Genomic DNA, 72089 nt, shown 5'->3' on the forward strand with positions numbered 1-72089 from the left:
AAAATAGGTACTGATTAGTAAAGCAAATAGTAAAAGTGTGGTGAAGCTGTATTCACGTGCAACACCCACATTACAGCTCTCGCCTTGAAATTCTGGAAAGTTTCAATAAAGTTTAGTGACAAAAAAGAAAAAAGAAACCTCGCAGAGCATGAAATCACGCGAGAAATAGTTTTTCAGCAGCAAGGCTGAAATCTGTCATAGTTCATGTCCGAAATCTCGCGATATTTCCTGGCAGTGAGCAAGTTTCGCGATATTTTGTGTGAGAAGGCCGCTACCTGTGGGAAAAGGAGTTCTCGCGAGATTTAGACGGGTATCCTGCTGCCTGTGGTAACGCAAGGCGGTCGCCTCTCGCGGGGGAACCGGATTATTTCCCGCTGAAGTTAGTTCCCGGTGACGGAGGAACTTGTGCTTGGCGGAGCTGGTGATAGAAATGAGCTGGCGGAGGTTGTGTTGAGGACGAGTACGGCAGCTTAGGAGTGAGGAAGGAAAGGCCGCCCCGTGCTGACAGGCAGGACTGGAGAGGCCTCAAGTCATACTCTGTGTCAGGGGAGAGTGAGGAAGGGGCATCGTCTTCTGGAGGACATTGGTGGGATGTGGTGGAAAGCCCCAGCCTGAGGGACACTGCCTGGATTCAGCTTCATGTCCATCAGCAGAGCTTGTGGGAGCCTCTTTGCCTTCTCATTGTATGGAGCCAGATATTCACCCTGCTGCACTCTGTGTATGAAGAGACACTTCTCCCCAGCAAGGACAGGGCCTCTTTATTGCCACCAACTCCTTGGCATCCCCTCATCACATTGGCATCGCCACCCAGGAATCTGCACACAAGAATTATATAAGCAGGCCGCACACTGCCTCTCCTAAACTCCTTTATTACATGTTTCCAGACACTTACTAATCATGATCATTTAGACGATGATCTTCATGTTATCCGACATTAATACCCCGCAAAGGTCGATTCTGGAAAGCTGAACGCAAGGCAATAATTAAATGTTTAAGAAGCGTCATTGATTCGTGAGTTTGCAGCGAACCAAACCGGACAACGAAAAATTACGATTTTCTGTTCTGTTTACAAATATATGAATTGGAGCTGAAAAGGTTCTTCATTTTCCGGGGAGATTTATATGGAGGGAGGCTAGTTTAGTTCACGTTGAACCAAGGTGCCACCGCACTCCCTCTAGTTAGGAAGAGCGCAGACTTTTTTTTGTGAATGTCAGAAGAACCAGGGTGAGGAGGGCAACTTTTTTTTTTTTGGCTTATATTTTCTTTACTTTGTAATTTTTGCACAAGTAATCCCCAGATTTTTTAAGTTTGTGGGGAATACCCCTCCCCTCCCCCTTCCCTTTTTTGTTCCCCGCAAAGGAATGCCAAACCAAGTGCGGCATGGGAACAAAAAGGACAGTGGAGGATCAACGTCTATCATGCCGCAGAGCAGTGGCAGTAGCAATAGTAAAGAGCGGCAGAGGCCCAGTTCTAAACACAAGCGGCACAAGGCCAAGCACCTCAGGGACTCGCCTGTTACGTCTGAGCCATTGGCACCTAGCACACTGAAGCTTGTGGAATACGATGATATTAGCTCGGACTCTGATACCTTTTCTGACGATGTTCCAACCAAACCAGAGAAAAGAGAAAACGATGAGCGTAAGGGGTCTGAGAGAAGCGATAAGGCACACAGGTCAAGGCATCGGCATCAGCATAAACGGATCAAGGAAGTGTCTAAAAGTAAGCAGTTGGAAAAGGAGCGCAAACCAGAAAAAAGCCAGGAAGTGGCCATGAGCAAATTGCAAAGCTCCAAGGAGAGGACGTCCAGTGCGACCAAAAGGCCTGCTGAGGAGCAGGAGGATCATAACCGCAGTTCCAGAAGTAGCAACAAAGATGTTCGGGCCGCTAAAGCGCATAGGGAAAAATCACGGCGGGAGAGGGAGCTTAAGTCTGGTCACAAGGACCGCAGCAAGGGCCACCGCAAAAGAGACGCTTCCAAACGTTATAAGACATCCGACAGTCCTAAGAGAAAAGGACGTAGTCCTCGGAGGAAGTATGGGAGCAGCCCGAGACAAGATGATAGTTATTCTGATGCCTCCGGTGGGCTGGACTATGAAGGAAGTCCGCATCGCTCACACGTTCCTTCCAACTACCTTGAGGCATACAAGAAAAATATTGAAAGTCCCTCTAGCTACAAAGAGCCTTCTGGGTACCAGAGCAATGCTCGCTCCCCCAGCCCATACAGCCGGAGACAACGCTCCATTAGTCCATATAGGAGGAGATCCTCAAGCTATGAAAGGGGAAGCGGCTCCTACAGCGGGAGATCTCCAAGCCCTTATGGCCGCAGACGGTCCAGTAGTCCTTTTGTATCCAAGCGTTCAGTGAGCCGCAGTCCAGTGCCCAGGTATATATATGCTTTTAATTTATTAACAAGGTTTACTTTATTTCAGAAATTGTTTACTTTTAAAATACACCTCTATTTTGCCTGTGCAGGAAAATAGTTTTACTTTAATGGAACCCACCCCACTCAGTTCACATTACTGAACTTTGTCTAATACATTTGTCTGTGGGTTGAAGAGAAGACAGATCATTGTAAACTGCAAATCATAACGTGAGCATACATATGCCAGAGAGCTCTCGGTGCCCTAGGTGCTTGCTAGGTGTCTGAGGGGCCAAGCCAAATAATAAAGAGAGAATTGAGACATAATTCCCTTATTCCCAGATATATCACTATGTTTGCAGGCTGAAGGAAAGCTACAAGGGCTTCCATTAAAGAAAAGGTCTGTATCAACAGCCTTTGGGCATGTGCCGTGGCATCAGTTTAAAATGATTCTGGGTTTAGAATATATTGATAGGTGTGTTTAACCTGCTTTTGACCTGCAGCATGTATGTTTTGCATATCTATAGACTTCAAAACTGGTTTGAAGAAGCTAAAACTCTGCGGTAACAGACTCAGTACAGTACAACAGTACAACTTCAAGAACAGCTGGTTTGTTTGCAAAATCTTACTTTTCATTATTTATTTTTAGGTCTGTCAAGAGAAAGTTAAAACAAAAGCAGTCATTTTTTCTCCAGACATGGTGTCAATGGGTTAAAACCTTTGTCAGGTTTTTATTGCTGTTTGTACATTCTAGGGAGATTTTCTTAGGGTGAGAGCAAAGTGTTCTCATGCATTTGTACGCTCTTCCTCCTCTGTGTTATGTCTGTATCTGTCTGTCATTTGCAACCCCTATTTAATGTACAGCGCTGCGTAATATGTTGGCGCTATATAAATCCTGTTTATTAATAATATTAATTTGAAATGTGTCTCCAAGTGTTTGTTTCTCTTTGCTTGTGATTGCATCTCAATGTTTGTGACTTTTCAGGTAGTTTGAACTTAGTTTGTCACATCACAGTTTTTTGCTTCAATGAAATGAGTTTTTTTTCTGATGCTAGGAATGAGAACGGTTACCTCTGCTTTGACTTTTCTTTGCACCTCCGCCATTCTGTGTTATTTATGTATGGAACTGAAAGTGGTAAAAGCCTTTATAGCTCAACAATTTAAAAATCTATATAAATGCATGATGGCTCTATTTCTTTCACTCTTCCAGGGATGTCAGTATCTATTATGTGTTCTGCTGTTGGCATTTACGTTATGTACTTTATTGACTGCTCATATTTTTATGTACTTTTGCTGTAGGTTTGGGGACCTTTTGAAGTGTATGAAAAACCTAATAAGGAACTTTTTTTCTACCCTTTGGTCAGCTAAATGAACCAAAAATTGTGGTATTTTTTCGTTATAGCTGTTTAATTGATGCAAAAAATAACCTTTAAATTTAGCCAGAAATGAACTGCTTTCCTCCTCTTCTTGCTTCCTGTGCACAAGGAGGGGTTATAGAGAAGAGTGGAGGTCTGTGTTCTTTGTAATCAGCATTGGATATTAGGCAGTGCTGACGCCATGTGATTGGGAACTCAAAATTGATAATATAGCGTGCTCCTCCTTTCCTTTTTTCATATAGCTCAATGCTGGCAAATTTTCATATAGCTCTATTTCTGGCAAATCAACAGTTAAATATAGGTTATTTTTTATAGTTGCATCTTTAGGGATCTACTTTTTCCTCTTTTATTTTTATTAGACTTTTAAATGTATTTCTACCACAGTTGACCACAGAAAAGAGCAGCTTTGAGGAGGCCCAAATCACTTATTCACAAAACCTGAGAAGCTGCAGATGCATTTTTTAAAAAAAAAATCACTGCTCTCAATGCTATTGAGAAGATCAAGTTCCTGGCAGCCAATGGGTTAAACAGCCCAACACGGCAGGATCAACAGTAAACAAAGGCTGCATTGTAAAACAAAAGTGCACCTACCATTCTAAGGCTAGGTAAACACGTCTGATAATCGGCTCAGGGCTGATAGCAGCCGAGAATCTTGCGTGTGTACAGTGCTCGTCGTCAATTGTCCAAACGACCGTCCTGGCGGATCCACGGACGGTGGAGGATGAACAATCATAATGCAAGTGAAGGGTAGAGAGTGCAGCAGGGTGCCGCTCCGTCGTTCTCCCCCTCCCGTCTGTTCTCCATAGAGCAGAACGTTGCTGTATGTACAGCAGTCGTTTGTTGTTGGAAAGGATCATGAAAGATTATTGCATGTGTGTAACCAGCCTAACGGTCTGTGGCTTCAGACTTTGCTACTTTTCTGATCCATATCTCTTGCAGGTAATAAACACTTCAGTGTATGTGTAATATTCCTGCTGCCACTACTCCTATGTGATGCACAAACCAGTGGGAGTAGAAGGTACTGGACAGAACCTTCAGTTGTGTGGAATATCTGCAGTAATCAGTTATAAGATGGAGAATGCTGGATGTGGTTTTGCTTATTCTTGGTCCTGTAGTGAGAAGGTCGCTTTAAAAGCAAACCTGTTTTTTCCCTTCTGTGTGCTCATGCCAAAGTAATATTACCCTTCCCTTACTACTGTGTTGGGAAGGGGAGACTTAGGTATGGAGGAACACATGACTGTGGACTTTGTAAAGCTCTGAGTAATGTGTCGGCGCTATATAAATACTGTATAATAATAATGTATGAGCTTCTGCCATGATCAGGAAATACACACAGCAGTACCGCTGTAGGTGCAGGCAGCCTACAACAATGACAATTGTCTGGAATCCTGTCACTGATTTGTCTTTCAAAACTGCTATCTTCGGTACCGACCCAACAGCTGACTTCCAGGTTGCACAGTGATTCTCCTCGGCACTGTATGGTTACTAATGATGTAACTTCTGCACATGTGCCTAATGTCCCTGGTGGGTGCCTGTGTATGGGGTGCCGCTGTATCCAGAGCTGAACTTTACACTGTATGTACTGCACAGCACCGTACAGTATAGGGCTGAAACAAAAAAGCTACCAGGAGCCAGGGCTGTTTTTTGGCAAAACATGGTTTCTTTTATCAATTAGCTCTACCTCCTAGTGACTTTTTGCTTTTTCAGTTTTGGCCCAAGTAAACTGTCTTGGGCCAATCTGTTCCATCACACAGTCTTAAGACTCGTCTAAGTTTACAGAGAACTGGCATCTAAATGGAGCCTCTGGAAAGCATAAAGTAATAAATTGATCTGAGTATGGCTATGTTACGGTTTACATTAAGCCAAACATTTAAAGACAAATGAAAATCTGTCCGGGTACCCAGCACTTTTCTACTCTATTAAAAAAAAATAAATAAATAAATAAATATTTTAATTTCTGGCTGTTTTGCAAAACAGTTGTTCTCTCTTCCTTTCTGGTAACATGTCAGCTAAAGGCTAAATCAACCTAACACAGCCTTAAGTAACTGTAAAAACTTTTTTTTTCATTTTAATTAGTTTGAATTTTATTTATTTTTTTAAACTGAGGTTTAATTTGCTTATTTTGTGTTCCCTGTCTCCTCCCAACATGCAAATATAATAAAAGTTTTCTGTTTTATTGCATTCCTGTATTTTTGACCCAATGCCCCCATCACTAGGTCTCTGTGTTTCTCTGAGTATTACAGGCAGCTCGTGATTGGTAGGAAAAGGCTGAAGGGTGCATTATATAGCTTCCTGAAACAGAAAATGTTGGTAACCCTTTCATGTGACTCTTGAGTATGCATAACTGAAATCCAGTGATGAAAGGGGCAGCTCAGGGACAGTAAAAGCCATTTCAGACCTACAGTGAGCTTCAGTGTGAAACACAGGGCAGTCCAAGAAAGTGACACGTTTTGCTGAAAGTGTGGTCATCTGTTGTGTGGTTTGCTTTTGTTCCCAGGTGTGCAGAAGCAGCTTGCTGTATTCCCGGGTGCAGTCAGTGGTGCAGTTTTGCACAGTAGGCATTTAAAGGACTTAAGGCTGAAATGAAAGGCCTTGATCATGGGTATCGGACTGCTTCCCTCACATATTTTTTAAATGGCAATAATTGTAGTAAGGCATGTATTACAAAGTGTGAGAAAATGGCTTAATTTATATAACAATCCTGTCTTATATGTGGCCCTTGAGGTGTTCAATTGGACACCCCCGGCCTATATTATGCTGGTCATCCTCCAGCCAGGTAGTGATAATAATGCACACTGCTAGGACTGTGCAGTTAAATCAGAGGTAAGCATTTTCAGTACAGGAGAGGAACCTGCGCAGCTTTTCATAACTGATGGTGGGGCTGCATGTTAGCTTTTGGTTACTGCAAACTTCTCATCCATCATTTTGGCAGCGGCAAATTGGTACTATAGTTGTCATTACTTAACCACTTCAAGCCTATGGACTTAATTTTATCGACCAGGACTAGGCACAGCATTGGTTTCAGTAAGAAGCCAGCTAGTATCAATTTAATGGTCGTTGCTGCAGGTCCCTTAAAATCATTGCTTGTGAAGACCATTTTCAAAAATAAATTAACTTTCAGGTAACGCTTTTACATATAGTATTTTATACCTGCCATCATTACCCATTCAACCTTGTAGATGAATATTTTGCAAGTAATCTGTATATGCGGCTAAGACTAAGGGAAACCAACTTACTTTCACTTCCTGTATTTCTACTGTTTCACCTTTGTACCAGTGTATTTTAATAATGTTTTCTGTTTTATATAGGAAATCTGCCAAATCCCGAAGCCGCAGTCCCATCTACTCAAGAAAATCATCCTCGTCTCGTAGTAAGAAGCAAAAGTCTCAGTCCCAAAGTCGCCATTCCAGTATTTCACCTGCCCGCTTACCATTAAACTCTAGCTTGGGTGCTGAACTGAGTCGAAAGAAAAAAGAGCGGGCATTAGCTGCTGCTGCAGCTGGTAGAGACTCCAAAGGAAGTCAGTTGACTAAAAAAGAGATTGGAGATGGAAGAGGACCCCCATCAATGGATGCCAAAAAGGCAAACAAAAATCTTAAAGTTGATAAATCTATTTCAGACACGGAACTGCCAGTGGCAGCAAATGTAGATGCTAAAGTATTATCTAGTTCCAGTAAGTCAGAGGAGAATGAGAGGAAACTTCCTTTACCATTGAAGGATGTAAAATCATCAGGCGTAAAGGACAGTAAACCTGCTACAGTAAAAGAAGAAAGTTTGACACCAAAGGAGGGAGTGACGGACAAAGAGAAAGAAAAGGATATTCCTCCTCCTCTGCCTCCAGTGCATTCTCCTCAACCACCTTTACCTGCTTCCTCTCCACCTCCCCAAATTCCTCCGCTTCCTCCTCTTCCTCCTTCACCAGCTGTATCTGTACAACCTCCACCTCCTCTCCCACCTCCCCCTACATTGACGTCTCTACCTGTTTCTGTCACCCTGGCTGCCACAGTAACATCCTCCATTCATACACGCTCTTCAACTATATCCTCTCAGGCAAATACACAGCCGCCAGCTATCTCTTCCACTAAGTCGGTTTCAGCTGTCAGTCTTGCTATCCCACATATAAAAACTTCAACCCTTCCTAATTTACCCCTGCCACCGCTATTGCTTGGAGAAGATGACATGGAGAGGTGAGTTTGTGGTTTTTATGCTGTTTCTGTTTATTTTTTTTTATTTATTTTTTTTTTTTAGATGCTGTATGTTATTGGTGGAGTCACCTGCTTTAAAGTTCTCCTAGTTTCTAAGTCTGCTTTCAAGTCATATACAACTTGGGCATTCTGAAATGTAAATTTGCTGTTTGTTTTTTCTCTAATTGCAGTAGTTGTAGGTAAAGTCAAGAATGTTTGTACTCCAAAGTTTAAATTGAATTAGTGCTTAGTGGCTATGTGGCAAACATTTGTGCAGCACTCGGATCTTATGTTTGGATCTTGGTCAGGACACTATATGCGTGGAGTTTGTGTCGTCCCCCCCCCCCCCCCCCCCCCCCCCCCCCCCCTAAAAAAATGTCCTTAGACTATGATAGGGACGTTAGATTGTACGCTCCTCAGAGCAGCAGCAGTTAGTGGCATGACAATGGAAATGCTGCTAGTTATGTTCGCGTGATATAAATATATTTGTAATATTAAAGTCATCCTCAAGTTACATACATCACACCTGTTAGACCAAAGAATGCCTAGCTCTCATAAAGTGGTCACATTTGTTAATTAATAAAGCTTTGTGATTGGGTAAATAATACAATCTTTACTGTGACTTTCAGAGTAAAAATGAAAAAGTACTGTTAACACTGTTGTTTCCCCATTTTTGTCTTTCGATCCACTTAGGCGATAGGGTTCTTGGAAAGGAGCCCATGTTTAGCATGGCAACCAAGAATTGCATGTTGAATAAAAACTGTTCCAGGGTCTGGGGCTCTGGATTGAAATGGAAGATTCACTGGGCCATTTCATTCCACTCCAAAACCTGCCTAAGGAGGATGCCTCAGCCAGACAGGACGTGGTGTCTAGGGGTTAACTGTCCTGGCAGGTGGGGCCTTTTATCCCAGGGAGTTCAGGGAGAGATGTCAGGTGTGTGAGAGGTCAGGCATGGTATTGGAGAAACAAATAATTTTGTGACATTGGCATGACATTTTTCTATTCGCAGTCCAATGGAGATTGTCCTCCCCAAACCTGTCAAGAAAAATAAGGAGCAGAGACCTAGACACCTCCTGACTGACCTTCCATTACCTCCTGAGCTCCCTGGAGGAGACCCATCTCCTCCTGAGTCTCCAGAACCCAAAGTAGTAACACCTCCGCAACCACCTGCAAGGAAGAGACCAAAGTAAGTTCTGTTCATTATTTTTTTAAGTAATAATTTAGTGTGGTGGCAGTTTGATTGTTACTACATACCTTCAGATGTTTATTTTTAATGCGTTAGATCTACACACTTTTTTTTTTAATCACACATGAAAAATATCGCCTGAAAGTAAAGTACCAGTAGAATAAAATGGTAGTTATAGTTTTTGTGTTGAAGTAATTTGGTGCAAATGTTTCTCAAAGTAATCCTTACATTGGAAATTAAATGAATATATGCAATATAATTTTAGTTTTTTCGTACAGTGGTAAGACTGTGCTGTGTAAATCAAATGTCAATCTTTAAAACTACAAGTGCTTGCAAAATGGTGAAAAACTGTGATGCTCAGATTTTGTATATAGATAACATTGAAAAAAAAAAACATTACAGCTCATTCTTTTAGAGTTGCCATGTAAATGATATCTCTAAAATTCCTTTGTTATATATGTGCAAATTTGTTGTATCCACACATGCCTTTTGTGCACATGCAATTGGAATATCATTATTTTTTTCAGTGAATCTACCTAGTCTTCTTGAGGCTATTTAAATACTCTTTTTGCACATCACCTAGAGCTTTGCATTGCATGTGACCCCAAAATCTCATTATCCTACCTAACAGTGCATGTATTGCCTATGATACACACCTTTCTTTCAGAATATGCTGCCCTCGGTATGGAGAGAGGAAACAGACAGAGATTGACTGGGGTAAACGCTGCGTTGATAAGTTTGATATCATTGGTATTATTGGTGAAGGTACATATGGACAAGTTTACAAAGCCAAGGACAAGGATACAGGTATGTTTTTTTTTTATATTTGTTATGGTTTAACGCTCAAATATTTTGTGGTGTTAGGTAAAAATTGTAATTATTATTCTTGAACACTGAATTGCAAAGGCTTCTTAAAGTCCAATTAAAAACATCATATTGTTGAAATCGCTAAATAAAACCAATGGACGCTTAAACCTGTTTCTCACAGTGCAAGTTTACCTACTAAATCACAACCTTTTTTTCTCGACTCCTAAAATGCTTTCATTATGACACAGACACACATACTCTTGAACAAATAAATGTAAAATAAAATTCCTGGCAGGTCCTTTATTTCTGAAGGAACATGTGCTTTCTGCAATAAAATAGGCTTGCCTTCCTAATTGTACTTTAAATAAACTTACTTGTCTGCGCTCCATTGCGACACCTTTATCTTCACCCAGTCCTCTTTCAGGTTCTGGATCCTTGACCATCCTAATCTCCCTGGCAGTATGCATTTTAAGTATTTTTAAATGTAAAAGCTGTACATTTAAAAATAGTATATTAAATTTCCCGCCTCCCAGCCGCACTGTCCCACCCCCCTGGTCGGCTGGCCGAACTTTGCCAGGTTACACAGATGCCTGGCTAGCATCGCCAGGGAAGAAGATGCCGGACACCGCAGGCACAGTTTAAACTTTGTCAATTCCACCCCGAGTGTGGCTCGAGTTACTGCTTTTGGTATGGGTAATTCACCACAAGCCACACTCAGGATTACTGCTAGGGAAGTTAATTGGTCAGACTTAAATTATGTAACTCCTGCGCACATGCATTTCCAGCTGCCTGCATTATACACTGAGCTCCAACATGTGCAGACTGCTGATATTTTTATTGGCCCTCCCCAGCTCCTCGACAAGATTTTCCATGCCCATAGAAATGTGAGATAGGATTGACATCAGGAACCCTGCTATATATGCCAAGTTTAAGCTAAGGGTCAGTGGACATTTTTTATTCCCATTAGGCTTAATTGGAAGCCTCCCTTTGCCACTACCAAGAGTATTAGTGGTATCTGTGTAGCAGAAGCATAAAGTTGAAATGCTGATCTTATGGGTGTCAGAAGAGATAAGAGTCTGCACTGTTTTGTATTACAGCAAAAAATAGAAATCGAACACAGCTATTTTATTTTAAATACATTTACGTTTATTTAACTTTCCCTAAAATCCTGTTAAATTTGCTCACAGGGCATGTCTCTTTTCATTTAAATTCAATTGAACATTTTCAACAGTTTCTTCGCACCAGCTGATTGTTTACCATCAAGGCCGGCTTCGTCTGCATCCTCATTCAGCTAAAGCTCTTGGCAGTCTGGACGTGTGATATTGCATGGAAAGGAGTGCAGAAATGCACAACTACCATCCTTCTTAACTGCTCACTGCAGAGATGCATTAATTTTGTCGCTGACAAAGTGCTTATCGGCTTTTTTTTTTAACCTTAATTTAATTTCTGTCCTGTAGAGAAGTGAGGGCTGAGAAACTTGATGTATGTACAGCAGGAATCTAATCTGCATGGAAACAGTTTATTTGACCTTATACTGAAGGCCTGTGCACATATTTGTGATCTGGGTCAATTCATTTGAAAAAGCAATCCAACTGATTGCCAAAATTAGCACAGGTCTAATTTTTTTAAAATTTATTGTTAAGGTGCTTTGGGCATTCGAACAACTAGGCTGCCCTAACACAGCACACAGTAGTAATGTACATCTATGCATGTTCCTACACTCCATGGTGCAGTTCCAACTAATAACATATTTTAATTAGTGTGGTCCTTGATACCTTTGGAGTCATTTTCAACTCTGCTACCTCTACTATTCAGGAATAGAAAAGTGCTTTAACTTTAGCATGTTCAGTTTCTGGATTTGTATTGGACCACTATTCCTTTTACTTAACGTCCTCTGTATTAAGATGGTCAGATATATTTTTTTTTTTGTATTTTTTAAATATAGGTTTAGTTTCTCTGTCAGTTAATGTTTGCCCAAAACATATTTGAAAAGAGTGGGAAAGGGTTAAAACTCTTGGCATTTGTTTCTCTGTGTTCTGTGATAAGTCCTTCATAAAAACAAAACGTAAAGTAAAAAAAATTCCTTAAATATAGACGAGTTCATGTCCTAGATAGCTATTCCCTATTGTCATTGATTGATTTTCTGTTTTGAGGGTGACTGTTTTTGGATTTGCCATTATTTTATGTTTTGTTGATGATGGCTAACAGGATAGATAGGAGGTTGGCTTACAGACTGCAATTTAAAACTTGATGGATTTTAACCCTTCCCTTAAAAGAAGGTTGTGACTATACGTTACTGTAAAAATGCTGAACCAATTGGAAATATTAATGCAGAAAGTTAGTCCAACAAGCAGGTTACCTGTCACAAAACAAAGTATATAATGGCAGTATTTGAGAGTTTAATGGTACACTGCTTTAACACAGCAGACTTTATAATGACGTTTTATTTTCCTCTGCTATCATGGAATGTAACATGCATTCTATACACATACATGCCTACATGAAATTGAATAAAAAGAAACATAATTGATACAATTTTAAAAAATCTAATTCTGTCTTTAATGATAATCTTCCAGGAGAACTTGTGGCCTTAAAGAAAGTGCGTCTAGATAATGAGAAAGAGGGCTTTCCTATTACTGCTATTCGGGAGATAAAAATCCTTCGCCAACTCATTCATCGCAGTGTTGTGAATATGAAGGAGATTGTCACTGACAAGCAGGACGCCCTGGACTTTAAGAAAGACAAAGGTGACCACACTTTTAGCATTGGTAGCCTATTGCGGCAAATCGTTATCTTGTCAGGATTTCTTATGTAATACTGACTGATTGTTTCTGTTAGGTGCCTTTTATTTGGTGTTTGAATATATGGACCATGACCTGATGGGGCTTTTGGAGTCTGGGTTGGTGCAGTTTTCAGAAGACCACATCAAATCATTTATGAAACAGCTTATGGAAGGACTAGATTACTGTCACAAAAAGAATTTCCTGCACAGAGACATCAAGTGTTCCAATATCCTGCTGAATAACAGGTGACCGCTAGTTTTTGAGGATTTTCCTCACATGTCATCGCTGTGTAAAGGCCTAAATAAAACTCACTTTGTATTATTTTTACAGTGGGCAGATCAAGCTGGCGGATTTTGGACTGGCAAGATTATACAACTCAGAGGAAAGGTAATTATAGTGTTACCATATTTTTGTTGACATGTCTTAAGCTATGTGGGAATAATATAGATATATTTAAATCAATATGCATTGCAATTCAAAGCAAACCAAACAAACCTTCTGAACTGCCATGTTGACTGCAAATGGAAGTCAGTGGAGTTTCACATTAAATGTATGTCAATACCAGTTGCACTTTAAAACTAAAGACTCTAAATATTAAATATCCAAAATACATTAGAAAATGCTCCAGGGATCTGCTTTAGGTTTTTTAGCCACACTACTTGATTTTACAACTTCACAAATTCAGTGTGGTATATCATTCCCTGGGATCGATTTTCTGCTATAGTCTAGGCTCCAGTGCTATAACTACCACCATGTCGGTAATAAACCAAGAATGTTGCCTTCAAAATGTCATTGAAAATGACATCTTGGTTTATACTCAGGTCACATGTCCTGGAGCAGCTGCACTCTAGGTTTTGACAGGTCAGAGCCATCTAAAGCGCTTTTACACGCTTTACATGGCCAACAACCATGCGCATCTGCTTCCCCTGGCCTCACGTTCACACGCCGGCCAGTCATCACCAGGGGAAGCAGATGCTACTGGACGTGGGAACCGGATAGGACTTTTAATCTCCCTAGAAATTCCACCCCGAGTGTGGCTTGGGGTTACCGCTTTTGGTATGAAAAGCCAGACTCGGGAATACCGCTAGGTAGGTATTAAAGTACAAAGTCCTCAAAATTTCAAAGTTTTGAATGTCCCATTTTGTAATTTTTTTTTTGCAGTCGCCCGTACACAAATAAGGTGATTACACTGTGGTATCGACCTCCAGAGCTGCTACTAGGGGAAGAAAGGTACACACCCGCTATAGATGTGTGGAGTTGTGGGTAAGTAAATGTAACCTTTTCTCTATGTTCTCCAAATACCTTTAGTTTTGCCATTTCTTTGCTTAGAAGTTTTTTTTTTCTCGATCTCCACCGAGGCAAGAAAATTAATAAATTATATTCTTACCTATTTAACAGTTTCAAATATTTTTTTTTATTCTTTATTTAGTCTTACTTGTATTTGTTATTCAGAAGTTACGGTACAACAAGAAGTGATAGGAAATATCTGCAATGTAAGGAATTTGCTTCCTAAATATCTTCCTTTAGTGAAAGCTAGGCCCTGCTGTGGCTGTGTACAGCCAAATTTTATTTGTTTTTTAAAATGAATATAACTGCAGTCTAAAACCACTCAGTACCATATCTTCAATTTTTGCTTCCCTGCACAAATATTGACACACATAAACTAAAAGATCCTCCTCCCAAGAGAAGCTTTAGACCGGCAACTGCTCATCACTATGATCCAGTGGATGCTTGGTGCAAGCTAAATGGTTTTTCTAGAAACTACACCTACTATTTGGTAGCCCGCTGATATGTTGCATCTACAGACCAATTTAAAATCCTCAATCAGTGATTTTGTTTTTTTAAAAAAAAAAATTGAATTGACCTGTAAATTTTAAAACAACATGTTTCATGTTACCCCATCTAATTACGTATTGATGATGTAGGTTTTGTCCCCGGACATTGGAGGCAGTGTCCTCACAGTACTAATGAAGCCAGTATGACTTGTTTCTGTGAGGACGCCTGGAATGTTTTTAATCTTTAGCTACTTCTGATCACTCAACACTTGTGTATGTGACCAGGTTATGCAAAGTCTTTAGCTCTTGGTGAGTGTACATCTGAATGGGTAAAAGAAGGAGCACATATAGGTATTATGTTTGATTTGTAAGAGCTACAATAGGCCGTAATGATTAAAATGTATATACATATTTTTTTTTTTTTTTTTTTTTTGTATGGCGTTTGAGAATTTAAACACTCCTTTTGTTTCTGTGTGTATTACAGCTGATGTGCTGATGTGATTGGTTTGTTCACTACATATATTTTAATATTTTCCTTCTGTTCAGTCTGTGGTCTATTTTCTTCTTGCTGCAAAGTCTAAAGAGAAAGACTATGGCCCTATTGATTAAGGGGTTAGTGCTTATAAAAACTTTAATGGAGACTTTTTTGTTCCTGTGACCCAGATTGCCAGTATTGTCAGTTACCTTCTTACGTTCCATATCCATTGGCTTTATTTTTAGATGTATTAAACTTCTTGAGCTTCAGCTTTGAAATTTTCAGTATTTGAATCCAGACTGGGCAAATAATGAATGCCTATAATATTTTTCTTTCTTTTCAGGTGCATTCTTGGAGAACTTTTCACAAAGAAACCAATATTCCAGGCTAATCAAGAGCTGGCTCAGCTAGAATTGATTAGGTATTTATTTTAAACTGTTTACTTTTGTGGTTGCATGTATCAAGTTAAGTGAAAATACATTTCAGTGAACTCATGCATGCTTAATATATTCACGAATAGACCAAGGTCCTGTTTATTTTACCCATCTTGTGTGTTCATTTATATAATGGGTACATCCTAGTTTTCCTAGTGCAGTGATGGAAAAATTGGCCCATTGGGCTTTGTGGTGATGGTAAAGTTCACTGGAATCTTGGAGCCACCTATTTTTTTCGGTAGCGACTTCCAGTTTGTTACAATAGAAGTAAAAAACAAAACAAAAAAATCTGCTTTTGCGCTTTGTATACAATGAGCATATGTATAAGTTTTTTTTTTTTTACTTACAGCCGTCTCTGTGGAAGCCCTTGTCCAGCTGTTTGGCCAGATGTTATCAAATTACCATATTTCAATAGTATGAAGCCGAAGAAGCAGTATAGACGACGGTTACGGGAGGAATTCTCCTAGTGAGTTGGTTAAAAGCTTTTAGCTTGAATGTATGTAAAGATTTTGTGTCTTGTGCAGAAGTTTGCCTCTATAAATAAGTTAGAAATTGCAGATATTCAGGGAAAATGCAGCAGAGAGATCCTTAAAGTTGTGATCTCTCGGTATTGCTTCATTTTTAGCAAACGAGGTAGCACAGTAGGAACATTTCCAGATCACGTGGGACTAGCAATCTAATGGCAACAGTATTTTTCCACAAAGGTTTATTATAGAATATAGTAAATATTTCAGGGTGCTGTCAAGGCAACCATCAGGTTTTCAGTTCAGATCCACCTACACTAATGATCTTTTATACTACAAAATTAGCTGTTTTTATGAAATAGAATATGTGTAAAGCCGGTCAGGAGGGAGGGTTACTGTAGGTCTAAAGCTATGAAATCTAACTTTAAAAGTATCTCATTGAAACAAGGCCCTTAGGAATGTATTTTATTAAGAAGTTTTTGACATATATTCTTTTGTTTTCCTCTATTTTAAGCATTCCAACTCCTGCTTTGGATCTTCTAGACCACATGCTAACCCTGGATCCCAACAAGCGTTGCACTGCAGAACAGGCTCTTCTGAGTGATTTCCTAAAGGATGTAGATATCAGTAAGATGCCTCCTCCAGAGTAAGTATAGCCCATTATCAATGTCTTTAATTTTGCTATAACCCGTAATTATATTATTAAGAATACCTTCTGGTTTGCTATTAAGAGAGGAAGATTTACTTAGCAGACTGTTGATATCAAACTATATTAAAAACTATTTCTTGCTGGCATCTCGAGAGGTTTTTTTTTTTACCGTATATTGTACAAATGACATTTTCTTGCAGCTTGAGTTGTAAATGGGGAAGTGGTAAAATACACCATTGTTTAGTTGCTGAAACTGGAATTTCTTGTGGATATTACACATTACTTTAGTCACTGAGAGATGTAAATTTTATCTTAGATGGCAAGTTACGCACCATTTCAATATTAAAGTAAAGTGGAGTTAGACTAAAAACTTAAAATAATTGCAAGCAGGCAGTCTATTCATTGTGCAAGCGACACACACACCTGGCTGTTCACAATGTTCTGTAAAATGTACACTGAGCTGTGTATACAGTGACTGAAGAATGAACTCCTGTGTGCATGCATGGGTGTGGTATGTCATTTTGGCTTAGCCAATCTAGATGGACAAAGATCCTGGAAAATGACCAGAGAGGAGAGTTAACCCACATTTGAATTACTGACTTTTGAGAAGTTTGGGTAAGCTTTGACTTATGTTAATGTTAAACCATATACAAGGGGGACTGAGAAGTTCCTGGCTTTGCCCAGAAGGAAGAGAGCCAGAGTTATGAAAAAACACATTTATTCAACATATTCCCCCCTGGGACTGATGCACTTAGTACAGCGTAGTTGCAGCTTTTATAGACCATTCAAATAAAAGTCCTTTGGTTGGGCCGCAAACCAGTTCTCAGTAGCATCTTTGACGTCAGAAATGTCCTCAAAACGTTGCCTCTTCAGGTGTTTCTTCGGGAACAGATAATAGTCCGAAGGGGCCAGTTCAGGTGAGTAGGGGGGATGGTGGACCAATTGGAAACCCAGGGTGTTCAATTTGTCAGCCACAACGTTATATGTGTGCAGGTGCATTGTCCTTCAATAAAAGGGTCCCTTTGGTCAACTTTCCACAGCGTTTCGTCTTAATTGATTCCTTTAGCTGGTCCAGGAGGTTAGCATAATACTGTTGGGTGATACTAGAGCCCTGAGGTAGGTAGTCCACCAACAGAAGACCGTCTTTTTGGCTGATTTCTGGGTACGGAACTTTTTCGGCTGTGGGGACATGCTGTGGCGCCATTCGTTTGACTGTTCCTTGGTTTCAGCATCATGGATGTGGAGCCAGTTTTCATCCTCAGTCACTAACGTAGCCAAAAAGTCCCGTGCAGCTTCAAAATGGGCCAAAACGGCTTTGGATGCTTCACCCAACACGCTTATGTGAGATGTCAAGTACCTGGGCTATCTTTTTTGCGGATATTTGTCGGTCCTCAAAAATCAACTCATGGACAGATCGCAGGTTGCAGGGTCAGTTGAGGTTGGGGGGGGGGCTCCCACTGCGGGGCTCCTCTTCAATGGTGAAATGCCCAGTCTTGAAATGAGATATTCAGGTTTTGACAGTGCTGTAGGAAGGACACTTCTACCCCAGTGAATGTCCCCTGCTGACTTTCCCTGGAGAAACAAAAACTTCATGACAGCCCGTAACTCCAACAACGTGAAACTTGCTTGTGCCTCTGTCATCAGCTTCTCACTAAAAGAAAAAACACTTTTAAGAATCGTAAAGACCTGATATTTGCACAGTTACATACTAAGATATTAGGCTGTCATATGTCCCCACACTCATTTTTCTATTTCATCAAGGGGGCAAAGCCAGGAATCTCTCAGCACCCCCTCGTAAACTAGACAATTGTAATATGTTTTAATAAGTAATTTCTCTCATAGCTTGCCCCACTGGCAAGACTGCCATGAGTTATGGAGCAAGAAGCGCAGGAGGCAGCGACAGAGCGGAATCAATCTGGATGAGCCACCTGCTATCAAGGCTCCAAGAAAAGAAAGCATAGCAACAGCTGGCACAGAAATGGTCAAAAACAACAGCCCAGCTCCTCCCCAGCCAGTCAAAACAGAACCTATTACAGCGGACTTAAGTAAGTAGTCATACCCTTTACCGATCAAATTTGTTGTTATTTGCAAGAAATTGGATATGTCCAGCATTTTGGTAGAAGGAAATATTTTTCTTTACACTCAGAAGTGAGGCGATTTAGTTTGCCTTTTTTCTCAGGTACTTTGATCTTCCTTTGTTTTGCTCAAGGGGTAACATCAAACTTCTCTGTCCCATAAAGTTGCTTCTATGTTCACATTGAGGAGGTAACGCACCTCAGAAAATTGTTTTCTAAAATCAAGCAACACAATTATGCCAGTCTGCTTCCTGTTTCTAGATTCAGCTGAAGAGATTGTAAGGTCTTTCGGGGAGCATCCTTTCCTCCTCCTGTGTCATTGTTTGTATCGGTCTGTCATTTGCTGCAAAATTGCTTTGCAGTAAATAATTACTGTTTAATGATGATAATATTGAGAGGTAATTGGAGCAGTGCATAAATTGGTAATGTGCTGTCATAATTAGATTAATTTTGCCCTAGAAAGAATATTCAGTGAATATAACACACTGACCACTAGGTTTGTATGGGATTGCAAAATAAAGGGATGCAAGGTTTTCAAGCTTTGTGAACACCTGAGCAATGGTGACATAAAAATACCAAAACTGGCCCCATATTATGGTGCTACCGCTCAATCAAACCAGATATTTTTGAACTATTGTGTTTAACCCCCCCACCCCCACCCCAGCGGTAATCCCAAGTGTGATTTTGGGTGGATTTTCCATGCAAAAAGCGGTAATCCCGAGACACACTCGGGGTTGCTAAAGAGATTTAAAAAACCCACTTAACTTGTTTGGTTGTCGGCGTCCTGCTGGTCCCCGCAGGTCCTGGGGACACGTCTTTCCCCTCTGATCTCCAGCCCGCGAATGCAGAGACATTCTCTGGGGTTTTCCGGTGACGTCGGCGGGAGGAGCCATGGGAAATTCAAATAATTTTGTATTGGATTCAATACAAAATAGCTGTATTTTTGAAATACTGGACATTTTTCGGTGAGTTATGTCTAAGAATTCTAGGCCTGTAATGTAAAATAAATTTCCATGCAAAAAAATGTAATGCTTTTTGCATGGAAATACAGACAGAATTAGAACGCTGTGGGGTGATTTCCTTTATCATTCATACAAAAAAAAAAAAACAAATTGCTTCGGAAACCTTGACATTGACAGATTTATTCATTTGAACGTTGTGTGTTGAACTATATTTTCGTTTACTTGGAGACCTTAGAAATCTCATTGCAACACATCTGAAAAAGCATGTCAGTGTATATTAAATCGTATAGGCTGGAATATACCCTCTTAACTCTGCAAACTATGTAAAATCCACTGCACAGTTCACATGTCGCACCCCTCAGCTGTGGTAGACACACAAATTCTCAGCAGGATCCAGCATACACAAACCCCAAACTGCTAGGTATTTATTGGTTACATTACTGGGAATATAAAGGCCCAGGTAAAGACCACATTATAAGATGTTGGTGTTCTTTTAATTTTTGCATGTATGCTAATTTGCTATTTGCTTTGGTTTATTTTCCAGCTGCCTTAGGGGATATTACACAGCAGCTTAATCAAAGTGAGCTCGCTATCCTGCTAAATCTTCTTCAAAGTCAGACAGATCTAAGTGTCACCCAGATATCTCAGCTTTTGAATGTTCAGGGCAACCCGGACATACAACATCAACTGGAAGCCCTTAACCAATCTATCACTGCATTAGCCACTTCTACAGCTGTGACATCAGAAGTGGAGGCCCCTAAAGAAATGCCAGCCCTTGAACAAGCAGAATCCGAGGGCCTTGGAACTCAGGGAGATATGCAGAGCGTTCTGGCTGTCCTATTGAGCCAGCTCCTCAAACCACAAGAAGCAACGGAGACCATAGTTGAAAGCAATGGAGAGCAGATTGTAAATCCCCCTGTACAGCTGAAACCTAATGAAGAGGAGGAAGAAGAAAGTGCAGTGTTGGCAGAGGATGACGCAGGTAATTTGTGGTCACCTTCAGTCACCCCATCTCTACCTCACTGCATGTAAGGCAGCCAAGCCATGGCAGAGCTTTGTACACATCCAGGGGCTAACATTCTGCTGTAAGATTTCTCTGTGCTGAAAAGGTGTTCCTGAATCCCCTCAGCACCTCAAGTAGGGAAATTGCAAATGCACTACACACCTGTATTTTGGTTTATTAAAAAAAACTGTACAATTAAATGTTGTTAATCATGTTGAACCATTTACTCGCATATGTTATCATCTCATTAAATTCTTAGTGCGTAGTGTAGATTCATTGAGGAGTTGTGAAAGCATGCATGCTTCTTCACTTTTATTTTTCACTGTTTTTGTTTCTTTGCTATTTTTCCCACTCTTAGTTTTACATTGAAATTGTGATTCTGGTTTCACTGGCATGTCTTTTTGCTTTATCGTTTTATTTGTTTCATTTCCTGTAGTATCCCATTATCTTTCACTTGTCTATTCATGTGCTTGTTTTGTCATCGTTATCACTGTTACCTTTTGCATAAACTCACAATGTATCTCCAAAAGTGGCCACATGCTGTTTAATCTGTGTTCTTTCAAGGCCCTTACAACAAATGGGTAGCTTTGGAACAAATAGTTCAGTTTTTTTTTTTTTTTTTTTTTACTTCTAGACAGTTGTAGGCAAGCAGCAGCTCTTTTCAGGTGCTACATGCAAATGTTCAAGGTCATGACTTGAACTGGTGCTGCTTGTCACAGATATGGAAGTGTTTTTAAGCATTTTTTTCATTCAGTTTCAATTGGGGGAAAAAAAATAAAACAGCAACCTGAAAAGGCTTAGAAAGTTACCACCTGTTACCATTATCGGGACCTAGCTTTTTCCAGTAGGCACTGGAGCAGTAAATGGCACTTTTGTTTTTGTTTTTTACATGTGAACCAAGCCTACATTTTTCCACTACAATTATTACCCTATTAAAGGTGATTACACTCGCACAAACATGTGACACGAGGAAACTGGTTCTCAATAAAAGAGCACTAGACAATTGGCTTGCAATACAAAGACGATGAAGAAAAACATGGTGCATACTAATCTGGCAGGCATTACAAAACTGGAACAAAAGAGTAGTAAAAAAACAAAAAAAAAAAAAAAACTGACATTATTCGGGTTACTGGACACCTACAACACAAACAACTAGAAACACTAAATTATTGTGTTGCCACATCTACAGCTGGGGAGAACACAGCACCTGTAGATCTTCACCAGTCCAAGGGCCTACCTACAAAATCTATTTAATTTATATCCTGTAAAATAAGACCTAGCACTATGTAATTGGACTAAACTTAATTAAAGAAGATTGTACAGTTTATTTGAAATGCATGGCAGGCTTTAGCATGGTGATCTAAAGCATTTAGCTTTGCTTGTGGTTTTCTTTTCTCTGCTTGGTGCTTTGCAAAGCACTTTTTCAGAGCGCTAAAGAATCTTTGCACACTGTAATGGAAATTTGTAATAAAACATCTCCAGCCCAGATTTTTTTTTTTCCTATTCCATTACTAATCATTATGATCCCCGGTCACCAGGACCGGAATTGTCAAAAAGTTTAGGTACTAAACCCTGAGAAAGCTGCAAACTCCCAGCAAGAATATCCAAAACAGAAGTTTTAGTTGGCGTTGGGCAGTAATAGTTATCCAAAGCCTTGTTTTAAATCATTTTTTAATACAACTAATCCCCTTTATAATTACATAATCGCTCATCGTTTTCCATATTATAGCAGAGGCTAAACATTAAGAAATCGATGCTCCTGCAAGTATGTATTTTTTTCCTTTTGGTTAAAGATAGGTGATATCGTATCAGATGATTACTACCATTCTACCAATACATCATATCCCGTCTACATTCTGGGATTTCTAATCTAGAAATATTGTTTCTGCAGTTAGCTGAAAATGTTTCAGAATAATAAAGTAAATTGTTTACTGTGCATTTGCAAATGATCTATGCACAATTGTACAGTTTATTTAAAGCAGACCATAACTCAAAATGTTTACATTGCATGAAAGGGTAGAAAACCCTTTTATATGAAGTAAAAACCTATTGATATTTTTAAGTGCAAAACCCCTTTCTGTCTTGATAGCTGCGGCAAGACATTCAAGACAGAATGGGAGCGCAGAGCCTCCAGGGATACCTACGTCATGAATTCCGGGAGGCTCTGGTTGCTCCTTCTGCGTATGCCCGATTTTGGGCATGCACAGGAGGAGCCTTTTCATTAATGGGAGGAAAAAAATGCCGATCCCACGCATGCACAGTAAGATCGGCACTTTTACCATCATCTACGTCACCTGATCTACGCAGTGCAAAATCGGGAGAAGTGCAAAGAAGAGGACTGAGGAAGATGGCGGCACTTTCTCTGCACTGGGCTGAAGAAAGAAGATATTGGGATGACGCGGGACTACTTTGAAGAAACCTCAGACAGAACTTCGGGATTAAAGGTAAGTGTGATGGGATTTTTTTTTTAATATAAACTTCCGCTTTAACAGATACTTATGATAAATATTTGTATACTGAAACCAGATTTCTGAAAGCAATGTGCATGCTTGAACAAAATTCCAATATCCCATACCAGAGAAAACCATTGTACAGAAATCTAGAACACAGAATTGTTTGTAAAGCCAAGTTTCTGCTGTACATGCAGCCTTCCACATTTCAAGCATTTTTGCCAACCAACTTTTTTTCTTCTTTCAATTAATAGTTTTTTTCGCTATAAAAAAACATGTTTTGTTTTAAGCCTTTTGAATCATTTTAACAATGTGAGATTCATCTGTAAATGTATTTTGTCTTTTTTTTTTTCCTCTCTATCTTCAATTTTGTAAAGATGCAGTCAAAGGAAGTAACCTTTCTCCTGCTTGTCAACCTTGTATCCTGCCACCAGAAAAGAGACCACCAGAGCCTCCTGGGCCACCTCCTCCACCATCTCTTTCCAAGGTCCATGTTCCTGACACAAATCCAGTTGTGACACCCTCCCTTATACAACTTTACACTCAGTCGGAAGTAGAGCCTGCTACCATCAAGGGTAGTAGAGAGAACCAAGGTTTGAGCTCAGACTTTACCCAAAATCTGCCCTCCAGGACTTACAGCTCAGAGGGGCCAGAAGACAGAGACTCAGGGCAGTTGCTTGGGGAACATTCTCCTCAACCTATAGGGAAAAGCCGAACATTTCCAGTACAGTTGGGAGAAACAAGTGGTTACCAGGGAACAGGATCCCTGCAATTCCCGGGGGATCAAGACCTCAGGTTTACAAGGGTCCCTTTGGGTATGCACTCTGGTACAGTGCCCACACATGGACAACTCGAGGTGACCAGTAACAGCTCACATCTTTACCAAGAGGCCAAAATACCTAACTACAGTGATTTGGGGTCAGGAACTGCTCCAACAGCTAACCAAGCTTGGGTTGCCCCACCTCAGGCATTCAACAAGACATACAGAGCACCTACACGTGCCCATCCAAGGGGAGGTCAGGGGAGGGGAGTTCCTTACTAAGTTCCATTGATACCGTTCTATAACTTCCCTCCTTGATTCTCTGCAGTATAGTGAAGGACAAAATGTGGCTAGCTTTGGCAGCTGCAGCGGTGAGAACCTTGGAAAATGAATTTTTTTTTTTTTTTTAAGAAGGGAAGTATGATTTAATGGGGACTGGCTTTAAATAGTCAAATGCTGCTTAATGAATGTGTTTGGGACACTTGTAACCTGTGATCTAGAGTTTGCCTCCTCCTTCATTATTCTTTTTCCAAGTTTTAGTCACTTGGGCAAGTGACGGTTCTCCAGAGATGGCAAACACCATCATTCTAAGATGGTTGAAAATTTGGCTGCATTATACAAAGTTAAGTGTTTAAAATTTCCCCATTTGCGCTACCAAAGGGCTCACAATGCTATATGTATTGTAGGTCTGTTTGGAAATGTATCTAGTTATGTGGTACCCCTCAGGAAACTAACAAGGAGACCCACATGAATGCAAATGCAGCTGGCTGTGTACAGTTTTTTTAAGGAGATTTTTTTTCTCTCGTGTCATTAACTGCTGGAATATACATGACATTTCTCACTGTTTTCCCCTCAATCACTTTTGTTTTTGTTTTACTTCCCACATATTGGAGCACCTCTTACTCTTAGAGGTAAATCCAAGGAAAAGACCATGTTGGTGAACAAATATTGTATTATGCCCTATTAAGTTTATATAAATATATACTTTTTTAAGTTGTATTTTTAGGGCAAATTTAGGCCGCTATTACACAAACTCCTGTCTTTTTTTTTTTTTTTTCCTCTTCCCCTGTTGTGTTCGCTGACTCTGTGAAAGAAATAATTTTTTTTAAAGTTGTTGAAGGGCCTAGACAAATAAACAAGAATTACAAGGACTACTGCTGTGTTAAGATTTGTGTCAGATTTTCTCTTGTTACTGAAGCAGTGTTTGATTTTTGTGATATATTGTTAAACGGGCTATAGACACACAGATGAGATCCACCCAGCTAGGCAGAGCTCTAGTCATTTAGTAGATAGCCAGGGACTGCTGTCAAGGTATCATGAAATGTCTGCAAAAAATGCTTGCACAAGCAAACAAATAGGACAAAACTGGCTATTATAGTTCTGTTCCAACAGGCTTACTTGTGAAAGTCAAGTCTTAAATGGGCATTTGTAAGAATCCTAATGACAGCAGTTGCCAACTGGTGGTCCGTGAGAAAATTTTGGTGGTCCACAGCTCTGGCTGATGCGCCCCCCCAGCGGCGTCAGAAGAAGGACCCCACCGGGGTTCATGTCCCTAGTAAGGATTGTAGGCTCAGGGTGGTAGGCTGGTCGTGTCTCTGGACACAACCTGGCCTGCTTTCCCTTTGCAGGTCTGAGAGTGGGCGGGTTCTGGCATTATGACGTTACGCTGGGGGAAGTTTCTTCCCCTTTGAGTGACACACGGCTCCCCGCTCATGTGCGGTCAGGAGTCTGTGCATTTAGTGGTCTGTAGGCCTGAAAAGGTTGGTGATCACTGCTCTGACATTTAATTTTTTTGTAATGCACCTTAGTGCTGGTGATCTTTGAAAGCATCATTACTGCCACTTCCTGCATTCTTTACCGCACTGTAAAGTGAATGTCATGTGATTGCACAGGGTGGGCTTACAAATGTGGCAACTGCTAAACTTTTCACACCTTGCACAATGTGTGTTTTGAATGCAACTTGAGAGCATGACAACTAGGTACAATTTATCAGGAGGTACTCAAATAGGTAGGTATTCAATTGCTGCAGTCTAATGACATATCCTTCCTGAAATGATCAAATGCAAGCTTTATATTCACGCTAAAGGTCACTTTCATGTGGTGGTTGGTGTCAGAATCCTGAAACCAAGACCTCTAGTACATTTGTCTATTCTATAAAATGCTTCCAGCACATGCATCACTTCCGAGCATCTATTGCAGAAATTAGGTAGTTGGGTGTTCTGAAGGTATTATCTTTCCCATCCACTGCATTGTATACAAAAAGCACTGGAAACTGCACCAATTCAGCTTTATTTTCTCACTGAGTCTACTGCCATCACCCTGCCTGCTCTTCATGAATGTGTTAATTCACGTTTCATTTTTTTATTTTTTTATTTTTTTACTGAAACACACCTCTCATAAGTACTTGAAGTTTCCTACACAAAGATTTGTAGCATTACAAAGCAAATAGAGCATGGATACACAGTCACACAATTACTGGATAGGTAGTCCTATATATATATATATATATATATATATATATATATATATATATATATATAACCAAAACTCTAGTGCAACAGTTACTAGCTAGTTAACAGTTATTGAGTAGCCCCTGACTTCCTGATTCGATTAAAATTTGATGATGCACTAATATTACCCACTTGGTGTGTGCACAATATGGAAGTCCTCCTGTTCTCTATACATTTTTTTTTCCCTAACGTTTTTCTATTATTCCCCTCTCAGCATTACTACTCTGTTTATTCTAATAAATCTCCCCTACTCTTTGGGACAGTGATTCCCACAAATTTTTTTTTTTTTAGTACAGACTCTTCCAGATCCTTTCCTCTAGACCCAAGATGATGAAATTTTCTTTATCTACAGCTCTGGGCACTCAACAAATTCCGTCTATAGGACCGATTTTCATTGACTGCTTACCCCCTTTTAAACACATTTGTTCACCAGGTGTATCATGTTAGCTATACGCACAATTATTGGCTGTAGATGCAGTTTGGCAGTTGTAATAGCTCTTCATGTGTCCAGCTATCAAACCTTACTGAGAATGAATACCATTCCTCATCAGGAAACTAGAAAGCACCTCAAATATTACCCTGTTGTCCATTATGCCTGAAACTGCTTTCAAAGGACATGGTCATACTAACACTGGAAGCCTGCTGTAACACGATCCATTGAGGCAGGTGCGTAAGAGTTGCAATTACACAATAGACATGACCAAATAAACACTGGATATACACTTTTAAAATCTATCCCCACTTACATATACCTCTTTTTTTTATTTTTTTTCTCCATCTCTTTGTTTTATTGATAACACTTGCAGTCAATATCCACCAGGACATCATGTAGTGGACCTTCCTATTATCATTTAGGTGGACATTTTTTTAAAGAAAGCAAATATTCTGTATAGGGCTTTTTTGATGTCTTGACATAGAGGATCTCTAGGGAAGAGAGATAGTGTTTGCTTTTGTTTTTCTATAAAGTTTGATACAATGTATTTAGTAAAAATCCTATTACTTTTAACTAATTTCATATAATTTTGCTATTTAGAATTTAAAGAAATTGATACCAATGAGTGTATTTGAAAATGATTCCCCTGTCAATTCGACCAAGAATCAGCAACCTATTCATTAGAAGAAAAAGCAATTACTAGTTTGACCTTTGTGCTCAATTGATAATGGTCTATTAGGTGGCTGAGTAAGCCTTGGTTTTATTTTCAGGGGTGCAATGCATAGATCAACCATTCTCAAGGAACCCTTGAGATACCATTGAGGAACCCTTGAGATACCTTTCAGGTCTCAGTGAACCCCTGCCAATATTTATGATATGCTCGGTTAATGGTACAGTAGCCAGGTGGTCATTGAGATGAATGCCCCTTACATTGTTGGCTAGTGTAAGGATAGCTACTGTTAGAACAATATGTTTAGGATTTCCTTGTGTTTCCAAGCATCTAATTGCCAGCCCCAAATTGATTTGATTGGTATGAAAGGATAAAAGATAAATATATAACGAATTTTTACCTCCATAGATAAAGGTACATGTTATTCTACATGAATGTGTTGGGCTAGAATGACACCAGACAAAGTGTTGCTATTGTAGAAGATTGGATTATAATAAAAATAAAAAAATCACGTCGTTTGAATTCCTGATACCTTTAGCTGTTGTAGGTTTCTTTAAGAAATGTGGAGACGTGTACAGAAGATTAGATCACAAAATAATACTAATTAGTACAATATGACATATGATTAAAACAAAAACTTGAAACCAACAACTCAAAAAAAGGCAAAAAAAAAATGATCATATTCTTAACAAGGTTTCCGCATGTTCATAACAAAGGATCAATAATATAAATCAGCTTTATATTGATAATAAAACAACAGTAATGAGGGTTTTTTGCAGTATTGTTTTTTTTTTTTTTTTTTTTTTTACATCAGCTTATATACAAAAAGAAATGGTGTATGTGTAAATATAAAGGGGGGGGGGGGGGGGGGGGGAGAAGACTTGCATGTCTGTCCATCTTTGATATAGAAAAGGTCTCCCATAAAAGTGAGAAATGGGTAATGGGAGTTGTAAAGTAAGGTCAATGGTATATTGGTTAACATTATTTATTAAATATGCGTAGTAAAGTGTAGGACTCGCCTGAAAATGGGTATGCAAGAACTGGGCCAAAAGTTGCAGGTAGGAGGTCCCAGATGAGAGTCTGTTAGTGAAGATTGTGCTGTGTCAGGAGGCAAATGTGTTAATGTCTTACGAATGGAACTGTGCATGTGTTGATGGTATTAGCAGTGTGTTTTTTCCCTTACAGCCACTCCTCACAGATTCACCATCTTGGTTCTCCCTTACAGAGCCTTTGTGCACATTGCAGCAGCGTCGGGGAGAACTGTGGATTCAGAGGAACCACTGCATCCATAAGAAAGGCCAAACTTCTAAGCTATTACAGCCTGCACCCCCCTTACTAAAGCGCTGGCACAACAGTACCGGCACTGCGTGCCACTCAAGTCGGTGGGTGGGTGAAAAAAAAAGAGCACAGGAATGGAAGGAAAAGGGGCATTACATTTACACATACACCATTTCTATTTGAATATAGGCATATACCATAGAAATTATAGATATATTATGAAATCAACAATCCTGCTATAAACCTTCATTACTGATTGCTTTATTATCAACATGCAACTGATTTTTATCATTATTGATGCTATTTTATCATTTTTGTTTTTCTGAGTTGGTATTGAATTGTTTTTTTTAATATGTCATATTATACTGATGAGAATCATTTTGTGATCTAATATACTGTACATGTCTCCAGATATCCTGAAGAAGCCTAGAATGACAAAAAGTGTCAGGATTTCAGACAACTGCATTCTTTTTTTAAACTTTAATATAATCCAGTCTTCTACAATAACAATATCATGTCTAGCATCCTTTGGGCCCAACACACTAATGTAAAATTATATATTCTTTTATCTATGGAAATAAACTTTGTTATATATGCCTTTAAAAGCCCCCTTTCTTTTCTTTTATTTTCTGATACCAATCTAGTCAATTTGTGGCTGGTATTTAGATGCTTGGATACACAAGAACAAAGGGAAATCTTAGATATTTTCTTCTGTAACAGTAGCAACCTTTGCACTAGCCAACAATGTAAGGCGCATTCATCTCATTGACCACCAGGTTAATGTACCATGAACTGGGCATATCATAAATACTGGCAGGGGTTCTCTGAGATCTAAAAGTTGATATCAATACTGTTATAGATAGTCAGTGTCAGTGGTAAGTGATTTGAGAACACAAATTGCTAAAGGAACCCTTTGCAACTTTTGGAGGAACCCTTTTTTGGAAATACGGGCAGAGAAGCTGTGAATGATCCAACTGCCAAATTGAAGGGCAAAACATTTATAAAAATTTCCATAAAGATTTGCTTTTGTAATGTATAAAATAAAAAAAAAAATGGTTACATGACTTGGCATTATGCCACTGCAAGAATCCAGAATCACTTTTGTATGTTCCATCATGTTAAGAAAACTTTAGAGTATGTTATGGGAGAAAAAGAAGCACATACAATAACCATAAATAGTCCTTTACCAAAAACTTGGGGCTTACAGGTTCATCTCCAGAAGCAAAATGTTTGCAGCTAGACAAAACAGAAGCTGGATTTCAAGCCACTTTGTTTTTCTTTTTGTTTGTTTTTGCTCTGGTAATCCTCACCTGTGTATCTTGTATACATTATCATAGTAACTTTAACAAGTCTCTTGTACTTTTTTTTATATTTCAGTTACATGGAATTGGAATTTACTTTTTTATTGTAATTTTGTGGATTAAATTTCTTTTTTGATTAGATATTCCAGAATTTTTCTACATTTATTCAGAAAATAATTTTAGATTTTTAGGAGAGTATTTTTATTGACTTCTATGTTTTTATTTACATTAGATTGTAGTTTGAGAGTTTGTGTAGAATTGGGAATTTAATCTTAAAGCTAATTTTATTTTTATTCTTTTATTATCATTGATTGCAGCAGGTTGGGTATATCACAGGCTGACCACGTTTCTGCAGTATTTTGAGATGGCGGATAGCATTGCTGCCCTGAAAAAAAACTAAGAGGATCAGCAGGTACTGCTTACCTTTTTACTCCCATCATTGAAAAAAATTTACAAGACAAGAAAGGAATTATTTATACAAATTCAGTATTTCGGTTCACATATACTTTGGTAAGAAAAATTAGATAATAGATCTTACCTTTCTACAGATACTTTCTGTTGGCAGACATTGTGAAAATCATTGTGAACAAATCCTTATCAGGCCTTTATTGAATAATCCAGAACAGGCAAGACTGGCAATGTCACATACAAATTTTAGCAGGCAGTTTATGCAAAAAAAGTGTTGAAGGTAGGATGGGATGGGGTGCAATACGTAAAAATGTGGAAAGTATGTCAGCAAGCAGTGTGTTCAGGAGAGGAATGTGAATGATATAATTGAGGGCAATATTTTAAGTAGAGTGTGGGGGACATAAAAAGAACCCTGCATGAGCAAGAAGGAGAATGTGCAATATATGACAGTGGGGGTATGGGAGGGGAAAACCATTAACCGTTTCACCAACACCTTTGGGCTACTGATTTGTGTATAATTTGCAACCATTTCAATTCAAGTGAATGAAAGAGTTAGGTAAGTTCATCCTATTAAAAACAGTAGCATAGTGATATTCTTTTCTCACACAATGTCATATAGAAGAGCAATAGAGGTTAAAATCAGTGGACACAGCCTAGTACATTGATTCTTTTTATTGCAGGACAGTAAAGGTGGATGAGAGTACAACAAAGTACTGCAGACTGTGTAGATGTGTCTATAGAATTGTGGACAATGGACTGTTATAAGGTCCAGAAACAGTAGAGAGCCTTGCTGGGCATATATTAGGGATGGGGCACAAGTTTATCAGGCATTGTTAAAGTTGGAAATGGGGCAGTGGAGCTGAGATTACTACTGGACTAAGCTCAGTGTGACTGATTCACTCATTTTTGCCACAGGCAGATGTATTATTTTTATTTTTTCTCCATAAATGCATGACCAAATACAATAAGTTTTGTTTAGTTAGGTTTTCTTCATTTTCTTTTAGACTAGTTTGAAAATCAGATAATGTTTTAGGTCACATTCATTAAAAAAAAAACATTTTTAAATGGTTTACAATCTTTCAAGCACCACTGGGTCTTCCAGAGGACTTCCTAGTGGACTCCCTAGTGGACTCAGCCAACAATGTATGTACTAAGGCTTGTTAATGAGAAATACAGTTGTCTTTTCCAGGAATCGGTTTGAAGAAATGTCATAACCCATAACCCTTCCTAAGAAAAAATCCAGTAGAACAAAATAACTTTATTTTTGGATCTGTAAATCTTCAAAGATGAAAATAAAATTGTACTGCAAACCTATACCAAGGAACTCCATGGTAATAGTCATTATCTTTCTTTAATAATACATATGGTAGCTTTAAAAAATAAAACAAAATAAAAAAAAAGATTTGGAGGAAAAAGCAGTCTAATTATAAAATACAAAGCTAAGGGTTAATTAGGTAAAAAAATCTAGCATATATATACTAAGTGAGCACTGGTATGTTCTGTATTAAGATGTCAGCGAAATATATCAGTCAACTAATGTTGGCAATTATGTGAAGCAAGTGTTTTTTTTAGTAAATCTGTACTGACCTGGGAAGGATTGTGAGTATACACTCATTACTGCTGTTTTCTTGAAATAGGCTCAATTGCATGCTTCATTCGGGAACAAGAAGGTCTAAAATTCCCAACTCATTGCCCTTTTTCTTCATGTATGCATTTGTCAAGTGCCTTTTATGCACACCTGTGGGGGTATTTTTACTTATTTTATCACAAGGGGACTGAACAGCCACTTCAGACCCTGCCAGTGGTAATCAACTGACATCAGTCGCTGTTGGTTGATAGCCCTTATCCTGCTATAGGCGTGTAAGCAAACACCCAGTTGCTATAATGGTGTCAAAATTATGGCGACTTAAAATTTTGAAAAAAATTTACGACCTGAACTGATGCAGATATGCCTTGTATCCTGAAGACAAATCGATAGGACTTCCCAGACTCTGCTCTCCATAGTTCAGTGTAATTATGGCTGAATAAGTAGCCATATCAAAGCAGTGTTACCATCCTAGGAGGACTATACGCATTTGGCTGTATGATCTACAATCAATTTTATATCGCCAAGAAAAGTAATCCTGAGCAAGTGAATCCGTGTCTGCAGATCAGCATGCTTTTAGTGTAAGAGTCAGATCTAGATCATCCACAGGCAACCTTTAGCAGGTGGACAGTAGGAAGTGGATATTAACAGATGGTTGACCAATGTTTAAACACCATTATGCTCAGAGTAAATTTATCAAAAAACAAAAAAAAAATCTGTTGCTATTGTGCTGTACCCACGATTAGAGAAACTTCATTCACAAGAAATTCTCAGATTAGTGGACCTCACCTTTTTAACTGAATACTTACAATGCATGCAAAGCAGTGGCTTCCAAAAAAATCACCAATTTCTTTTGATGATGTTTACGTTTTGTTGCTGTATTTTGCTTTGTTTTTTTGTTTTTAGATTTGAGTCCAAGAAGGTAAAATAAAAGATTTTTATGGTATTGTTTCCTGCATCAATAAGGTTACTACTGGTTATGATTTTTATATTCCGTCACGATATGCTAGAACTTCAAATTCAGGATACATGCTAATATAGAGAGTGTGGGTACGCTGAGAAGAACTGCTTAACAATATATATTAACTCTCTAAGCAGTAGTCTGTTATATCTCAAGAATCTACATGAGATGTTTGGACCCAGTTGTAAAACCTTGTAAATCATCAGATGAATGTATTCCTTATTTTGCATACAGACCCAGAAACTGCAAAAAAACAAAAAAACAAAAAAAAAAAAACAATCTACATGTACAAGTTTAAAATTTTTTGACCTTTGTCTTGAAAAACTACTAGCCAGCACATTACAGCTTTATGACAGTGATCCAGGCTACCTCCGTCTGTGTAAATCAGCCATGGGGATATGCAGATTCTGAGGTCCAACAATGTCAACGGTCCATCAACTTGTTCCAGGTTGCATTTGTAAAACAACAAAATCTTCAACTGTTATGTTCTTTGCTTTTCCATGACTGTATGCCCACTTGTTGTGCAGGTATACTTCTGTTACCTTTAATGAAAGTTATGTTTGTTGTTTCCTTTATAAGGCGTTTTATCTAGATAAACCCTTCACAAAGGTGCTTTTGATACAGCATTAAATCCATGAGGTATCCTGTCAGAATTTTGTGGTGTTGATTTAGCATTTTTGAACTAAATCAACCAAACGCAGTTGGTTTAAGTGTAAAAATGTGTTACAAAATAGTCATACAACAATATCTTAGAATCATGCATCAAGAGGTAGGCGTCTGTATTCTATAGTGTCTAAAACTTCTTGCCAGTAAAACCATGTAACAGAGAATTTTTTGCCCGTGCCCTTTAGGTCAGCTGTTAGATCTTCCATGCGCATAATCACATTCACTCCACAAACCACATACCAATAGTCAGTGGGGAGGTCTGCCTCTATAGAGTGGGAATTCCGGCTCTAGCCCCATTTAATAAATGTATCAACACTGATTTGCAGTACGTTTTCATGGAGATGGCTTTATGGTGGAGTAGAAAGAAGGCCGGACCGTTTGCTACATGAATATCCGTGAACGTCTGGGCAATCTCCCTCACTCCCCTCCAAAAATCCCACAATACTGGACAGCTCCTGAAAATGTGTAGCATGGTACCTGTGTCCCGCATCTAGACAAGATCTTGTACAATGTTACTTGATAGCTACTGGAGAGAGTTCTTATCTGCCAGTTGAATCATCTGCAGTTTTTGTGAGTGTGAGAACGAAGCTCCCAATTTGTTCTCCCAAGTACTCAGGAAGGACCCAAGGGAGTTTCAGGGAGAAATGGCCAGCAACCCATAAAGGGCAGGCAGGGTGTGTCTAAAAATACCTTTGTTAGCGCACATAATTTCAAATTCTGTCAGTTGTCTGGTGAAGCCACTGCTTGTTAGTAATCAACGCAGAAAATGTTTATTTGGAAGGTTGGGTGCTGTGAGGTCAGAAGCTGACACCCATTAATTTTGATTTAAGAAGTGTATTTCTCTGTATAAATCGAAAGTAGACCATTACTACTACTACTATACAGTATTTATATAGCCCCATCATATTACGCAGCGCTGTACAAAGTCCATAGTCATGTCACTACCTGTCCCTCAAAGGGGCTCACCACAGTCCTATGTCTTTATTACAGTCTGAGGTCAATTTTGGGGGGAAGCCAAGTAACCTAACTGCATGTTTTTTGAATGTGGGAGGAAACCAGAGTACCTGGAGAAAACCCACGAAAACACGGGGAGAACCTGCAAACTGCATACAGATAGTGTCCTGGCTGAGATTCGAACCTGGGACCTAGTGCTGCAAAGGCCAGAGCACTTGTGTAGCCATCCTCGGGCCTAATGTTGGGTTGCCCAGAATTGGGTATAAAGGTGAAGGGGCTGGTGACCTATCCCTGCGGGGGAAATATCTTCGGCAGGTAGGCAAGTAGGACAGATGGTAGGATGATGTTTGATACTGTTGGCATTCAGAGTCTGCAGCCATGGGAGTACATATAAGGGGGTTATTGTTTAAGATCAGCTCGTCTACACCAGTCCAGTACCTGTACCAGCAGAGCTGCTGACTTGTAAAACATCAGATTGGGGATGCCCAGTCCCCCCCACCCCCTTCCATTGAAAAAACATAGACCTGCCAGTTTTGGGCGTTCAGTTTCCCCATATAATTTTTAAATATAAGTGAGTTTGCGGATTGAAAGTATAGAATATTGTGGACATTACCATAAACGTTGGCTATTATAAGTTCCAATTTCTTTAACGTTTACCTAGTGCTAGAATTCCTAGTCCAGTCTGTTATAACAACTTTAATGGGTATACAGTCAATCATTTTTATTCTTTCAGCAGCTGCTTGTTTAACTACAGTTCTCTCCCAATATTTTATTTAGCATTATGTATTTAGGTAATATAATGTGAACCAATAAAAAGGCAGATTTTTTGGTTAAAGAGGTAAAATGTATATATGGTTTAATAGTAAGTGTTTTTTCTAATTAATTCACTAGGGGACGCTGTGTTTGTTTTTATTCTCAATGAAGTATAAATTACTGTGAATGAGAATTAACACAGCACCACCTTCAGGATGAACTGGAAATTCTTTCTAAATATACTCCTTAATGTTAAATTTCAAAAATCTCTAATAAATAAAATGCCTTTATTCATATGTGTGGGATATGCATATAGTCACTGGATATATGAAATCAAGTAAATTATGTTCAGGTAATGTTTACAATATTTTACAGTTACTCAAAGTTACAGCAATCTAAAGAGAGCCAAGGCTCATGATAGGTTGATGGTATTTATTGTACATAGATTTATACCTAGGGGCACAAAATAGGTGTCATTATTGTTCTGTAAGACATAACATTTTGTAAGCCCAACATTTGCTTTAATAAGGAGTTGAAATTGGAATAACTAACTTTGTAAATATGGTAAATGTTTTTAGAGTTTCTATAAACTTTGCTGTGACCAACAGGAAGGGTTGCAATTTTAATAGCAGTACCTACTAGTACTAAAAGTAAATTATCTTTGGGGGGGCTAGATGTTTGCTGTGAAATCCCACCAAAATGCCAATCAGTAATAAGGTGTATGGCAATTGTCATCCTCTGCAGATAACAATGGCAGTTGACAATGCTTCAACATGATTTACATTGAAATGTATTTTATCATTAACCAGCTCCAATATCAGGGCGTTTTTGCAGAGCACAGAGCTGTATATTCATATAAAAGTGTGTATGTATACTAGGGATGAGCAAGCTAGATTTGTTAATTTGATCTCGCAGTGAATCGGGCCTTTCTCGCTTGGCGAACATGTAAGTGTGAACGGCCTTGTGAATTTGGCCGTCGAATTTAAATTTTACGAGACCTGCAAGAGCAATCGGGAGCAGAGCTGACAGCTCCTACCAGAACTGTAGTATGTGTTCTTGGATAGAGATTCTCTATGCAAGAGCACAGGAGTCCCGTGGCTGTGCTCATGAATGAATGCAGCCGTGGGAATCATCCTGTGATGATTCCCACCGCTGCATTTATTCATGAGCACAGCCAAGGGACTCGCACTGACAGGAGGAGTCCGGTGGCTGTGCTCATGAATGAATGCAGCCGTGGGAATGGTCCTGTAATCATTCTCACGGCTGCAATCATTTATGAGCACAGCCGCGGGAATCCTCCTGTAAGTGTGCAATCCCCGGGCACTAGAGGTTAAATGAGGACAAGGCTCCCCATTCATCACCTCTGGTGCTCTCTGATTGGCTGAGGAAAGGTAAACCCTGATGACGCTTGAGCTGAGGAAAGGTAAACCCTGATGGCACTTGAGCACAGCCGCGGTACTCCTCCTGTCAGTGTGAGTCCCGCGGCTGTGCTCAATAATGAATGCAGCCATGGGAATCATCCTGTAATTTCCTCGAAGTTCCGATGGTTCTGCAACGTTTCGGCAAGCCGATTTTGGGGACCCATCAGAAGTTCGAGGAAATTTTCGCAAGACTGGCAGAGGCCTTCTCGCTCATCCCTAATGTATACATCAAAACCTATTTTAAAGACAGATCTTACACTGACCACTGTCTTTTATCTATAGCTTCTCTAAGATCCCAAGAAAATGTGTTCCTGTACAAGAATTACAAATTAAACTAGGCTATGACTTTTATACAACACAGAAGCTACATGTCCTAGTATAGATTAAAATAGATATAGTGACAAACTATCAAGACTCAAGCTGTTACCTACCTGAAGTGTGTCCACTATATACAGTATATTCTGTATAGCCATATCGCAGAATTATCCAGGTCAAATATAGTGGGTTTGGTTTGAATGACAAAGTTTGTAAAAAAAAAAAATTCTGTTTCTATGTACTTTTCAATTTTAGGTAAGACAGGCTATGTATCAGTGCAAAACTCCCGCTATAATAATAGGTCCAGAAGTAAGGACCCCAAATATCAACTCCTTTCAGAGATACAATTCACCAAAAGTCTGGTGTCCGCCACAGGCCTGGTGCATCAAGAATAGAACACTCCCTAAGGGTAAAGGAAACCCATACTATACCTATACTTACTAGTGTAATCCCAATGCTTACCGGGGTTTACCAAGACAATGGAATCCAAACAGATGGGAGTCAGACCTCTATCAATGCCGTGGTTGGTGCTCAAGTCCAAGAACACCCCACTTTTCTACTTTTCGGAAAAGTCCGCACCATGCAGCAGTGTACAGTAAGAAGGAGCATGAAAGGACACAGGTAAGATTATATGTTGTTGTGTTATGTTATTGTTAAATGTTGTGCTTACAGAAAAGGTATCATATAGGTATGAATTATGAAATACTGTAAAATACCTGAACCTAGCTTACTTGATTTGATATATCTCTAGTGGCTATATGCATATCACACACATCAATACAACCATTCCTTTTATGGAATAAATTATAGATGATTGTCATTTAACACTAGGAGGTATATTTATAAACAATTTCCAACTCATCCAGAAGGTGGTGCTGTGTTAGGTTTCATTTAAAGTAAATTGTTTTCTTTCACAATGAAGTGTAAACATAGCATCCTCTAGTGCCTGAATAAGGAATAGCACCTACTAGTAAAACAATGCCCCTGATTCATCAATAAAATCCGCGCTCGCTGGAAGCGCGAAAGTACGCGCGGCCATCGATCGCGGTTTACCGCAGTCCGGACTCGAGTGTGCGCGTACACTCGCCTCACTGCCAGCCGGATTCCTGCCTTCACAATAATAAGCAATTATGGGTAATGTGTGTGCCATTAGAAAGAATGATTTTTTAGGGGAACAGTGACTTTTAATGCAAGCTCGCCAGTGTAAAGCTGACGGAGATGTGCTGCTCCGGCCGCGAGCTTTTTCTGTTGCGAATGCGCGAGCGATAATCCGATTCTGCTTGATGAATCAGGGGCAATGTATCTATATATATATATTGTACTTTCTCTTTGGAGAAGGGGGTAGCACATTTTGGGTTAAAGATGGAGAACGTTGTACCATTATATTTTTCTGTAGTGGTAAAAAGTTTTTATTTTTCTGAGATGTTGGGAGCTCAGTTGCTATTTATTTAGGAACATTCCTCAGAACTACATTGCTGAAGAGCCCCTTTGCTATTTACAGTGTTTGGTAAGGCTCCATGGAGTCCAGACAACAGCTTTGTTTTGTGAGTACAGCAATCTATGTATGTATTTGGGATGCCGATATGTTGTGGAATGCTTAGTTTTGAGCTGATATTGAGCCATTACTCCAAACAGAAAGCTGGGGTGTAATAGATTTTGGAAGATCAAGTATCATTCTGTATGTTTATAAAGGTATAAAAGATGATGGAATATGAAGGCTGTCGTTGTTGGGCTTCTGAATTATTTGCATGCTTTTTCAAGTCAGTTACCCAAAGTATTGAGGACAATATACTTGCATGGCAGAGAAGGAAGAAGGAGAGATTAGCTTTGGTAGTCTTTATATTTCTCTCAGGGCAGGTTTCTTTAAAAAAAAAAAAAAAAAAGTTTACGGGATAACTGCAAAACATTGCTACCAGTTCTCTCTGATTTCTATGGGTTTGAAGGTTTGACCCTGAAATATTTGTGTCCTGTTTTAATACCGCCTGCTATACCATAAAATTATTTATTGGTTTACATTACATTACCTAAATTCATAATGGTAAATAAAATATTTGGATATACCTGTAATACCTGTACACATTTACAGCTGTAGAACTAGAAAGAAGTAAAATGATTGACTGTAAAGAAATGATAAAGTGGGTATAGTAAATTGTGGGAAAATAAGCTCAAAGTGAACATTAAATATATTGGATTTTACCATAAACTTTGGCAATTATATTATCCACAATATTGCTTGAAAGTCTAATGCTGTACTTGTTTATTTCAGGTTTTTATCAAATAGAAGAGAACATATCAGTCATTACTATAACCCATCTATGTTGGAGGACCCCTGGGCAGAACAGCAAGCCGAAGACACTAAATCTGCTGGGATATAAATCCTGTTTATTAATAATAATAATAATAATAATAATAATAATAATACCTCACAGATTTAATGCTAGATCACAAGCACCTTTAGAAAGGATTTATGATGATACAAAACCTTGTAAGAAAATTAGATAAGTGACATTTAGGGAAACAACAAAAATAACTTCTATTAAAAGTAACACAAGTATGGATGCACCCCACAAAGGGACATATAGTCAATTTCACTCTAATATGGAGCTTAGTGGTAGAAAAAAAGCAAAACGTATAGTAAGTATAGTACTTACGTACAGTAAGTGTTGAGGATTTTGGTGATTTATAAATGCAATTTGAGTTTCCCAAGGCAATGGTCAAATGTTTCTTTTTTATGATTGAACCTGTACATGGTATTGGTGTTTTTGTGCTGTTTCTTAATCCAATACAATGCAGGACAGGGTCCTCTCCTCCTCCTGTGTCATTGTATATGTCTGTCATTTGCACTCCCTATTTATTGTACAGCTCTGTATAATATGTTGGCACAGTTTATCATTAATAATAATAATAATAATAATAATAATAATAATAATATTGTCTGCCCACCAACACTATGTGAATGAGTACAAGAAGTAAAGAGCAGTGATTTTTTTCCTTTTCACTATGTCTGTTTAGGCATTTACAAAGCCTGGCTTGGTGCCTGTGTTGGTGAATGTGGTTTGATACCAGAGAACAAAATGCAATGCAAACATACTGTAAGAAGATAACATCGAATAAGTGAAGCGTACGATCCGCTATCTCATAGGATTCACCAACACATCACCCACGGTAAACTCATAGTGTATTAAAAATACTACATACATATCACACAACCACTTGTACACTTTGGCCACAAGATCTTTCATGCCACAGACACCTCTACACAAGTTTAGATTCCCCCTGCATCCACAGGGACTTGTGGGGGACCAACAATACGCTACACAACAATATTCTGGTTAAGATCCTTTTACATTCTCCCATATATTTCCTTTAGCTTGTTCATAAGTTAAAAATACTTTGACCATAAAAGACTAATTTGACTATCAATCCTTTTAGGTCCTGGAATATTACCAAACATTGTCATGTATTTTCAACTTTCCAAAATAATATTGTATGACTCCATCTATAACCGTGCCTAATTGGTTTTAATCTGATTTATGTACTTTAAAACTACATCTTGAAGGTATGTATAGATATACACCTAAAATTACCATACTAGCATTACCATATATTTTTACCTTTACTACCATTACCCTTTTTTCATCACTATCAGTACTCCTCCATTGCTGCATATACTACATCTACTAAGGTGACTTCTGTGATTAACAGTACTGGTCACCCAAATGTAAGTAAGCCAATTTGGCATATCATTTTACCTGTTTTTCAGATTACTAATACCTTTTTAATTTTTCATACTCTGAAATATTTTTATCAGCAACGTATTCAAAGTTATTTTGGATTTATTACCTTGGATATAGAGAAATAATATCTCTTACATGCCACCCAAACACCTAACACACCATATACACTAATAAATACATCTCATATAAAATATTGATGTTTCACTAGTACCTAGCATTTAGAAAATCATGTTATTTATTGGATGCAATTAATATGTATTGTTTACGGCTTTGGGCCTAACTTTAGGTCAAAAAAACTGTGGTATCTGTAGATAGCTTTTGTTACGTGTAACATAACCAAAGTTGTCATATTTGGTACTTTATTATGTTTTTCTTTAAACTCGCACACAGACTGAACAGTCCATATGCTATTACTCCCTTGAAGAAGCCTATCGTGGCAAAACGCGGCGGGAACACCTAAAGACAAATACGGTTTCATAACCTATATGGTTAGAATTTATATGTCTGGTTTATACATCCCAGTCTTGTGATTATACAACCAGACTGGGTGTATTTCCAACAATGTATGTATTGTAATTATGTATGACTCAAAAATGTATCAATACATAATTAACAATAAAAACATCTTTTGAGCACAAACCTCTTGCTTTCGTCTTTTCAACAAATTTACTAGTTGACACATGCAGAAATCCTATTGCAAGATACAAATATTGCTTGATTGCAATATTTACCTCTAAAGGCTGTGCAACAAATTAGGTTAAGGGTTTCATAATTTTGCCAATGCCTTTTTTATTTGTGTTGTTATTTAAAATATTCTGTTAAATCAAATCTCTATGAAAAAATAAAATGAACAATGATGGGTGCTTTAAAGAAGATGGGCTCCTTCCAGCCCAACCCCCTTTCCATGACTCCCCAGCTCTTTTTATGTTCCCCTTCTTGCTGCCAATTTTCCCCCAGCTAAAGTGTCAGCCTGACTTTAATTCTTGCATAGGATCTCTAATTATATGGATCGGCCTCACACCTTCCTGGCTGAACTCTTGGTGGGATGCAGACAGAAATCCTAGCGGACGCCTCCAGCAACCAGATCACTTCTGCCATCTTTCCGGGGTAAAATCACATATAAGAAAGCGAAACTTGCTGCTTTGGAACAGCTTGTGGATGCCCCTACTATCCTCTCTCAAGAACCCAATTTATAGTCTATGACTTCCAGCTTCCCCCTATCCAGCCTTTCTTTTTGTCTGTGTATCTAAAACACTACAATAAACTCACTGACTATTGGGCCCTTGTGATAGGTCTTTGCCCCTGATTCATCATTTTTTAGGGGAACAGTGACTTTTAATGCATGATCGCCAGTAAAAAGCTGTCGGATAAGCGCGGCTCCGTGCGCGAGCTTTTCCGGTTGTTGAATAGCGTGATCGCGCACGATTCCGGATCGCTAATACGAATGCGCGACCGATAATCTGATTTTGCTTGATGAATCAGGGGCTTTGTGTTCTCTCTCCTTAGTCCTAGTTTGTTATAGGCTCCAATTACTTTTGTGATAGGGAAAGAATAAAGTAATAAATATGAAAAATCAAAGTTGCAAAAATATAGTAAATGTAATGATAACTTTTGTTTACCAAGTACTATCTTTTAAACTACCTTTGTCATTTTATCTTGTAATGATATTCAACAGCCTTAGTTTTTAAGATGCAAAAACTTTTTTTTTTCTATTTTTGGGAAAATGACATATCTGGCGGATGCCCAAGATGATGAGGGTAGCCTCTTTTGCCTTTTCAGCCCAGGTGATTCTGAAGATGGCAAATTTTGAGCACCACTTTCTGAGGAATCACTGCAAAACGTCTTATTGTCTTATGAGGCTGCATGTGCTGCTACAGTAAGCGTGTCTCCGCTCCAATCTATCCCACTGGAACTGGTAGAACAGTGGCTGAACATTACATGGGTGTATAAAAAGTTCTAGGCACTTGTTTTTTTATTTCTTTGTATGGAAGAATATAGAGAGTTCCAACCACTCTGCCTTGGAGTTGATTTCATGTATGGAACTCCATTACAGTTCAAGTCCCCAGGTCCCTGTAGTCACAGGGGAGCTATTCATCTTCAAAATTTTGGTAAGGATTTCTTGAATTATTTCTGTTTTCATTGGCATACCCTGATTTGTGATGCATGGTGTATTCAGACTGTACCTAATTCCTTGTCATGGGACAGCTTTATTGAACAACAAATCGGCAGTGAATTATCCCTAACTGTTCAGAAGAGGATGAATTTAAATTCATTTCAACACAGAAAATTAAGGTAAAGTAAAACAGCATTCCCCTAGGGGTAGCAATTCCATAATTTTGTCAGGGTTCTGAGTCCTTATTAGCCTTTTCATTGTGGAATTTATTGGCTTTAAATAAAACTATTACAGCAAATACCCCCTGTAGCGTAACTTGGTCTTTTATTGCCCACTCTATCAGTTTGCTTTTTTTTTATTGTATATTTAACCATTTCATGATTTTTTTTATGACATTCTTTATTTTTCAAAATTTTTCAACCAATACATACCATTAGCATAACATAAAAAAGCAGGAATATTTAGGGCATACAAAAATAGTATGTTGTGCATCTCACATCGTTTAAGCAAAGTCTGTGGCTAAAAGAAAAAAGAAGGGACAAGTAAAAATACTATACATCATCAGATCAATAGTACGGCTTAACATCGTTAGGGACATTAGGCCAAAAGGCTATCCACCTGTGTGTAGACACATATCATGACAGAATCACATATTGACAATAATTCTTAAGCAGAAAGAGTTGGATCCAGGTAGAGCCTAAACTCCAGTGGTCCCCTGTATTAACTTTGTGAATTTAATTTAAATAGGTCTCAAGTACAACAATTGATTGAACGAGTGGTTGATTTTTGATGCCACCCATGCTTATTTTCTTTGTTAAAACATTAATTCAGTAAAAATATAGTTCTTGATTTACAAACTTCAAAAGAATAAACTATGCATTGATTGCAGTGCGGTTGTATAATCAATTGATTTTTAATTGATCAACATTTATACTGAACAAGTCTTTCAAATTGGTAACTAGATCAATAAATGTAGATTCATGTATAGCTAGTGTTACAATAAATCTTGTGTTAGTTTTTATTTACTGTTTAGGAACAAAATGCTTCTGCTTGACTGGCATGGTCAAACCTATAAGTTTCCTTTATCCCTGCTTTTCAAATTCAAACTTCCACTGTATTACAGGCAAGTCATTCTCTTTTATAACCACAGGAGGGCGGTGTAAGCCATGGTTTGCTGTATTTTGAGTTTTAAAGTGGTCATACCATTTTGGAATGTAATTTATTTGTAAAGCTATTATTTCGGATGTGTCTGACTTCTTTCAGGACATATTTTTATTACTGCCTCTAATATTGTGGTACAATTCAAGAATACTAATGTGCTTTTTCTGTATTGGCTAAATATTCTTTTTTTAATAATATATATAAATTCTGCTAAATGCATGTTGGCTCCAAAATGTTTTTTTCAAGTCTGAAGTACATGAAATATGTTTGGATCCTACATTTCACTCCTGCAGGAACACATGCAAAAAATATACTCACATTATTATAATTAATGGATTATTAAAGTATGCCAGAAAACATGCTACACCACATGGTCTCATTTAACAAAACAGTCCAAGGGGAATATTTAGAAAAAGCTCAACGGCATGCTCCCAATAGGCATTCTTTTAATTTTATTTTTAAACTATAATGAATTAAAATCCCAGCCTGGAAAATTTGTTCTGTAAAAAGTGTTTGGGAATGGTCTGGTGAGTGAGTGTGCAGGTAATGTAATAATTAGATGTTATGAACTGGTGCCATAGTTTTCTTTTGGAAAAAATTCACTGATGGTGTGTTTTTTTTCCTTTTTTTTCTTACCAGTAAATTTAGTAGCGAAAAAAAACAACTTGATTGAGGGTTTATTGTCATTGAAGGGGTTTATTATTTCTTGTAAATTCTGGCCATATTTATGGCTAATAGTCAAGACATGGTAAGCTGGGCACTGCCAGGGGCTATTTTTTTTAGTAGGTAGAGCATCCCTATCATGCAACTGTGACATGGAAATACAATTCCTTGGAATTACATCCTTAGGTACTGTCTTAAACAGAGCTAAAGTCTAAAAGTAAATTAACACAGTGACTTTCTGTATGGTGGAATTAAAAAAGAACTCCAGAATTCTTTTTCTGACAACACTTCATTGTTTTACCTAAATAACCTGGTGCCACAGATTGCATCCTTGGGATGCATTGTTGGCATTCCGTTGGAAATGTGGTTTCCTCTATGGTGGGTATTTGCCTGGTTGACACACAAAACGGCAAACACATTTAAAGGGTGTTGGAAATTTATTACGCTTGTCCAAGAGGGATGATAAAATGTTGTTCAAAAAGAACTTTCTGGGCTTCTGGGAAATGCTGGATCAACACCATCCACCCCAATAGGGGGGGGCTATTAACCTAACTGCATGTTTTGGGAGGAAACCTGAGTACCAAGAGGAAACCCACGCAGACACGGGGAGAACCTGCAAGCTCTATGCTGACTATTACATATTTGATCTTATATTTCAGTATCAAGCTTTGCTTTACTTTAAAGCTGAATGTGATGTTACAGAACATAAAGATTTTTATATTTTTATGGACATTCACAGCAACAATGTACTGTGGTAGCACGGATTTTGCCGTAAAATATATACATTTTTTTCTTTGTTTATATAGCACCCCTATGTGGTTCGCTCTAATTAAAAAAATCTTTTTTTCAGGTAGTCTTCCTAACTATCATGTTTGTTCTGTAAGGATTACTAGATCTGCGTTGGCCCCTTATGGTTACTGCTTCATTATGCCCATAGTCAAGGAGCTGCATGTAGTATCTCACCCACGGCCACCCATAGGGAATTAAAGGGGGAGGTAGGGATGGTGGAGGAGACAGTCATTGCCAAATGTTGCCAAATGCTTTTCATTAGGAATGCATATATTGGTTGGTCTGCTGAGCAGCTGGCCAGGTGCCAGTCACTGCGTGCTGCCTGGGAATGGAATCCTTGTTCCTACTACCACTGTGGACAGGCCTCAAGAATTACAAGACCAAGGAAGATACAGCAGTGTAGTTACCAGTGTAGTTATCCCTTATCTCATTTGGTCTGTGCCAAAGTAGACCTCCTCATTTATTACTGTGAATTGTTCTGTGTCTGACTAAAAAGCCTGGTATTTTGGTACATTGGACTTTTAACACTCACAGGTGTATTAACAGAACAACTAAATCAGAGGTTTGCATGGGGACATGGGTCACCACTCATTCCCATCTGCCACCATTAATTCCTGTTCATTTCACCCAAGGAGATGGATTCAAAATAATCATGGATGAGGGATGAGATTCTGTACCCATGCACACATTATTATGAATGTGATTGTATAATGGTATTACATGCATCTGGAACACTTTAATTCATTGTGTCATGTTGTCGACCTTGTAAAGAGGAAAAAAGATACGGTATTCTTTCTGTAGATTTGAAAATGTAAATAAAATATGTCAGTGCTCAACAAATTCTACTGACTGAAGTCCAAATTGTCTGAATAACAAACTAATTATTTTTAAGGATGTAGTGTTGATGTATTGAGTGTCTTGAATGTGCGTTTGCCAGTATCAGTGTCTGAATTGTCTGTGTTTCTGTCTGTGCATTGGGTTTCAGCCCTAATGCATATCTAAACTCAAAAAAATGTAGAATATTAGTGCTTATCAGCCATGAGATGTAGAGGATGCTTTTATTTTATTCCTTGCAATTATTTATTAACCCTTTTTTTCTGTGAATAATACAATTCTTGACTCTTCTTGACTACATTCACTTTTCAGTGATAACTATAAAAGGAGCCATGGTTTTCACACAGGTTGAATTTTAAACATGCATGTCTTTATTTCCATAACCTTTTAGATTAATTGGAAAAGGCTGCAACACAGGAAAGATGAGGATATTTGTGCTGTCACTCAAAGGAAGTGACAAGCATATTGCATTTCTGGTAAGATGGGTGAATAAATGAGAACTGTATATGAATCACTAGCTTGTACCCCACTGTGTTCCCCTCCGTAGGAGTGAACGACGGCCATTACTGATTGGTTGTTCATAAATCCTCTGTAATCCCTGTCCATAACTTGGCCTACAAATATGTAATGTGTCTTTGTTGGTCAAGCAGAGTAAACAGATTTATTACTTGTAAAGACTATGTTCTTCATAAAAGAAAATAATATTTTCTGACACTATCTTTAAGCTGTCATTCAGTAGTCTTTGAATACTTCTTCATTGTTCTGCATTGTTTTCAGTCTCATCAGAGATATTGTATAGTTTTATTCCACAAATTACGTAGAAATTATATATCTACACATAGAAATTATCAGCCATTTCTGCTTTGCTTGCTGTAAACCTCTGTAGTGCAAATCAGCATTATCTAGGGAGAAAAGAGTTAGTGGTTTACTGTGTATTTGATGTGACTCTATTTCTAGTGAATGCACAGCGCCTTGCTGAGATATTCTGCTGCAAATGTGACAAGCATAGTGCAAATACAGAGAATCTGGTGTCTGTGCAGAGTAACTCCAGCAGCGGGGAACATTTCAGGAATTCACTGTCCTTCCAGTATTACCAAGCAATGTTCAGCACATATACACTAAAACATGTGGCCAGTTTTTTATGGCTATACAGAAATTTTAATTGATAGCCGAGTCATTGGGCCTGATTTATTAAAGCTCTCCAGAGCTGGAGAGGATACACTTTCCACAGTGAGGCTGGGTGATCCTGCAAACTTGGAATAGATTTCTTAATTATAATTTGCTATTTGTTAGCAAATGTTTTCAATCCTGGACCAGATTCATTATAGGTTTGCTGGATCAGCCAGCTTCACTGTGGAAAGTGTATCCTCTCCAGCCAATTAGAGCTTTATTAAATCAGGCCCATTGACTTTGCGTTATAAATACAATCTGTATTATGTTACTGAGCAGGATACTGAGCAAAATGCCCTATACTTTTGCAACTTTAAAACTTAAAAGGAGGGAAAATGATGCAGAATGCATGCAAAATGCATAGCAACAGAAAACTTAATGTGGCTACATTATGCTGAATACTAAAATTGGTTTACAGAAGCATGGTTAAAAAGCCTAGTTGATGTAGACACTACACACATAGGCTGCAGGACCACAATAAACTAAAAAAAAAAACAAAAAAAAATACTGTGCCGAAAGGCTGGGTTTACATAGAGATTTCTGCAAGTAAATTTGAGCTATTTTCCTGCTTAAAACAACTCTTGGTAAAAGTTTAACATTGGAACAAAGGGTTTTGTTTATTTTTTTATTTTTTTTATTTCAGGTGCCTAATGGCAGCAGCATTGCCATTTGTTTTGTGAGCCGTTACATGGGGCAGTTTGCCACAGCCACCTCTACGGACTTGAATTGGAACCCCTTGTCTTTGCTCATGCCATTGTTTCTAATTGTTTGCAAGTATATTATTGTATATTATACAAAATTTAACAACTTTCCGCTAAAGCTGAGTTGCAAATTACTTGTACTTGCAGATTCATACCTCATAAATCCAGCATAGTAATATTAGTTTAAAAATTCTAATTCTGCAATGGCCGCCTATTGATATCCAATGGAAACCCATTCCATTTTGATCTCGATGGTATATATTTAAGGTCTGCAAAAAATCCTTGTCATATTGAGGGGTTCTACCTATGTGTATGTGTACAAACAGCAAAAAATATTTAGTAATTGTTCAGTAAGGTATTTGTAATAATGTAACTTTCTAGAGATATATCAAATATAAAATCCTGCCAGTAATAGCCATTCCTTATGTAGGCTGACAAAGCCAAGCCATGCCTTCTCAATTAGCAACTGCTAATGCGGGCTCCTTCATTTGGTCATTGGGCTTCCAATCTGATTGCTGCTAAATAAGAGGCAATGACTTAAGCTATATACACACACACTAGATGATTATCGTTCAAAACCAATTATAGTAATTGGCTAGGGTGAAAATCTAGCATGTATATAGTTGTCCTCCATTGTCGTTTAGCAATCCACGGCAGTGAATCACCAAATGACTGAGCAGGGGCGACCACTATAATTTCCTTTTAGGGTGGAAGCAGCGGGGTTCCTCACACTCTTCCCCCCCCAGTTTGGAGTGAACTATAAACACAAGTCATCAGAATTCCATTGATTTTCATTAAACAGTGCACACGGCAGTTCAGAGACTGTGTCTGGCTGGCTTCTTTTTTTTTTTTAATCGTATGCTATGTATTTTTTTCAAATGTCATGATTTCCAATCAGTGCACAGGGTACTTACAATTTATATTCACCAACACACTGACATATACAAGTGACTGGAACCCGAAAAAAAAGGTCTCCTATGATCAGTCCCCTGCTGAATTTTCTTCACATTCGAATGCCTATTCACCTACAGTATTAGGGCTCATTCACCAGTCCATGCAGAGCACATGGGTTGGTAAACTGCCTTTGCATTCATTGTTACTGACACCCCATATGCACCAAACACCAATGTTATAGTCCATACAGGTAAAATAATTCTTAATATTTTGTAGAGTATTTAATGAATATTCATTTATTTTTAAATGAGCTTCAAAAGTATTCCAAACTTCACCTGTGCAACACATTGATGCTTTACCGAGCCTTGCCTTAGGATGCCATTTAAGATGGTGCATGGTGTGAAAGTGACTACATTTCAAAGATGTGGTCCTGGCCTTAATCACATTGTAAGATTAATGATATATAGCTGAATCTGAATTGTAGTTATATAAATATTCATTATTAAAGCAAATTTCATTTGTCTCTGAGAATCAGAACAGATGTACATATCAGCCTAGTAGACGTATGCAGTCCACTACCTGATGAACATATAGCTTTCAACTTGTGGCAATAAGGGACAAAGTCAGAGGCAGAGGCGCTCTTTGCGCCTTAATTGTGGGTGTGTTCCTGCGAAGCGGCAAAATTTGCACAGTTGGGAGCCATGCAAATACATTTTCTTAATAATAATTTTCTTTCAGTTCTTTTAAAACCCTTTGTTAACATTCATTCAGATGATTCCTACATTTTGAGCCCCCATAACACAACAAAATATTCATGTAGAAGGTTAGTGCACTTGTACACCTACGGTACTCTCCTCTATGCCCTATTCAGGGCTTTTCCTTGCAATCCCTTTAAATTCTCCCTTTTGCAGAGGGCTAGTGGGCCCTAAATAGACTTAGTTAGTTTTTTTGAATAATAGTCCTTTACAGACTTGAATTTTGAGGCATATGTATTGTTACATATAGGACTAGTTCAGGGCCTTTTTTAAGTGGTATTGCTATGGTTTACCGAGCTTAACTGATCTTCAACCACTCCAAAGCCCTGGTTATCATTGAAATGAATGGGGGTGATTGAAATCCTTTTTTGTACTGGAGTTTGCCTGCAGTGCAGCACATTTTTTAAACACTGTCTCAGGGCAGTCTAAACAATTCCTTTTAACTTCTCTACAATATGCCAGAAGGTGCGGTTATCCACATGTGGCAGCACAGTGGCGCAGTCTTTGTAGCACTAGGTTCCAGATTCAAATCTCAGCCAGGGCACTATCTCCATGGAGTTTGCAGGTTCTCTCTGTGTTTGTGTGGGTTTCCTCCGCATACTCTGGTTTGCTCTCACATTCCAAAAACATGCAGTTAGGTTAATTGGCTCCCCCCCAAATTGACCTTACACTGTAATAAATACATTTGACTATATTAGGGTAAATTGTGTAGGTAGTAAATTGTGAGCCCCTTTGAGGGACAGCTAGTGACATGACTATGGGATTTGTTTAACGCTGCATAATATGTCAGCACTATATAAATACTGTGTAATAATGTATCACTGCAAAGTAAAACCGCTCCTGTTTTAGTCTTCTTTAGTTGTGTTAAATTGGTATTCATTTTCTAACTTTCACCCTTATTGGTATGCTCACTGAAATTCTTCATCCGCTGTATTCATAAAGTAGTCCCAACCTAAATATCAGTTGATCTTTATTTAATGCAGGATCACAGCAAAGCAGAATACCAGTGAAAGCAATAAGGCAAAAGTGCAAATATGATTCTGATGTACTGAAACTAATAACTTACAGACTTTTGCAAATAACTTTTTTCCTCTTTTTTTTTCCTTATTGCCAATTCAATAATGCCACATTTATGAAAGAGGAATCAGTATTGTTTATGATGGCAATCAATGTCCTTATTTAAGCTAAATTGGTGATCAGAATTTGTATGTTCTTTAATTTAATTCTGATCTTCACATTGGATGTAGTATCTGTAAATAGCCACTAAGTGCCACTAGAGTAACATGTAAGTGTATGGCCACAGTGTAAAGTTTGGTGGCCATATACCTACATATATTCGTAGAGGCCACATACCACTACTATATCAAAATGGCAATCTGGGTTTTTTTTTGTTTGCTTAAATACCCCAGTATCCATTGTAGCCTAAGGCAACATAAATAAATACTAACTGATGATCACAATCAGCCTGATTGGCAGATTTCTACAGTAAAAATATTATTTGACAGCTTTGGTGCAGATGTGAAAAAGAGGAATGATTCTGAAGTGTATGTATAAGCCAAACCTAAACCACTAGAAGTTTACATTTGCCCCCTGTTTACCATTGGGAAAAATACTCTCACTTCTAGACACCGGAAGTAAGGGAAAATCTCCAGAAATTATCTCCTGAACAGTTGTTCAATTGGAAGATTGATTTCTATACACCGTTTGTAGGGAAAACTCCAAAGTTCAATTTCTTCTTAGCTGAAGGTTTTTATTACAAATAGATGGGTGAATTTGTTTAAAACGTTTTATAATGTTTCATGTTGATGAGTGGAAAGGAAGGAAGGCAAAATATTAGCAGAATAAACTTCAGAAAGATATTTTAAAATTTTGATCACATACCGGTACTAGTGCATCTTTAGTATTTATTACTACAAATGCAAAAGGTCAAATTTATCATAAGAATAGGGTTTATTTCATTTATTTAAAAAAAAAATATTATATTTATTACAAAATATCTTTTAGGTAGACACAATTCATCTTTAATTTTTAACTCTGATCCTGTCTTTTCAATTATTTTTGCAGGTCCTATTTTGCTGCTTCAGGAAGGTTGAGATGGGGATATTATATCATAACTATACCAATGGCAATAATCAATTAGTACAATTAGTACAACATTTAAATTCGCCAACAAAAGATATTCATTTTAACAGTTTTTTATACTTATCTATCTGCTAATAATTTCATAAAGACATCCAATATCATGTACACCTGACCTTTCATCTAATAGTAAGCTCCAAGTGGGGCTGGGAGAACAGCCATGACACCAGTGAGTCAGGTAATTAATAGATTTTCTGCTGTAAGATTCTGTCCAGCACCAGTACTCACCAGACGCCAGTCCCTCAATTTGACTCCACAGTCTTTGCTTATAGCAAGGCTCCACTCAGCCTCAGGACCCTAGATGCAATGTCCCATCACATGGTTGCTTCCAGGACTTAGTGTCATGGGATGGTGTCTGGGGTAGGACTGACAGAGGACCAGGAGCCCACAGATTATGCAGTAACAAAGATTTCAGCAGAGACAAGCTCAGAATTCGGAACCAGACGTCATACACGGGTATTAAGACCACCAGACCACTCCAACGATAAACAAAAAAAAGCAGAATCAAGGTCACAGGCAAAAGGTCAGACCTAGCAGTATACAATTAAAGGGTCAGAAACAGGCTGGGTAATCTAACAAATAACACACAAACAGCAGGTAAGCCCAGTTTGAAAACTACAACAGGCAACTGGGATTGCAAGTAAAAAGGCTATAAAGTCCTAGCAGCCTAAGACAGGGCGGAACCAAGTCAGGGACTAATCTGCTCCTAAAATCCCCTTTAGCTTTGCACAGCCTCAGAGTATGTGGGGGATGCCAAGATGGTACATCTAAGGCTGCAAGGCTAAAGGGAAGCAGGAGATGCTGCTATTTCCTTGTTCACATTGCTGCTGTAAAAGACACCAATGAACAGAATAAACAGTGTGTGATACTGTGGTAGCACACAACACGAAAAAGGCATCTCCTAACAGCTGCAATTTATTACCCATAGCCATGAAATAGCCCCTCAACATTGATTATAATCCCAAAGTATCCTCACTGAGCAAAACCTTCTGTTCTCCAACAAACTCTCCAAAAGTTAAATGAATTTAGGTTTAAATATATTAAGGGTCCCTCTGGGGTAAAGGTTTGAGAAAAGCTCATCCAGACTGTGGGTATGGGATGGGTTAATTTTTTTTACCAGGGTTGATTTTATAGACTGCATTTAGAGAGTGGTTATTATTAATTTATGCTCTAAACACTCTTTGGTTGTAATTGATGTAATATTAGTCTTGACACCCTTTGAAACTAATTGTTTAATCAGTTTATATAGGATATAAGGTTTGGGATTAAAAGAAGACACAAAACTATTTAACAGAATACTGCATAAAGTGGTAAATAAGGTTTAGTGTTATACACTTAGGGGCTAAAATCATAAAGGCATCATATTAAATATGACTGGGGCAAATCAATGTTGGAGAAGGAATTGAATGTTCTGCTAGATCATTGACTTAATAACATGGAATGAAATAATAGCTAGGAATGCCAAGCTGCAGAGTCCAGAATGAGCAAAATACTTTCTTTCATTACAAGTGGTCTAGACAAGGAAATGTTTTTCCCTTGTACAAAGCATCACAAGACCTAATCTATAATACACAGAAACCAGTTAATGAAAAGAATGTTGCTTTCTGAGATAACTAGATTAATGTTGACTAAAAAATTTGGCTACGCAGAAGGAGTAACTGAATTTCTTCTTACGTAAGAAGCAATAAAAGCTGAACTTTAGTCAGCACTTTAAAATGACTCTTGAAACCTCCCTGTCATCCCTATTTGTAGTGACCCTTGGTACTTTCAATTCCATGACTGTTTTCACTGTACTCACAGGCAGATTGTAGATCCTCTGTGTTGCTAACCAACTTGGCAGGAACATGGACAGCAAGTAGAGTCTATGGCACCAACCTTCCAACCAACCAGCTTCACCAACACACCCTGCAATGGGTTATTAACTTTGGGGGATGATTCCCAGGTTGAGGTCCCTGTTCACACAGGAGCTGGAAACAATCGACTAATCAGACCCAATGTGAAGTACAAGAACATGAATCTGAAGCGGTCAGACAAGCTGAGGTCAGGACAAGTGGCAATCTGGAAAAGTTTGGATAAAGCCAGGATCTGTAACCAGAGGGCAAGGCAAAGTATTAAACTGAGAGGCTAATATCAGATTCTGGAGAGTCCTAAATCAAAGACCTTGTTCAGGGAACAATCATATGACTTAGCAGAGACCCTGTGTTAGGAAACGCTCTTCTGGAAACAATACCTGGCAATGTTCCGCCGCAGTGAAGCGTGCCTGGCCCCTTACCTCTGGCAGCAGTGTTTACAGCAGCAGAGGAGTTCTAGGAATTAGTGCTCTGCAGCTTGCAGCATCCTTGTTTCCCTTTAGCTGGGTTTTATCTCGCGGCATCCACTGCTTTATTACTGCACAGCTGAAGGGGATTTGGAGCTGTGCTGCAACTGATAAGCAGAATAGTTCCTGCTCAATTCCGTGCTGCCATTGGCTGCTGGGTCCTTCTTCTCTCAAATGCCAATGCCTGTTGTAGCATTTAGCTAGGCTAATCTGTGCTGGAGTGTGTCTTGTTTTACTTACTGTTGCTGACCATTGCCTGTTCCTGAACTATCGATTGTACGCACCCTGGACCGACCTCTGCCTGTGACCCCAACTTTGCTTATGCCTACTCCCTCTGTAGTCTATACACGGCCTTAGGCTTCCATCTTTTTTCTCGATGAAAAAGAAGCCAGCCACAGCAGGGCATGTAGAAGGGCAGATGAAGCCTTTTCCAAATTTTCTTTAATATAGGCTTTCATGGCCTCAAGTTTCAGGGTCTGTGAGATTGTAGAGATGCCTTCGGAGTGGCATTGTACCTAGGAGCAAATCTATTAAGCAGTTATAAGGCCGTTGAGGTGGGAGGACATAAGGAGAATACATTACAAAAAGCTCAATTTAGAGTTAGCAACTTCTCTGGAGATGTACCAGCAACACAGAGAGGCGGTCCATCAAACATTTTTCAACACTATTATCTACCCATTTAATAATCTATCCAGATTCCCAGTCAACTACAGGGTTATTTCTGCGCAACCATGGTAGTCCCAAAATTACAGGTGAGGAATATTTAACAGAAAAAATTACCTTTTTGGAGTGGGTGTCACTTACTTTCACTAAAATCTCTAAAAAGGGGGGTTAATATTCCCTGTAATGTCCCTGCAAACGATTGATCCTTGGGAGCCAGTAGGAGGAATCCACAGTCTCTGTAAGTCTCTTTGACAAGTAACAAATCAAAGGTACTGAATACAGGGACAATCTCTGTCATGGCTTAGCACATTCACCCTGTCATACATGATTCCTCTTCTCTAAAGGCATGCTATGCTTTCTCTTTGGAAAACTCATAGTGCTCAGGAAATCCTTTGTTTTATATGTTTGTAAAACAAAGATTGCATACATAAATAAAAACAGATTTGAAAACTTTTGCATTTGAAAGCCTTTATATTTTTTGCTTTCTCAATTTTTTTTTACTAATTCCTTTTGTTATTTCTGTATTTCTGTAAGAAGCAGTGGATTACATTTGGCCTATTGTACCTCCACAGGAATGACTTCTAAGCATAGTGTTTTTCTCTGCTACCTGCTGTTTAAATTTGCTTTGCCATGCTGTGCTGGAGAGGTGGCACTCTGCGTTATTACTGTTTATTGACAGCCAACCAGCAGGATTAGGGGGGTCTGGCAATGCATGCTGGTACTGTAGAAACTTTCAAATATTTAGCAATCTTTTTCCTCATGGGCTTCAGCCCTGTGAGGATGTCAATGTAAAATATTTTTCACTCTCCCCAGACCATGGGGATTGGAGGTTAGAAGGAAGTAGACATCTTACCTCCAGAAAAGGAGGCCGGTGGAGGCTAGAGAGTGCTGGCCTAAAGGAAAGAGCCAGGACTGTTCTCCACAAGAGTCATTGGCTGGACCAGTAGTCTACATAGAAACCATCTCAACCATCATACCTTAAAATTTCAGGATTAAGATACTACACGAGCCCTAATTCTTTACAAGCCCCAAAACCTTTGGGTATCCATCCAGCATAGTGTGTCTTCAGAAGATAGTCTGGTGTTTGAAACCATCCAGGTACGTTGGATGGCCTGATTTATCCTCCTTCCCATATTGCACGCTGCACCAAACATGTTCATATTGTGAATTAAGAGACTGGAACCCATTCTTTTATACCCTAAGTAAAGAACCACCCCTGACATTGAACATGCTTGATCTCATTGTCATATAAAAATGCTTAGGACATTTGAAATGCAGTCATTGGTTTTCTGAATTTCAATATAATATATTGTATTATTTAGGACTAAATAAATGTAGAGACCAGCAGTAGATTGTCCATAAACCGTTCCTTTTAGATCTGTCCCTTACTATTTGCAAAGCATTTTTAAATGTTTCTGGCTACTTTAGACTTGATTTTTTTTACTCATTTTAGTGTTGGAAAGTTGAAGAAAATGACAATCTATTTTTGTTTGAAAAAGTCTGAATTGAATTTCTTGAAAATTTACGAAGCAATTTCTATGTAACAAACAAACACGTTTTGCAACTCTTGTACTGCTAAAATGGTAAGCAAACAGGAATCTACCCTGAAATAAATTTTAGATAAGCACTTTTTTTTAAAACCTAGGTCACAAGGGGCTCAGTTTAGGGATCAATAGGATTAGTTCTGATGTATGTTATATGTCTAAAACCTTTACTAAACAGGGAATACCAAAAGAAAATTGAATTCAAAGATGACTTGACCAAGATGAATCTGTAGTGTGCTGACCTATTGTCATTTATTAACTCCTTCCAGGAGATAATGAAGAATTAAATAGACAACAGAGAATGCTTAACAGAATTAAGTTGTCCCAAGAGGATTTCCCAAGCTTTTTTAAGCTCTCTTAGTGCACAAAAGAATATTATTAACTTCTCAAGTCTTTTAGAGTTGTGTTTCAAGTTGCCTAAAACATTAGAGAAGGACAATAGTATATGATGATATTCAAATTTTAAGTCAATAGACAGCACCCAGTGCTTATAAAAAACTGTATGCAAAATGATCTTCAGTGACACCAACTTGCATTAGTATTTGTTGAGTCTCCTGAGATTGAATGGCCTCCAGTGTTTGGTTTTTATCTGCACCAGGAAGGTTTGTCTGCAGTAGCCACCCACCTGTAAAGTATTCCACCCAGCCCTATTGATAACCTAACACTTGAGCTCCTAGTGTGGCTGTATGGGTACACCCTCAAAAAAGACTTGTGTTCATATTGCATTAATCCTGAGAGAAGGAAGAATAAGATCTATTCCAGGTTCTCTGAATAATCTACCTAGTCTGCATACTTCTGCTTCTTTTTGGGCATTTAGGAAATATCCAGTGTGCTTGGAAGTTTATCTGCTTGGGGAGTTTATGACCAGGTATGTGTCCTGACTTCCCAACGGTTGCTTTGGTCTCCTTTGCCTCCAAACAGTGACAGGCCTTTGCATGGAATTTGTCAATTCCCTTTGTTGACCACTCAGAATACAAACCACAGAGTCATTTCACTGTGTCTGAATGCAGCAAGAATCTAGCTAAGATTCAGAAAACAATTTTAGCCAGAAGGGAGCTTCAGTTATCCGCATGCCAATATTATGTGCTTCTAGTCTTGGTCAGATTGCACCTTAGCTTTCATGTTCTGCACCCACACATTGAGGGTTTTTTCTGTCCTGACTATCAAAGCCAGTGGCAGATGTAACCAAAGTGGGCCCCTGTGCAGAACTGATCTGAGGCCCCTGACTTGGCCCTTACTCATGGGCCCCCTGTTGGCCAAGGAGTGCAGTGGCACACTTTGCGCCTCCCTATTTCTGCCCTGGTCAATGTAACTGTTGGTTGGCAGGTTTCACCTGAATTTAGATTTTCCCTAAATTCATGTCCATGTGCATGTCTAGTACCCCCTGCAAGGTTTCTGGCTACATTTTAGTCTGTAACACAGTTTTTGTCTGAGGATGCTGGTGCAGAGGACTCCCTAAAAGTTTCTTGTAAGCTCTCAGGCAGTCTCAGCCACATACTACCATAGACTGCTCATGCGAAGAAGCAGAGGGGCATGTATTGTGCCTAGAAGAATTGTGTGGCCTTCTGCAGTGATGTTGGTGATTCTGTCTTATATACAAGCTAGAGCATTGTGAGCTGTGGTTACATGAATACAAAATGGCTTAATGAACAAAATAACAATAAATCACTTGTGTTGCCTCAATGTAGTAAATCTTGTGATCTGTTGCTATCACACTCTACAGGATCAGTGAAGGTCAATGGCATCTGAAACAAGGGAGATTCCTCATATCTACTTACTTTCTTTGCCCCTGCCAGAACTTAGTATCTGCCAACTCACCTAATCACTAAACTCAGTGGCACGGATATATACCTTGCAATCCACAGTATAACCCTGTTATCTAAATATGACTTTTGCTTGACTGTCCTTTAGCAGTGTCGACTCCTAAAGATTCCCCTATGTGGAATAAAATGCCTGAGGCTATTTCTCACACAAGGACTTCCATGCATGAATCAAGAACCTGACAGATGGTGTCTGAAGCACACAGTATGTGTTCTAGAACCTGTTACAGAGGACTCAGGGGACTGTAGTGGCCCAAGAACCAGCGGTCCCAAGGAGGAGCAGGATTAAAGGCTTTGATCCTAGCAAACCATGAGCAAACAACTTGGCATACACAGTGAAAGGATGAATCCAAATATTAGTAAAGCATACCTGACATTCTGCCACGTTAGATACCAATGTATGGGAAAACAAGAAGAGATTTAGCCAACACAACCTACACTGGACCCAAAGCAATTTCTCAAGAAACCTGTATTAGAGGTTCTTTACACGGTCTACATCAATCACACTGACTGCCATCCAGTCTTTGTGGTCAGCATGTTGGTTGACTTACAGGAAGATCTCTTCCCCTCATATTATATAACCAAGTCTGTTAACTATTTATCTTTTATTACATTTAATATATAATATCACTTTTTATGAGCTGCAATGAAGCCTGGAAGTATGTTTCAAAAAAATTGCTTCTGACTTGGATCCTCACAACTTAAATCCTGATCAGTTATCGGTTATTATTTATTGAAGCATGATCATATTGTTCACATCACTCATTTAATTAAGCGAGTATACATCTTTCAGAAAAAGTCCAATACCTTTAATTTATAATGGCTGAAAATTATCAAAAGTACAGAGAAAACAGAAGGTCATTGTCTCTAAACTAGGGCAATGGAATGTGAAGGCATTGCCTATAGCAACCCGTCAAGTTCCATCTGTCATTGTTTTAGTATAAGCTAAAGAATGAAAATTAAGACCTTATTTTTCTTTTGCAGCAAGTTTATTATAGTCAGCCTCCCAAAATGCTAAACTTATAACTAAACAATACATTGTTATTTTGCAGAATACAAACTTGAATAGTATAAATGTAACACAATGTTTATTAAACAGTAATTAGTATTACATATTTTTTCAGTTCTGGCCTTGAAAAGTCACTGGGACCCTGCTGTCTTTTTGATAGCCAGGCTATGCCCCCTTGGCACGACAGGACTCTGGTATGGGGTTGGGGTTAGATATTCTAATAGCAGTAGGACCCAGCTGAGGAGATGTAATAATTCCAGAATGCAGCCGTGGGGCGTGGGCACTAGGGCAGATTGGCACACTGTGTGTTTGGCACTTGCATCTCTCTCTTTTTTTTTTTCTTACTTTGAGAGCAGCTGAGCCAGGGAAGGGGAGGGGGTGGCACGTTTTCACCTGCCTTTTAATTGGATGTATTTTTAATTAATGGGGCTCCTGAGACCTACATGAGACCAATTTGATCCCTGAAAAGGGGTTGGGGAGGAATTGGGAGAGGTACGAGGATTGGACTACTGGGTGCGCTTAAATGCAAGCTCTGTCATCAATCACATGGCACTTTCAATGCTTGCCAGTGTGCCAGGGATGTGCAGCAGACAGTTCCCATCTTGGAACAGCGTAACGTCCCAAAGCTCTGTGTGCCAACCCCAACATATATGACACTCACTTGAGACCTTCCAAATTTGCCACCCATGTATCAAAGCAGCCAGTGCTATAGTAAAACCCTCCAGCTGAAGCACAAACCAGTACAGCCAACCACTAAGTGGCTGCAAACTGGACCAAGGAGAGTTTATCAGCAATAATACTAACCAAAATCCTTGTGTCATATTTCATAATGCAGGCCTTATAATATATTCCTTATATTTAGGATAAAACATCTCTGACTATTTAAGGAAGACTGAAGCAGATAATATAAGACTACCAATCAAATACCAAGTCCATTTACCTAACACAGGGTATGGTAAAAAGAAAGTGCAATAATTCCATTTATGCTCTTCTTCAGTTTTAAATAAATGAACCAACTGTAAAAAAGAATATATATATATATGTATATATATATATATATATATATATATATATATATATATATATATAAATATTATGCTTTTGTAGGCAAATGTGTGCAAAGGAGAACATTTCTTGCTCCCTATTTCAAAGTTAAATCTAGACTCCAATTAATAGTAAAATCAAAGGGTTCCTTTTTTTTTAATTCAGGTCATTCTTAATATCTCATCATGTGTATATAAAAAGCAGAATTCTGTATTACAGAAAACAGATTTCTATCAACCAATCAGCTTCTAATATTCAAACCGCAATCTACTTCATTTTAGATTGGTTACTTTTGGGAAACATTAACACTTCTTCAAATATTTATGTAGCCAATCTCATCCCTAAAGTCTTTTTTCTAATACTGTGGAATCCCCTTCTAACAGCAAAGATGACCTAAGTTCGCATTGCGGTTCCTATGTGTCTTATGGTAAGCCCTCAATAAATATAAACATTTTTTTGGGATATCCGTTCACTCCATTATTATAAAGCACAATATATTAGGTAGCAATCCCCTTGCAGTATAAATGGTAAATATCTAACATGTATGGATGGGAGTGCTGACATGTATATACAGTAACACAGCTGGTCCCTTCTTCTCCTGCATCACTGCTTCAGTCTCTCTCCCTCTGCCTTCTGGTGGCAGAAGCTGCAGGGCCCGCTGGGGGTAAATTGCAGGCAGAGGATCCCACTGGCACCATAAGCTGGCAGAAGGGCAGCTGCCTGTGAAGGGAGGGGGAAGATGAGCAGAAGGAAGTCTCCTCTCATCCTGGGGTCAGGTGTGTGTTGGTGTATGTAGGGCAGTCATGAATATTTAGTGATTAACCCTTTGTTGGCATGAGAATGTTTGGCACCATTGGCAATGGGTGTTGTTTAAGGTGGGCAGTTGACCTGTGGGTATGAGTATGTGCCAGATATGGGGGTTGGGGTTGCATGGCATGGCAGTGGCTGTCCTAATTGACAGAACAAGGAGAGCAGCTGGTAAATATGTATCACATAAAGGCGCTTGAAATTCAGTTGTAATCTGACTCTGATTTAAACAGTTACCAGTTAAATATAATGTCATTTATTGAATAAAGTGTTTAAGCTCAGAAACAAAATTTAACTAGGCAGTAACTAGGAGTGAAGATCCCATCTTGCTTTATTAACTGTTGATTTATGCTGAGACTTGGAGTTCTCCAGTAGCTAGCAGTCCCTGATTTGTATTGCCAGTTATTTCTAGAAGCACGTTGCTCGTTATGGCAGGTCTAAAAGTGTGAAAAATATGTTGACGCTTTACATTACAATGTCACTGCATTAATACATTTATTCCCATTATTGCTACATCTTGCTGTATATTATATAACAATGTTTAGCATTTTATAGAGAAGTATTGGCGTGCTTTGCTAGGTATACATAATGACTGATTTAATAAAACGGGATCATAATGGTTGTATTGCCCATTGCAATTGCTTATTTCTAGCTATCCATTTTCTAGAAATACAAAATAGGGTCTGATCATTACTTTTAATGCATACCTCCCACATTTCATTTGCATTCTGTCCATTTTTTGTTACTCCTTTGCACATGCTATCATGTAAAAAATCTGTAAGGTTTTTAATCCCATTTTACTACTACTCAGTTTTATTATTTACTGGTTTCTTTTATCTCTGTTATGTCATTCTTGAAGCCCTCCCTTTCACATCCAATCTCAGTTCCCTTATTTCAGATGGGGTAATCCAGAATCTTCCTGCTAAACTATACATAATGACAAATAGAAAGTCTAATAATGAGCAATTCTACTTCTTAATGGAATGGAATGGTATGGAAATAGGACAATAAAAGTATGTTATCATGCTGCTTCAGTATCAATGATACAGAACACTTGAGCACTCTTCTCTGCATCATTCCTGACCGCTAACCACAGAAGAACAGAAGCGGAAGAGAACCTCTGGTGCCGTGTGTCCTAGACCAAAAGAAAGCTCAATAAAAGAACGGGAAGAAAATTAATGCAGTGGAAAATCCAGTTTGGGATTATGGCAGATAGGCTTCAAACATGGTGATAGCTATGACATATTCCTTTCACTAATGTGAATGTTTCTCATAAGGTTTTTATGTCAACTGAGGCAGACTGGTTATCTTCTTTTTTAAAGTGTACTTAAATCTTAGCATTGAATTAGTTGCCCCTTTTTATTCAGTTAAAATATATGATTGAAAGATTTTTTTTTAGAACTTTTCTACAAGTGATGAAAAGTGCCAGAAATCCTACGGGATAATATATTCCAGTAAGGAGCAGTTTTTTACAGATCATCTCCTCTTATATTATGGAGAAGAGAAAACAGGAGGCGTGCCGTTGTGCAAAAATACTTTGTGTTCTAGGGTGACATTGTTGCTCTTGCATTAAAACAGTATGGAGAGTGAGCCCTTCTGCTTTAGGGTAGAATGTGAGGACATTTTCTTTCCCTTGGTACACACTTCATCTACCACAAAAGTCCATATTAGAACTAGTAACTAAATGTCAACCATTCTGACTGCCATGACTTGAGAAATATTTTTGTTTGAGTTGTTATTATTGAGTGCATGGATGTGCATTATCATTAATGATGTGCATAAAAAACACCCCACACCATCACTCACTCACTCACATCAATATAAAACTGACTGTCTCCACATATACATCCTGCACAACAAAGTAGGGCCACACACAGCGATTGCAATCCATGACAGCGTTTCTGCTAGCAGGGTGGCCAATCAATCCAACCACATTTGGAGAAAAGGTAATAACTGCACATAAAGCTTGTGTCATCTTCCTCCTACCATGAACAAAACAGCCATTATTCAACTAGATCTGCTGATTTACTTTCATTCTTTGGTAAATTTGCCATAGACATTTAAATCAGTATTTGTGAACTGAAGCTCTAATATTTATAAAAAATATTTTTTTATTATTATTATTAAACAGGATTTATATAGCGCCAACATATTACGCAGCGCTGTACATTAAATAGGGATTGCAAATGACAGACTAATACAGACAGTGATACAGGAGGAGAGGACCCTGCCCCGAAGAGCTTACAATCTAGTAGGTGGGGAAATTTCACACACAAAAGGATGGGAGATATGTAGTGTGGGAAGTAGTGATGGTTTCAAATGACAGAAGAAGCCGGGTAGGCAAGTTTGAAAAAATGGGTTTTGAGTGCTCTTTTAAATGAGCAGAAAGTAGGAGCAAGCCGAATAGGACGAGGAAGACCATTCCAGAGAGTTGGAGCAGCTCTAGAGAAGTCTTGTATCCTTGCGTGTGATGAGGTTATGAGTGAGGAAGTCAGTAGTATGTCATTGGAGGAGCGGAGAGAGCGGCTCTCTTTCTGCTTTTGTCTTTATATTTAGGCCTGTTCTTGCTGATATAAAACTTACTGCTGGACAGTTTTTAACAAACAATTTTGAAGGGCTCCAGTAATAATATTGTTTTAAGAATTGGGACTATAGGGAAGAGGGTTTTGGGGAATGTAGGTTGATGGTGTAAGAGGTTTTAACATTTTATTTAAGAAGCATACAGTACAGTGCTACGAAATGAGAGCTCACAAACTGTGAAGTTACGGCAATGTTTTACTCACCCATTCCATGCTTTAGGGCTGTGGTAGCTGATACCTGTCCCTGGTTCAAGCAGGCTCAGTACAGCTTGATAAGAATAAATGTGTCAATGTTAAAACTACCAGAAAAATATTTTTTTACTGATACAAATCAATTAAGTAATTTGGATTGCTGCTGCTGTCTGTAAGCAGAGAAAATTGGAAAAATAAAATTAATTCCACAGCCAAAAACCTGCTGCCAAAGTATGCTGTCACTCAAAGAACAATGCTGGTTCTGTAACATCATGTACTGATTTAAGGCATCTCCCAAAAATTAATTTAAAGGATTAGTAAATTTCCCATGTAAAATAGTTTTCTTGTACATTGTGTCTTTTTGACACCATTTGCCAGAAAAACATTTCAAATCTAGCTAAGCTACTCATCACCTTTTCCTGCATGTAATAATTTGCAGGGACATATTACAGTTGAGTCAACAATGGACCAGTACTGCCCCCAAGATATTACGTTTTAGTAACTTTAACATCTTTTACATTGAAAACACAATTTCTTTGATTAATCATTAAAACCTCTATGTCTTTCTTTCCAAAAAACAAACATTAAGGGCTCATTTCCACTGTTTGTGTTTGTGATGTGTTTTGCTAAATGCACTTGTGTTACCATTGGAATTGCATTGTAATTAATTAAATGGCTTGCCTAATGTAGCATATCGCTGGGGTTGGCCAATGCGGCATACACAAATGTTGTGCATGCTGCATTTTCTTAAAAGCACTGCATACACACCATGCCTTGGCTTGTTGCGTTTGTGTATTGGTGTAGTGTGTTTGTGGGGCCATGAACAATGAATGGCAACCCAGTGCACCAATGCCATGTGCACCAGTGCTATGCGTTGCATTCATACATGCATATCTGCAACACATTACTGCAAAGCAGATCTAAAACAACAAATCTTTTACACTGAGAACTGGTACAACTGGATCAACTAGAACTGGAACCAGGATCTGACCAGGACCTATCATTGCTGTCATGTTTTTGAAGGTGCTTTCTTCAATACTGTCTGTCAGCCTTTACTGTATATTGAGTGACAGTTCAGGAACAAATGTATGAGGTACAAGATCAAACTTTTCAGACTTTATTAGATGCTTTGTGACTTGTAGTGCAAACAGAATCAGCATAACAGCCGTGAAAGTTGCACTTCTTAAAAATAGTTAGTAGTGGTTTCACCCATATCTTTATATTTATATGGTCCTTTTAATGCTTTTAAATATAAGTTTAATATAGGAGTGATCATTATCGATTGCAAACTTATTGTATGATTGCTCCATGATTGTTTGTTAAATAAATGTTGTGTTACAATGATTAAAAAAAAAATATAACATTTCTGTTTTACAAATTAGAATATTGCTGACCCAAAACTATTTACAATATTACTTTAACTAATTTTGGTAATGTGAAACCTCTGTGCTTGTATTACATCAAAAGTTTTCTGTAATCCCTGAGCCCACACCGAGGTGATAGCTGGGCCCTTTTTGATTCATATTACATTTGGAGAACCAATAGGCCTGAAAGGCAGCAAGCATCTGAACAGCAATACCAATGCTGCTATTTAAGTAAGAAGCAGTTCCCCTTATTGATTTATATAAAAAGCTTTCTGCTCTGAAAGAAGGACACAAGGGAGGACTAAAATAATTTTTTCAGGACATGTTAAAAAATTCTTGCACTGTTATCTTATAACAAAACATAAATCGTGTTCATTAAAGAGCTGTAAATGCCTTTACCTATATTGTACATATCTGATTTTGTACAGCTCTGTATAATAAAGAACTAATTGACATACATAAACCTTTTCTTTCAGCTCATATAACCTAAAAGTCCTGGATTTCTTATTTAGAGTATTGTAGCTTTCCAGACATTACTGTGAGGGACTGGGGATACTGACACTTCCGGGCCCAGCTTTCCCACAATCCAGTGCAGTCTACGCTTGCTGTGTGCAATTAGTATTTTTCTGGCATTGTGATGCAGACAGAGTGAGAGGAACAGATGCCGAATCCTCATTGTGTTCCATGTAACCTAGAGACAGCCTGCTGGCCCTGCCTCCCTCCCTACTATCTCAATCCCAATCAACCCCAAGCCTTACACCTTCAAGAAACCCCCCCTTCCCTTTCCACATTCAAATATACACCCTTTCCCAACAAAATATGTTCCCCAGATGCTTATTAAAAGTCAGCGGAAAACTGAACAAACATCACACAGAAAATATGAATATATATATATATATATATATATATATATATATATATTATTATTACGCAACGTACAAGTGAAATGACTTTTTAGGTGTGAAAAGCAGCAATGATTGACCTGCAATTTACTATACTAAAACAGTAATCTTGTACATATAGCGGAGGGACTTCTGTTGGATTCATGTATCTGTTGTCATTTCCTTGGACAGACCAAAAATTTTGCATGGGTAAATATTCAATTTATGTTATTTATGATACCTATTTGGTGACAACTAATATATTTACTGTCAAGTGACTAAACCTGAATTAATTCCCAATTCATATTGTACTCCTTGACAGTGAGTAGTTCAAATAAGCTTAACTTGTTCTACATGGCCATACTCCCCACAGGTAAATGTAAGAAGAGTATGTTGCTGCCTTACAGATCAATTGACCCTATAGTTCTGTTCGTGCTGTCATGCTCTGGCAAAGGAAATAGGCAAGATTGTATATACGGAATAAATTAACAATGGGCAGTACATCAGGATCCAAGCTTGAGAAGGAGCCCAGAGCAGCTTGAAGCCTTGCTGTGATGACTAGATGGAATTTTTTTGGATCTTGTACTGCTTTTTGTCCATTCAGCAAACTGGGGTAGCAAGGTGGCTGAAAATGATTACAATTTTTAAAATAAACCAGTTAATATATATATATATATATATATATAAATAAATGAAACTTCATTAGATACACCTTGCCGTAATTCTTCATCTGGCATAGATAATAGGTTCTGGAAACATTCCTCAGGGATTTTGATCCATGTTGACATTAATGTTATTTGGCATAACACAGTTACATCAGATTTGTCAGCTGCACATCCATGGTGCGAATCTCCAGTTCAGACACCTCAAGTATTGAAATCTGGTGACTCTGGAGGCCATTTGAGTGCAGTGAACTCATTGTCTTATGATTTTTAATGTGCGTTATCCTTCTGGAGGTAACCATCATGGGTACACTGGAGTCATAAAGATAGATGTCTATAGAATCTAAAAGATGATTAGTTGGTACTAAGGGGCTCAACGTGTGGCAAAAAATATCCCCCATTACACTATCATCATCCTCAACCACTTATACAAGGCAGCATGGATAAAATGATAAATTTTGATCCAACCATCCCAATGTTGTAGCAGAAATGGAGAATCATCAGAGCAGGCAATGGTTTTCCATTCTTCTCTTGTTCTGGTTTGGCCCATGTGAATTGTAGCCCCAGGTGCCTGTTCTTAACTGACGGGAAGGGCACGCAGTGTGTGGTCTACTGCTGATGTAGCCCATCTGCTTCAAGGTTTGATGCATATGCTCTTCTGCATACCTCACCTATAACTAGTGGTTATTTGATTTACTGTTGTCTATTAGCTTAAACCAGTTTGGCCTTTCTCCTCTGACCTATGACCGCCTAGAGAACTACCACTAACTGGATATTTTCTTTTTTTTTACCATTCTCTGTAAACTCTAGAGATGGACATACCTGAAAATCCTAGTGGAGCAGCAGTTTCTGAATTACTCAGCTCACCTGGCACCAACCATGCAATGTTTAAAGCCACCTAAACTAACTTTCTACTGGTTTGAACTTCAGCAGGTCAGCTTGAGAAAGTTGCTGCACTGAGATTGGCTGATTAGATATTTGCATTACCAAACAGTTGAATATTTGTACTTAATAAAGTATCCAGTGAATTATTTTTTACTGGAGACACTTTTTGTGTCTGTTTTGCTATTATCACACAGTATTTATATAGCGCTGACATATTACGCAGCACTGTACAAAGTCCATAGTCATGTCAACAGCTGTCCCTCAAAGGGGCTCACATCAAATGTCCTTACCATAATGATATGTCTCTAACACAGTTAAAGGTCAATTTTGGGGTGAAGCTAACTAACCTAACTCCATGTTTTGGAATGTGGGAGGAAGCCCAGGCAAACAGGTGGAAACCTGCAAACTCCATGCAGATAGTGTCCTTGCTGAGACTCGAACCTAGGAATGCAAAGGCCAGAGTGCTAACCTCTGAGCCACCATGCTGCAACCCCTTTCACTGGTGTCATCATCCCTACACTGTAAACAGTGCAACACCAGAGGCCATATCATTAGAATAGGCATGGCCAATTCTGATAGTATCATCCCAAAATTCAGGCTTTAGGAATCAGATGCCAGATGTCACAAAACCCATGATTTGGGTTTTATTGGGTATTAAACATTTTATTTATATTTAAAAAATAGAGTTTTTTTAGCCAAGTGCTTTTTTCTATAAGTAGATTACACTAAATATATTTAATAATGCTTTAATAAGGTAAGGGTAACACGAAGGAATGATTGAAGCTGTTGTTGTTGACATCTTTTCACGAAAAATCGTGAATTCATTTTGACTTTACTACCTACTGTACATTGTTGTTCTGGGGTAGTGACTTTGAAAGAACTAAAGCCAGAGACAACCAAGCAACTAGTATTTTGAGAAGCAGGTCTGAAATGTCTGTCTACTTTAGTTCTCTCAGTATGGGTTTCATTCATTTAAGCAATTGCAATATTGTGAATATGAATATAGTTATTAATTTGTTTCTTGCTTATAGGGCCAGACAGCCCTATAAGCAAGATATATTGTATTTACAATGGACGAGTGTATGTTTTCAGAGCCCATTCCTATAGCGCTATACAGTACAGAGAAAGTCACATTTCTTTTTGTTTTGTGGTTATCCTCCCCCACTTTTCAGACATGTCACCCATCTGTCCATCTCTCATATCACAGTCTTTCTCCTTTTTTTGCTTACCCTTATCCACTATCTTTCCCTCTGTCTTCCGTCTTCCTTCCTCCTCTCAGCAAGTTTTTTTTTTTATGTGATCGCAAGCACTGCATGGTAATTAGTGCTAAACTCATTTGCACAAGTACAGTTAATTGGCTGCAGCAATTAATTAATGTGTTGAAGATCTGGCACCAGAAAAAGAAAAAAAAAGTTTGTCATGAAACAAAGGGAGTGAAGTCAAACTGTCCAACTTCCTGTGAAGCTTGTATATACCCAACAATCCAGGTGTCTGGTTCTCATTTAATCACAAGTATATGCATAGCAATATATACATTGTAATATCAGAGACATGGATTACATATAGTTTTCTTTGGGAAAATGTTTTTAAAAAAATGCAGTTTAGATAGTTTGCATCTCAAAGATCTGTCTGCAGGACCCAGGGACACCCACCAGCAAACCCAAGACATATGCCCCAGGTGCCAGGATCTCGGCAAAGATATATGGAGCGTTTCAAGTTATATTAAAGGGGAACACAAGAAGTGTACTCATGGTGAAGACCATGACTTCATAACCACCCTTTGTGATAACCTGTCCAAGATTTTTGATTTTGTGCTTCTCTATCCTCCTGTGAATAATGTTTTTTTTTCTCATTGATGTCTTTATTATTATCATTGAATAATAATTTAACCTACCAGTATCTTTTTGGAATGGGGGAGGAAACCACACAAACACAGGGAGAACAAACAAACCCAATGCAGACTTTGTTCTGGTCCAGATTCAAACCCTGAGTTTTGAATAATATGTTCATAAAACTAGGAGTACATCATTTCATAGAACTTGGGATATGCCCACAAACATTTTCCTCTCTTCTTTTTTAACTTCTATTTCTTAAGATTTTTATTAATCATGATATTATTAACCTTATGGATCACTTGTATAAGCATGACTCCTTGAACTGGCTAAATGTCACCTTTTTAGGTAGATTTAACAGAACTTGCATCTGTATTTTATTTGTGTATCATTTTGCTTCCTTGGACTTCAATAATGACAGCTTATATGAAGTGCCTTTTATGCATATCAGAGGGAATAATGAGAAGAATATAAGTTATAAATGCATATTCTATTTTTATATACATACAGAATTGTAGAAAACTGTAAAAGCTTCCATTCACTGCTGTTTTTCCACGTCATTTCTGGTCTGATGGACTTCTAGCATCATGGTGTCCATGGCTAGCCCCTTCATTCAATTGTGTACATTAAGCACAGCTAGAATCCTATGTGGGTGAGATGTAGGGCAGTTTACATTCTAATGCAATGAAAAAAACACACCAAGAGTGTACTACCTAGTACAATAACATATTACGACTTTAATAATAAAACCTAAAAGTATTACACCCACAAACACCAAAGGCAGTCAAGTGTTGTTTTCAGCAATGCATAGTGAAACCTTCATGGCCCGATGGCCGGCCAGATCCTGCATCCAGTCCCTGTGCTTTATGGTATTTATTGGGAGTTGAGTATCCAAAAGACGAAAGTAACTGCGTGGGGTTTCCAGAAAAACAGGCTTAAAAAACTTCTGGGTCAAGAAAAGCAGGACGTTGGTTGATGGGTAATGCTTTGCGAAGGGTTTCCCTTTCTCAAACCTCTCCATATCCTTCTTTTGCATTCTAATGAACCTTAGTTCCCATGGAATCATTAGAATGTGACAACTGAAGAATAAGCGGGGGACGTGGGTTGATTTTTAGTAGTCTAGTATTACAAAAAAACAGAAAGGATGAAAGCTTCAACACAAATATCAGGCATTAACTAGGTGGCTAGCCCTCTAAACTTGCATAACTAGGTTTCTATATTTAAATCTTACTCTGGACACTCTTCTGTATGTCCGCCTTGGGTTTCCTCTTTGATCTCAATAGCATGCTGTAGGTTTATTGGCTTCCCCCTCTTAAACTGGCTTTAAAGTATATTAACGATTTATAACTATGGTAGGGACTCGTGATCTCTCCTCCTGAACTCTGGAAATGCTGCAGAAGATGCTGGGAAAATATACATATATAGCATTAAAACTGTAAATGAGGTCATATGTTGTATTTCTGTTACTAAGAAGAGGTGTTAGCTTGAGGTGGGCAAACTGAGTAATTGCCCAGGACCCCCACAGACCTTAGGGCTCTTGGAGGTTCCTCTACTTGTCACAGAATCATTTGTTATTTCTACAAAAGCAGGAGCATGTCACTTCAACTGACAATGACTTAGAGAACAGTTTTTACTACTACTGACACAAATTTACTCCTACTGACAACCAATGCAATGCTATAGGAGCTATAGGAGCAGGGACATTTTAGCTTTCATGAATGCTGGTGCATGGTTTACTTCCACTGATCACTAACACTAGAGTATTTATTACTACCACTGATGCAGGGGCATTGTTTCTTTTACTAACCATTGACACAGGAATATTTTATTTTATTTCACAGAAGCAGGAACATGTTTTCCCAACTGAAGTTATTTGCATATGATTTTTTTTACTTTTGGCACATTTTATTGTTAAACAACACTGATAAAATGTAACTAATAAAACAAATGCATATTAAAGAAGTAAAGATAAAAATAAATATTAATGATAAAAAAAAGAAATGAAGGAAAATCAGCAGAAAAAAAAATAGAAAAGCAACAGTAAGTCAAATGGCCACTCGTTACCACTATGGTATGCAGAAGAGCATTTCTGAACACACAACACTTGGCACCTTGAAGCAGATGGGCTTCAAAAGCAGAGGACCACATTAAGTGCGACTCCTTTCAGGTAAGAACAGGGACCTGAGGCTAAAATTCCTAGGGGCTCATCTAAGTTGGGCAAGAGAAGTTTGAAAAAATTTGCTCTGATCAGTCTTGATTTCTGCTGCAACATTCAGATTGTAGAATCTGGCAACACCAACTTAAATAACAACTTAAAAGCATGAATCCATCCTGCTTTGTATTAAAAGTTTAGGCTGGTGGTGTAATGCTTTGGGAGGTGTTTTATTGCCATGCTTTGGGGCTCCTATAATCAAATCACTTTTATTTAAATCCCAAATCCTAAGTATAGTTGCTGACCAATGCCCATCCGTTTATGACTGCAGTATAACCTACTTTTGATGATTACTTCCAGTAGGATAACGCACCATGTCACAAAG

General features: G+C 38.5%; 1 protein-coding gene across 10 annotated transcripts; it reads left to right on the forward strand.

Moving 5' to 3' along the window:
* Positions 1-313: 313 nt before the first annotated feature.
* CDK12 (cyclin dependent kinase 12) lies at positions 314-41373 on the forward strand. 10 transcript variants are annotated; one of them, XR_011919749.1, is made up of 17 exons: positions 314-2383; positions 7044-7922; positions 8929-9105; positions 9773-9912; positions 12489-12659; positions 12751-12940; positions 13026-13082; positions 13857-13958; positions 15289-15366; positions 15729-15845; positions 16358-16489; positions 18335-18537; positions 20074-20511; positions 30252-31673; positions 40010-40556; positions 40647-40718; positions 41125-41373. XR_011919749.1 is itself a non-coding variant. In XM_072404003.1 (14 exons), exons 1-14 carry the CDS (start codon positions 1362-1364, stop codon positions 30332-30334), a joined length of 3789 nt encoding a protein of 1262 aa, XP_072260104.1. In that variant the 5' UTR covers positions 314-1361; the 3' UTR covers positions 30335-32642. The 10 variants fall into 10 exon arrangements, 2 of the variants coding, with proteins under 2 accessions (XP_072260104.1, XP_072260103.1); XR_011919746.1 differs by having other exon boundaries at positions 40647-41373; XR_011919745.1 differs by having other exon boundaries at positions 40010-40162; positions 40430-41373.
* The last annotated feature ends 30716 nt before the right edge of the window (positions 41374-72089 follow it).

Source organism: Pyxicephalus adspersus, chromosome 3 (assembly GCF_032062135.1).
Source record: "Pyxicephalus adspersus chromosome 3, UCB_Pads_2.0, whole genome shotgun sequence".
In the NCBI taxonomy this organism is placed as follows: Eukaryota; Metazoa; Chordata; class Amphibia; order Anura; family Pyxicephalidae; genus Pyxicephalus; species Pyxicephalus adspersus.

Bases quoted from the DNA above. Each gene is read 5' to 3' on its own strand.
- CDK12 (XM_072404002.1), top strand. From the start codon at position 1,362: ATGCCAAACCAAGTGCGGCATGGGAACAAAAAGGACAGTGGAGGATCA. The intron at 9,106-9,772 runs GTAAGTTCTGTT...CCTTTCTTTCAG, and splicing joins CCTGCAAGGAAGAGACCAAA to AATATGCTGCCCTCGGTATG. The intron at 15,846-16,357 runs GTGAGTTGGTTA...CTCTATTTTAAG, and splicing joins TTACGGGAGGAATTCTCCTA to CATTCCAACTCCTGCTTTGG.